Source organism: Urocampus carinirostris, chromosome 16 (assembly GCF_059441175.1).
Source record: "Urocampus carinirostris isolate Australia breed hairy pipefish chromosome 16, RoL_Ucar_1.0, whole genome shotgun sequence".
Lineage (NCBI taxonomy): Eukaryota > Metazoa > Chordata > Actinopteri > Syngnathiformes > Syngnathidae > Urocampus > Urocampus carinirostris.
The window spans coordinates 35250541-35322629 of NC_142364.1; the positions used below are offsets into that span (position 1 = coordinate 35250541).

Below are 72089 nucleotides of genomic sequence, written 5' to 3' on the forward strand. Positions count from 1 at the left end.
TTTTGTATTGGGAAAATTTGCTTGGGATGAGGGCAATTCTAGACACAAGCCAATCCAGGAAAAAAAGTATAGATATCACTATAACAAAGTAACAAAATATTATTGAACATTTATTTCTTAATTCCACTCTTTGGCATCAATATGGAAATACCTACCGTGCAGTGGCGCTGAGCCACCACTTTGCAGACATGTTGTCGAGAGGCATTGCGCGAAATTGAATTTTCGGTCAAGCACTGTTTTGACCCTTTCATTTTAAGACACTTAGACATTTTAAGCCAGGGGTCTCCAACGTAAGGATAGTTGAGGTGCCTGCGGACCTGATCTGAGAATAGCTCATCAGTGCTGGTCATTGTGATTTTCTAGTAAAATATACATTTCTATTAGTTGACTGAGTCTATTGAACCCTATTTTAATAAGATGGTACTAACATAGTAACAACATAGTAATAACATCATACGTTGTTATTTTAGAAATTTGAAAACAATAAATTCCAGTTCATGGGCATCTAGCCAAGTATTAAAAGTTGTTTTGAAGCAATGAATCAAAAGAATATTATTTTTATTTTTAAGAAATGCAACAAACTCAATTTTAATTTATTGGTTTTATAGAGCGAATGAGCAAATAATATGCAGTATTTTTTAGCTTGCTGGCTACCTTTTTAGTTTTGTAGAAAGCTAACTAGCAATCTTTTTACATTTTTTGCAAGCTATCTAACTAACATTTTACCTTTTTTCTAGTTATCAAGCTTAACTCTGGCCTCCTTGTTTGTTAGCTAGCTAGCTAGCTTTCTTTAACTTTTCTATCCGGCTATTTAGTTGGCTTTGTACTCTTTCAACTAGCTATCTAGCTCTCTTTTAGTTTTTTGACTTTACTAGCTAGCTAGTTTTTTCTTCTTCTTTGTTTTCTATCTAACTACTTAGATAGCTTTTTACTCTTTTAGCTACTTATCTAGCTCCATTTTTACCTCTCTTTCTAACTATCAAGCTATCAAGTTATTTTGAAAGCTATCTAGATAGGTTTTGACAATTTTTGCGAGCTATCTACTTAACATTTTACCTTTTTTCTACTTATCAAGCTAAATTTTGGCCTCCTTTCCAGATAGCTAACTACCTTTTCTTTTTAGCTTTCTATCCGGCTGTTTCGAAAGCTTTTTATTCTTTTAGCTAGTTATCTAGCATTCTTCAGATTTTTTTTTACCTGTTTACCTTTCTAGCTAGCTATCAGGCTACCCTTTTAGCTATATAACAAGCCCTCCAACGAAGTTTCTATGTTAAAAAAATACATTTTAAACTGGTGCCTCTTGCCATAATTAGTGACAAAAACATCTTTGACAGAAATCGTGTTGTGTAGCATTTATAAAACAGGGGTGGGCAACTATTTGGAGTTAGGGGTCCAAAGGGGCTACCTGGCTAACTATTCAATTTTTTATTCAACTATGAATATTTAAAGGTGCAGATATTTACATGATAGTTTTGTTCATAATGGTTATTCAATAGATTTTTTTCATCAAATTGCTTTTGAAAAACTTACAATGAAAGCAAAATGATATATTAGGTCTGTGTTTTAAGTATGTTGGTTGATATTAGGTTTTGTAGTCCTACTGTAGTCATATTTTTGTTCTATTTCTCTAGTAACATTCTTATAGTATGTATTTATTATTTCTGCAGTAGTATCTTTGTAGTATTTCAATAGTAGGACCTTTCTCATATATGGGTTGTATTTTGCTGTATTTCTGTAGTAGTATATTTGTATTCCAAAGTAGTGTTTTTGTAGTATTCAATAGTGGGATTTTTGCAGTATCTAATCTGTATTTTGTAGTATTTTTGTATTTTGTTATATTTGTAGTGTAATATTTCTGTAGTATTATTTTATATGTGTTGTATTACTGTAGTCATATTTTTGAAGTTTTTGAAATAATTCCAAAGTAGCATTTTTGTATTATTTCTGTAACAGTTTTGTTGTATTCCCATAGTAGTATTTAAGTAGAACTTATTTAGAGGTATGCCTGGTGTAATATTTCTGTGTAGTATATTTGAAAGCAAAAATGGAAAAAAAGAAAGCAAAACAACCTTTTAGACCCATTTTTTAAGGACAAAATTTGATATTTAGTTTTCAGGTCATTTTGTAGTACTATTCTTGTAGACAAAATTGGCACCCCATTTTTTTTATTAGTAGTGCTTTATTTACCATTAATTGTATGGTCATTAGGCGGCACAGCGACTGGGTAGCTTTTCCCCCTATGTGCTTCCCTCAGCCTTGTCCCACAGGCCGGATAATATCTGTCGATGGGCCTGAACTGGCACATGTTTGCCACCTATGATCTAACAAGTAGAATGTATATTTTAGTGTGGCAGAAGATGACTAATTATCCGGTATATTTTTCATAGCTGGAACAAAACCATTATATCATATTTGGCCATGATCAGTCCAATAATTGTCAGCCCATTAATTATCGTGCATCTCTCTTAGTTAGTAATTCGTGTTGGCATGTACGTATAATAGTTTTTAATTTACAATAGCAAAACTCTGTCTCCTCACAATCACTTTGCCATGCGTGCAAAGGATGGGAGAGCTTAAGATCAGTCGCTTCGCACAGCAAGTGTACAGGTTCTACTGATAGTACAGACCTCTGAATTGAAGTCAATACCTTACGTGGAGTTTTTGTTCTGAAAAATGTTTTTGTCTCACTCGTGCGTTGTAGTACTTTTCTTGTAGACAAAATTGGCGCCCAATTTTTTTTTTTTTATTAGTAGTACTTTATTTACCATTATTTGTATGGTCATTAGGCGCAGGGACTGGGTAGTTAGCGCGCAGCCCCACAGTGCAGAGGTTCAGGGTTCAAGTCCAGCTACCGCAGCCTACTCGTGTGGAGTTTGCATGATCTCCTGCTTGTGAATGAGCCAGTTAATTATCTGTCTCTGGGTGCCCTGTGACTGGCCGGCAAACAGTTTAGGGTGTCCCCTGCCCACTGCCCGAAGATAGCTTGGATGGGCTCCAGCACCTCCGCAACCCTACTGTGCTGATAAGGGATGGATGGTAATTATATTCTGACCATTTTGGTTTGGCTGGCAGGCAGGATGTGGTGGCCCCCATTAAAGGTACATTCTGTAATATTTGACTACTAGATGGCACTGTATTGACTAATGCCAACAAAAAACAATGCCAAATGAGTACAGTGTAGCAGCAACATGCCAGACAAACATGGCGGCAACTACTAGGTTTGGATTCTGCTATGCAAAAGAAATTTATTTACCTATGAATGCTTTTTAAAAATAACATCAGTATAATAGTTCCTGTATTTTTGGTAATTTAAATCAATGTTTTTAAATTAAGTGTTTTGTACCACTAGGTGCCACTAAATATTACACATTGTCCCTTAACGTACCGTAAATTCCAGACGACAGAGCGCTTTTGATTAAAATCCACGTGCATTGATTCAAGGAATTATCTCATCTTTGTTTTTGTACAAACCGCACTGGATTTATTCCCAGGCTTAAACAGCCCAAAAAGTGAACTCATTCACGTCCAAAAAGATCAAGTACAAAAAAGTAATATATTGTTCCGCGATTGAGACGCTGTCAATCTCAATCAACAAGCACAGCAGTCAATATTAATTAAATTGGCATTAACATACCTGCAGGAATATGACAACAATCATTATATATATATATCAATTGCTTGGAATCCATCCAACAAAGGGTGTCAAACTCAATTACCTCGGGGCCACATTGTAGAAAAAAAAACACTTTCCGGTGTGCTACAAGATTAAAGAGAAAGAAAGATAGTGATAGAGAAATGGTAAAAAGAGAGCAATAGATAGAAATGGAGGAGAAAAAGACAGAGAAAGGAAGAAAGAGAAAGTAAAGGAAAAAGAGAGAAGAGGAAAGACAACAAAAAAGAAAAAGAAAGACATAAGGCAGGAGAAGAAAAAGAAAGAGAATAGGAGAAAAAAAAGACAGACAGCAAGAGAGAGAGCGAGACAGAGACAAAGGAAGAAATAGAGGTAGAAACGGTAAAAAGAGAGAGACTGATAAAGAGAGATGGAAATAAAAAGAAAGAGGAAGAGTGACAAAAAGAGACAGAAAGAGAGAGAAGTCAAGTCACATTTATTTATACAGCCCTTAATCACAAAAATGTCTCAAAGGACTGCACAGGATTACAATTTCAAAATTACACAATTACCTGATCTTAAACCAGAAAAAACATACAGCTACAGGGGTGGCTTTATTTAAATCTTCAGCTTTTCCCCCTTTTGTGCTTCCCTCAGCCTTGTCTCACAGGCCGGATAACATCTGTCGATGGGCCTAAACTGGCATGCTGACCACATGTTTGCCACCAATGATCTAATAAGAAGAATTAATATTTCAGTGTGGCAGAAGATGACTAACTCAGGTATATTTTTCATATCTGGAAGAAAACCTTTATGTCATATTTGCCCGGGATCAGTCCAATAATCGTCAGCCCATTAATTATTGTGCATCCCCCTCAGTTAGTAACTCGTGTTGGCATGTACGTATAATAGTTTTTAATTTACAATAGCAAAACTCTGTCTCCTCACAATCACTTTGCCATGTGTGCAAAGGATGGGAGAGCTTAAGATCAGTCGCTTGGCACAGCAAGTGTACAGGTTCTACTGATTGTACAGGCTTCTGAATTGAAGTCAATACCTTACGTGGAGTTTTTGTTTTGAAAGATGTTTCTGTCCCACTCGTGCGTGGATGTTGACATCAATTAAATTAATATCGACTGCTGCGCTAGTTGATTAAGAATGACAACTGCAAACAAAGACCGCGGCGCAATTTATTACTATTGTATCTATCTATCTATCTATCTAGACATTTCCCCACTAATTCTCCCAAGATGGCGATTTTACTCCATTGGGGAAATGGGAATCTCGTTCATCTATTCATGTGCATCACTAATTCTATACGACAAGGCATTTGGCTATTGCTACTACCACTGTTTAACTGCGCTTTATTGAATGTCTTCATTTTGACATTCCGAGGACTTGGCAGAAATCACATTACGTCATCAACCGCGATCCCTAAAAAAACTCGGATCACCATGGTTCGAACCAGTTCTAACCCAGCAACTTGGAAAGGGCCTGGCGTAGGTCTAAAGTCGCTGTCGACATCCTTGTGACCATAAGTATTGCAAAAACAAAAACAAGAAAACCCACACCATATTCTGAGTCACATTGTAGGGGATAAAAGAGTAACGGCTTGTAGTCCAGAATTTACTGTAGGTTGTTGTCCTGTTGTGGTATTTCCAGGGGGAGTGTTGAAAGTAAGAGTTCCCGGTGGATCAGGCTTCGGTGCTTAGGATGGTCCGAGTCGGACTGGGAGGGAGCCTTGCTGCAGCGCTGTGTTCGATATGAAAGCTGTAATCATACTAACAAAGAAAATATAGGAGTTATTTCAAACTTGTGAGAATGGAGAAAGGATGCTACGTTGTTTTTAACAGGGTAGACGCACATTTTTTGTAGTCATATTCAAGCACTTTTGAAGGACTTTCAAAGTAAATTTTCTATTTTTTCCAGTACCATTCAAAGAAGATATCCAGTGCCGATCAAAAGAACGGGAGCATAACCCCTTCAAACTCTTACTCTGGCCTAGGGCTGTAAAACTCATTTTAGAATGGGCCACGCGCCCGAAAAAAAATCCCCACCCTAGTAGATTTTGGGGCAGTTTTTTTAAGGGTTATTTTTCTATCTTCTTTATTCATTATCCATTATCCGTTATCGGTCAGCTCGTAACACGCTACAAGACCTAGGAGCTCTTACTCTCAGCCAAGAGGCCAAACTAAGGTCCTAGCCCCAAAGCCTTGCCGCGATCAATGCGAATGCGCAGTTCCCGGAGGTACTGAAATACCGGGTCGATGCGTGGAGTGGCCAGAGCAAGGCCAATCACTCAGTTCAACAACTAATTTCGCATTTGCGGTATGGCTTTTTTTTGACAGTTGTCGTGAATTTCATTTTAGCGAGTGCCTTCTTTCACAGGTATGTTTGATACGTTGTGAGCGTGATCCTACTAGCGTGTCGGTACCTTTCAAAGGCACGGTTTGGGATGAAAGTTATATTATTATTATTAAAGCTTTGAAAACTCTCTCGGTGTACCGTCTTTCTTTGTAAATATGTGTAACCATGTATAATATGTATCTGCAACTGTATATTTTTGTAATGTTTTTATTTTAGAGATTTATTCTGTTATGTGTTCTAAGGACAAATCAAAAATAAGGGGCGGAGAAAACGCGGCCTGATGGGAAATGTGGTAAAGCTGAGTTACCGGTAGATCTGTCTGTTGTCGCAGCAGACAATAGTGGATATATATTTTTCCCACCCTTAACTTTGGAAATATACATGTTGCAGCTTTTAAAGTCTTCGGTGAATTATTCAAACATAAATGCTGCAATATCTAAGGCTGCCAACGAGAAATTTTCCAATCACCTGTGGTATCTAACACCAGGAACGGTTACACTCGTTCTCTCTGACAATCAAGTCAGTGCATCAACGAAACAAATGGTGGCTGAAATGATAAATAAGGACAACATACCGTAAATTCCGGACTATAGAGCGCACCTGATTATAAGCCGCACCCATCACATTTAAGGGGAAAACTGATTTTGTCCATACACAAGCCGCACCTGTATATAAGCCGCATGCTCCTATTTCAAAAAACGTCATACAAACACGAAATTAATCCAAGCCAAACTTCAAGTCCCGCGATTAAAACTAAATGTCCTTCACTGAAGTACACACTTTACAACTCACGGCCCCCAAAATGAACGTAAAATGATATAAGTAATTAATGTTTGATCCAAACCTGCAGATTCTGGGTGCCCGTTGATAGTAATCCATGGAAAAAAAGTGTATATTTCCAAAGGTATGGGTGGGAAAAATATCCACTATTCTCCGCCGTGTCCACAAAAACTCACCTTTACCGGTCCCCAATTCCCATCAGCCCACGTTTGCTCAGCCCCTTTTTAAATTTGTCCGTGCAGAATAAGTGTCTCAAATAAATACATTACAAAAATATACAGTTGCAAATACATATTACAAATATTTACAAAGAAAGACGGTACACCGAGAGAGTTTTCAAAGCTTTAATAATAATAATAGTATAACTTACATCCTAAACCGTGCCTTTGGCAGGTAGCCTCATGCTACTAACAACACGCTCACATACCGGCATACGAGTCTGTTAAAGAAATATTTACCTTAATTGGAAGAATTGCGGTAAACCATCTTATTTTTCCTAATTATAAATAACAGCATCTAAGTTATCTTTCTCAATTTTGGAAAGAAACTATGTAACATTGACGTCGTCCCACTCTCCCTCATTTCGATGCACGCACGCATTATGGTCGCAAAGTACAGTTTACGTGTAGCAGCTCTGGTTCCTTCTATATCGTACCGCTCGATTGCATTTGGCTTGAAAGCTGTGTCATGAGCCTTTCTTTGTGCAATTTGCATGATCAGGGTATGTTTACGCTGAGAAGTTGCAGTCTTACCTTATATATCCGAGCGCCGCTGGCGGCCTTAAAATAACACATAAATTGGCCGCATCATTGAATAAGCCGCGGGTTTGAAAATTTGGGAAAAAGTAGCAGCTTATAGTCCGGAATTTACGGTAGATGAAACTGTTGAACAGGATTTTCAAAAGAGGATATCTGTAGATTTGGACACTGTTACGGGCAAATGTCTAGAAGACTTTGTGTCCTCTCGATCTAGCACTTTTTTCAAAAGCATGGACCTTCCGGTTGGCTATCTTGATGTCGAACCACAGGAATGGGAATCACGAGATGCCTTCAAACAAGCTTTGGAAACTGCTCAGGCAATCACTGTGGTCAACGATCTTGCAGAACTAGGTGTGGCACTGATTCAGGAATACTGTGGTCATATCACAAAAGATAAAACTGATCTGCAGCATCTGCTTACTATTGCTGAAAAACACAGCAAAACTTTCCCTGACAGCCGTTATGAGCCTCTAATAAAGGACTGAGTTTTTCTGATTGTTTGTATTATGTACCTGAGCAATCATTATTTTGTGTGTGTAACCGGCTTAATGGGCGCTAATCCAATCCAAATTTATACAGTGATTGAGCTACCTGTAAATATCAACTTACATGACAAACTTCTGCTGTGTAGATTTTGGTTGAAGTTGTACATTTTGTGGGGTAAGATAAAAGAATACATGAAAACAAAAATATTGGTCGTATAAGGTCAACCCTAAGCAAGGTATTACATTTAAATTTTACTACATTCAGTAAACATGTAAAAACAATCTACTGTAAAACTGTTACGTTAAATTTAAAAATTGGTGCAATCACAATAAAGCAAAAAGTAAAAGTGCAAAGCAACAACAATGATAACTCTAAAGCAATAGCGGAATATAACTAATCTGTAAACTGTAAAAAAAACAAAAAAAAAGAAACACGTTATGCTCTAGAATCCCTTGCAATCTTTTTCTATATCTGAATTGAACAGCTGGGCAAATATGGAATTCAAAACGCCCTCTCTTCAAAGTTGTCTATAATCGAGTCACTGTCCCTGTTGTTGTCTGGCAGTTCAATGAAAATTCCTGCCTTCCTGAAAGCTCGGAACACAGTTGTGTCTGATATATCATCCCAGGCATTTATGATCAACAGGCAGATAGTGGCATATGTCGTTGTCGGAGTTTATAGTGATATAAACCCATTGCTGACAAAAATATTCAGAGAAAGCATTTAAATAGGGTAATAACTACTGCGCAAATGGCCATCTTGCTTGGCCGCCCAGGCCATTCCGACCACATCCGGTTCAGCAGACGTATTTATTGAAAGGTCACGCATGCGCAGAAATATACAATTGAAAAACAGTGAAAACCTATTACAAACAATGGAATTAGACTGAAAACATGGATCTTTGAAACGTGACTATGTGTGTGTGTGTGTGTGTGTGATGATTACTTGTATACTGTATTGAAAATAGAAAAACAGGTTAAACAAGTTAATTTCATAGCATAGGAATTGAGAAATACACAACTAAAAGAAGCTTACGTTACAGTTGTCCAGCACTGGACCCTGTCTTGGTGAACAATTCATATATAAGGCGCACGGTATAATAAGGCGCATGGTCAGCTTTTGAAAAAATTGAAGGCTTTTAGGTGAGCCTTGAGGTGCAGAAAACACAGTATTTCTGAAGTAGATTTGTAGTTTTACTGTAGTATGTTTGTAGTATTTCTGTATTAGAGCATTACTGTGGTAGTACTTTCGTAGTATTTCTCTATTATAGCATAACTGTAAGAGTATTTTTGTAGTAATTTTGTATTATTTGTTTAGTATTTGTATTTTTGAAGTATTTAGTGGGTGTATTCTTAATATTCTTCGTAGTAGTTTTTATAATATTCCTAATGTTTTGTTGTAGTATTACGGTTGTAGTATTTTTGTACTACAGTATCAATGCAGTAGTATTTACAGTATGTAGAATTTCTCTAGTTGTATTTTTGAAGTAATTTGGTATTAGTTTTGTAGTACTTTGAAGTATTCTGTAGTTTTTGTTGTAGTATTCATGTGGTAGTTTTTCTGTATTATATTATCACTGTAGTAAAAGTTTGGTAGGATTCAACTTTTTGAAGCTGGGAGCTACTTTTCTGTTACTGATGAATTTGGAGTTGGGGGCGGCACTGATTTCAAAGATTTGGCCAAGGGGCCAATCCTGGAGACCTATTCAATTTTTTAATTTATGAATATACGTGTTACATTTTCTTATATTTGTTTTTAAATTGATTAGGCTCACTAAATAGGATTCAAAATGCTCACAATTAAAAATTATATATAAGTCCAGGTTTTAAGCACTAAATTTGAAATTGGGCTTTGTGGTATACCGCAGTTGTATTTTTTTTCAGTATGTTTGTAGTATTTCTGCAGTATTTTTGTTGTATTACTAAAATATAATCGTTGTAGAAATGCATATCTGTAGTCTGTTTGTAGTATTACTGTAGTTGTATTTTTGTAGTATTTCTGCTGTCGGAATTTTGCAGTACTACCACCATAGTATTTTGTAGTATTCCTGTAGTATTTATATTGTATGTTTGTAGAATGTCCAAAATATAATTTTTGAAGTAAATTTGTTGTATTACTATAGTTGTATTGTTGTAGTATTTTCTGTCGTAATATTTCTGTAAAGGTATTTGTGTATTACTGTAGTAGTATTTTGCGTATGTCTAATATTTTTGAAGTAAGAAAAAATTGCAGTTATCAAATCTTTCATTTTTTTAAGACCTTGGGGGAACCCTGTATTCAAAGCATTTCAGTCCTTTAATCCACTTTATGGATGCTTTTTAATTTCCAATATTAAACATTCACAAAATGTCGGCATTATTTAGGTGTTTTCCTCACTAAATTCCTTTTCCTTAATAATTCTCATATTTTTCAATAGAATCAAACCGTTTCTTCAATATTTATAACTTATTCCACTATGTATTTCTAATATTATCACTGCATTATATATTTTTTATGTTACAAAAGTTTTCACATTTTAATTCCAGTGCTTTTCAGGACTTTTCAGTACCTTTTCATAGTTTTCCATATTTTTCTGTAGTTTAATACATTACATTATTTTTTATATGTTTCTATAATTTTCAATACTTTAGTGATTTTTTTAATACTTTTACATCTATTTCAATAAACTTATTTTTTTACTTTTTGAACTTGTCAATACCTTTTAATGGTTTTCAGTACTTAACCAATTTCGTTTTGTACTTTTAGTACTATTTCATGCTTCTTAGCACTCCTTGATTTCTTTTCTTAGTATTATGATACAGTATTTTTTGTTAATTTGACTTACATGCTGTTAAATGTTCTGAAAAACATAAATAAATAAAAAAGGCCAAATACTCACTTCTTTCTCAATTTCAGCCAATGTTTTTATTGCAATTCCGATGAGATCCATCCGCTGCAACTGGAAAAGGGGGCACTTTTTTTTACTGAAACTGGCAAAAAGTCACTTACCAAACATGAATGCAAACAATCTAGGGAAATTCCAGACTACAAGTCTCTAATTTCTTTGCTATATTTGAACCCTTCTTCAGCAAACCGATTGAATTTTAAAAGACGTACAAAACCGAGATTTGTTTGTTTATTGCATGGAGGCTTCTTGACTTAGTCAGGAAAGCAAAATTTTGCAAAATAGGTTAAAAAAAAAAATCACAATATTATAAATTGCTGTAATTAGTTGAGCAATGCCAACTCACTGCCAACAATGCTTACAACAGTTAGTCATTAGTGCAGAGATTCTAAAATAACAACTTAGGGAGTTGGCTTGCTGAATAGCTAGAAAGGTGACCAGGTAAAAAACTTAAAGGGAACTAGAAAGCTAGGCTAAAAAAGTAAAAAGACAACTAAATAGCCAGACAGATAGCTAAAAAGTAGCTAGACAGCTAGCTAGAAAGGAGGCCAAAATTTAGCTTGGTGACTAGCAAATATTCATAATATGTTATATAGATAGCATGCAAAAACATGTATAAAGGTAGCTAGATAGCTAACTCCGTTGTATTTCCTGTAAAATAGATATCTAAAAAGATAAATTAGTTGAACATATGAATAGATTCTCATCCTATTGTCCCGATTAATTGCTCAAAAATAATGATCAATACTTACGGTAAATAGATTTTTTTTATGTACTGAACTGAAATGTATTATTATTTATTTGGTGTCTTTTGAAAGGTTACAAAAACAAAAATGAAATAATCACTGTCAGTGCTCCTAACATTCAATAATCTGAGTCGGAACACACAGAAATAGCTTTTTATCCTCGCCTCAATTGTTTTGCAATTAAATGCTTGTTGAAAGCCAGGTGATACAATAGCTTGAAGCCTTACTTGGTACATTGTCAAAGTTGAAGACCACCAGTTTACAACAGTAAAACCTTTGAGAATGTGTATTTTACTTGAGCATTTTTTTAGACATTTTGGAAGAGTTGTAAATGTTTGATCCTTCTTTTCAAAGTCCCAATCATTGTGCACACTTGCACATGATGATCACGCGTAACAATTCCAACTTCCAATTATGTACGTTCAAATTCGGCTTTAAATTAAACACACCCTGGAAAAATGGCCCAAAATTCTGTTTGGAATTTCTTTGGCCAATCAATGTGTCGATCCTCATTCAAGTCTGTTACTACAGGCGGAGATATTCGAAGCTACAGGAGGCAATGTCTCTTTTATCAAACAGACCATGTTGGATAATGCTGGCTGTGGACCGTGAAAAAAAGTCCGCTATTGGCCGAAAGTGGTGTCAATCAAAAGGTCAGAGGGTAATGACCACATTGGAAATAATTTTACGAGTCTATTTAATTTTAAAGGGGCGTTTTGCAACAAAACGAACAGATTAATACGAGGAAAGGCAAAGGCAAGAAACACGCATTTAGACTGATTACTATTTATCTGTGGGCATTATTGCAAGTTTTGGAATAAACATTTTACACGAATGGATTCTTTGTCCTTGATTTAACAAAGCCATTTTTTTCAGACACTCAACAAATTTGATGACGGCCAGGGGACGAAGTTGGTGGGTATCTTGTTTCAGACTGATAGGGATGTTTCTGTGATGAGTATATTTTAAAATGTAATCATTTATTGAATCCCAAAATTTTATGCTTTCCAATGATATGTGGCATGACATATTTCAGTGACTGGTGACATCATATGGACACTTATCAATCAAAAAATGTTTCAAAAGACTGCCCAAGCCACGGTTACACCATCTCCTGATCTGAAGCGGGCATGGAAAAATTCAAAAACCTAAGCATGTGGAAAGTAAGAAACTTTAAAAAGGGGCCACACAAGTGGCAATCCCTCATCTAGGATGACCAGGATGCTATAGATGTTTTGCATTGGGTCACAATACACAAAACCCAGTCAACATCAATAACAAACATAGTTTGACCGCCCCTTAACGCCTTTGTGGGGGGTTAAATTTTTAGTGCTACATAGCTGGCATATGAGGTTGAAAGATGAACTGCTTCAATGAATTTACATTTGAATGAGAATCAGTTTGTTAACATAGGATGCGCAAGCTCGTATGCCTTGGTTAAAGAGTCCTGGCGGAAATAGAATCTCACTTCTTAATTTTAGCTGTCTGTTTTCTGGGGTATTAGTTAAAAATGTGGACATCTATGCATCGATTCTGATTTGTTCTTGTCGGAATTTTGATTCATTCAAGAATCATAATTTCACAGTTTTGAACACAGCTTTTTGGATACAAATTTATTCATTCATTAAATTGTAAGTGCAACTTAGTGGCTGAAAGCTATAGCCAGTGCACAAGTCCTCTGAATAATTTATTCTACATTACTCACATACATTTACGCAACACAAAAGCACTTGTTAAAACAGTACTAAAATAACAATACATTAAAAAAACAACTTACTTCTGATGAGACACTCACGAATTTCTCAGGGATCATGAAGGGAACTCCGTCCATTGCTGAAAGATACAAATACAATGGATAAATTAGCATTATAAATTTTGCCTTATGAAATGAAAACAAAGACTAAGACATAACGAATTAATATGAATACATTTCCCTCTAGAGATTATATATATATATATATATATATATATATACATATACATACACAATGCCTTGCAAAACTATTTGGCCTCCTTCAACTTTGTGACCTTTTGCCAAATTTCGAACTTCAAGCATAAAGATAACTAAAACTAATTTCTTAAGAAGCATCACCAATAAGTGGTACACAATCATTAAGTGGAACAAACTTTATTGGACAGTTTAAACTTTTTTAACAAATAAAAAATGAAAAAGTGGGTGTGCAAAATTATTCAGCCCCATTGAGGTATTATTTTGTAGCGCCACCTTCTGTTGCCATTACTGCTGCAAGTCGCTTGGGGTATGTCTAACGTATTTTCCGCACTATAAGGCGCACCTAAAAGCCTTTATTTTTTTCAAAAGCTGACCATGCGCCTTATAATACATTGCGCCTTATTTATGGATCAATTTTAAAATTGCAACGTTTTCCAACTAACTTGCAGCCGCTGACTAGATTTTCCCCCGAACGCCAAGTAGTACGCGGTGTATCCTGGGATTTATTTACCGGCGTTTTATTGGCTAACCAATGTGTCAATCATCATTTGAATCGATCACTATTGGCTAAAGTTATTCGGAGGTCAAGGGGCGGATCCTTTTTATCATTTGCAGGCTGCCATTGGCTTAAACGGCGAAACAAAGCCTGCAATTGGCCGAAAAAGATGAATGCGTATAGCATGTGGCTGACGGCATAGAGAAAGCATTTTTTTTCTATTCTGTATTTGTAAATATTGTATTCTCCTGGATTTACTACCCTCACGGATACAAGAGGACATTGCCTGCACATTATTATGAACACAACGACTTCGGTGAGCTTATTCCGGGTTTTATATTGTCCCTGTATCTTGTTTCAGACTGAACTCGATGTTTCTGTGATAAGCGGTGCAGATAATGGATGGAATGGAGTGTCTATTTTTAAATTAAACTAAATTCCAAGTGTTTCTTGTTATTTGCACAGTAAAGTTGCGAGCGAAAAGGAAAATAGATACTAAGGAATGGTTAGCATTTCTTGAATCCCAAGACTTTAACCTTCCGAATGATGGAACGATGCATCCGCACGTGTTCTCGACACGTATTTGCGTCTTTGCAAGCTTTCGTAATGTTAAGGGAGTAATAAGTTGGACTGAACTATCTGACTGTTTTGTCCACGTTCCCATTGTAGCGCCTAATAATCCGGTGCGTCTTATGTATGTCAAAAATAGGACCAAAAACTATTTTTTCGGGGTGCGCCCTATAACCCGGTGCGTCTTATAGTGCGGAAAACACGGTATATCAGTTTTGCACATCGAAAAATTTATGTGTATATACACACACACACACACGATATATATATATATATATATATATATATATATATATATATATATTATATACAAACTTATACACATCTTGGGGTTGTCCATCGATGTGAATTTCCCTTCGGGGATGAACAAAGTATTTATCTATCTATCTATCTATCTATCGATTCGATGATGACCATCTTCTTTCATTTGTGAGTCTGCTGATGTTTGAACAGTCCGATTCTGGATCCATCGATGCGGTTACAGACAGAGCATGTGAAGGGGGTGTGCTGGGAGGAGCAGGGGTGGCCTGGCAAGCATGTCTCTACACGCTTTGCTGCACGGTGTTGCATTCGCTGTTCCTCCATAAAATCCACTCCCTGTGAGCAGCAGTATCGAGGCTGAATCACGGCCGGAAATTTCTGGCCGTGAAGCAGACGCTGTTGGGTGCTGTTGGACGCTTTGAGACCGCCATATAGACAAGATACAGCAGTGCTTTACTCGCGGTCGGAAATTCACACGCGGTTGGCCGCGCGAAAAAGTTTTGAGCTGCTCAAAACTTTGAGCACGTGTTAACCGCGGGCGGCACACGACGTAATGACGAGGTAATGACGAGGTAATGACGAGGTAATGACGCGGAAAGGGCGTGGTTACACATGGGTAAGACAGGAAATTTCAGCGGGTAATCGTGGGTGGAGCATGGTAATAGCATGTTCTGCGCCTGTATCGCGGTGTTATTACGTGAAATTAGCGTGTTACGCGTGTGACGGTCAAACGCCTTTCCCCGCGTATATACAGCGCGATTTGCCGAGCACACGTCAGTTGTGCTCGAGACGTCAAGGGGTGGAAATGGATCCCTGTCACCGTAGTGACCTCGTCTTAATCGATTTTTATTTCTTGACATTTATTTTCATTTCATAACAAGATAATAAAATCAAAATGAAAAACTATTACAATAATAACATATTGGCTTCTTCGGTGCCATAGCTTGAAATCTTGATCTTCACGGGACTGTGTCTTGAGCGGTTATGATTTCTACAGCCCGGTGTTATGCCGAGATTTGCATCCCTTCGCTACTACAACCACTTTTACCTCGTTTTATCTCACTTTTATAACACTTTTAGGGAATGTAATGGCGAACATACAGTATAACCAAAACCACTTCGTCTTGCATTTGTTGGGAATGTAATACAACTTAAAGCATTCCATCTTTGTTTTTGTTTTGAACGTAATCGAACAGTAATGCACACCGTATATAAAATCCTCCACCCCTTGCATGAACGCACATTCTGCTGCGCTTCCAACAAAAGCGATCGTATTCTATATAAAACGCTTATTAAAACAATAAAGCGAGCTAATTATAACAATTGGGAGATCCTAGTCTATATAACGCGTTTATTTAAACAATAAAGAGCGATTGTATTCTACAAAATGCGTTTGTTAACGCGGATGAAAAAGTCACCAACATCAATGCACGCTTCCAACAAAAGCGATCGCAGCAGAATGCGCGTTCACGCGAGGGGGGGGTGTTTGCGTAGGAGTCGGATTTGGGCACAACACCGGCTCGGGAGCTTTTATACCCACACGAGAAAATGACACGGAAATGACGCAATGAGGAAGCGGAACAGTCGCCGGCGTGTGTTTTGCGGGCATACCACCGATGAACAGCGGGTTGGCCAATTTTGCACATTTTCCATCGCGGGCAACCACGGGCAAAAAAAAAAATGCAAAATTTTACCCGCGATACAGACGCAAACGGCTGTGTGACCGGGCCCTAAGGTTGTTTTGAAAGACCCTTCTCCTTAGTCGACCGAAAGATGCTGATGCCTGCTTGAGACGGCTCTGGATCTCATCATCCAATGAGCAGGTGTCAGACACTATGCTCCCCAGATATTTGAAGGTGGGCACCATGAGCAGATGTTGCCCTGTTGCTGTGAGGATTATTGGGTTTGGTGGGAGGTCAGCACTGGACTGACAGAGTACTTCTGTCCTCTGGGTGTTGATAGTCAATCCCATTCTGGTGTATGCAGTTACAGCTGCCGAGAGAATGTTTTGCAGAGCCTCTGGTGTATGGGCAACCAGGGCACAGTCATCAGCGTATTGCAGCTCAATGATGGTCTCTGAGGTCAGCGTGGTAGTTGCCTGTAGCCTCCTGATGTTAAACAGGTTACCATCAACCCTGAAGTTGATGGTAACTCCAGCCTGCTTCTCCATCCTTCTACATAGCAGTGTTGTAACACAGACAAGGAAGATGTTGAGAACTGGAGCCAGCACACAGCCTTGCATCACTCCAGTTTCAACGCCAAAGGGCTCTGAGCTGTGTCTTCCAACTACCACTCTGGCCGTCTCTCTCACACACACACACTATAATAAATATATATATATATATATATATATATATATATATGTGTATAAATAAAAATATGATGTAAAATTCAGACTATAAGGCGGACCTTATAGTCGGGATCTGAGTGTGGATTGTGATTGAGTGTCGATTGTGATTGAGGAAAGATGGCAGAAGATGAGGCCGAAATTTAACCTGAGATTGCGTATATGCTTGAGTTTTGGTGCTCGTAATCAGGTCGAGTAGTGGCTCTCCCTCTGAAACTTGCAGGAAGGGTCATGGAAAAATGCCTGTGGACAAAAAACAAAAATACTGATGAAGCACAAAGAATTTTGATATAGAAATACCACGTATACAACCCCTGGCAAAAAGTATGAAATCATTAGTCTTGGACAAGTGCTCACTCCGACATTTTATTCTGTAGAACGAACTCCGGTAAAAAGCATCAAAATATAAATATGTTCAAAAGTGAAACTCCTTGGCATTCACAAACACCAAAAGAAATGAATAAAAAAAAATGCAGTGGTCAGTATTTGCTACTTTTTTAGAGCAAGCACAGGGAAAAAAATATGGAAAAACTCCATTCTGAGGAAAGGAATATGAAATCATGAAAAACAGACCAAGGAATAACAATCAAAACATATAAGTTGTTTTTAGTTGCACCACCTTTGACTTTTATGACAGCTTGCAGTCTCTGAGACATGGACATGATGAGTAAAAAAACACAGTATTTTCATCAATCTGGTGCCAACTCTCTTTGACTGCAGTTGCCAGATCATCTTTGCAGGTTGCAGCCTTGCTGTTCTCAATTTAATTTTTAAATTTCCACCACAGGTTTTAAATTGGGTCCAGATTTAGGGTATCTGCAGGCCATGACATTGACTAGATGAGTCTTTCTCCAAGGAATGCTTTCAGTTTTTTCTCTGTGACATGATGCATTGTCATCTTGGAAAATGAGTTCATCATCCCCAAACATTTTTTTCAATTGAAGGAATAAGAAAGCTGTCCAAAATGTCAATGTAAACTTGAGCATTAAGTGCACATTTGACGACAGCAATCACCCCAGTGCCTTTGCCCGACATGCAGCCCCATATCGTTAAGGACTGTGGGAATTTTGATGTTTTCTTTAGGCAGTCCTCTTAGTAAATCTCACTAGATCAGCACTAAACAAAAGTTCCAGTCAGCATCATCACCTTGTCCAATAGAGATTTGTGACTCATCACTGAAGAAAACCTTTATCCAGTCATCCATAGTCCACGATTGCCTCTCAGTCCATTGCAGTCTTGTTATTTTGTGTTTAAGCGTCAACAATGGTTTCCTTTTTGCTTTCCTCTGTAGCCTAGATGGTAGGGCACCCGCTCCGAGACTGGGCGGTCGCTGGTTCAAGCCTCGGCCGAGTCATACCTAAGACTTACAACATTGGTACTCATTGCCTCCCTGCTTGGCGCTCAGCATTAAGAGTTGGAATTGGGGGGGTTTGGTCACCTAATGACTCCCAACACAGCAAGTTGGGTTTAAAAAATGGCAGGGCCCTGTTTGGCTGCGGCTGCATCGACTTGCTACAGTTTAACTATACGGGTCAGGTGTGACGACATTTCGATCTGTGTGCATGGTTACAAAGAATGACAATAAAAGCAAATTCTATTCTATTCTATTCTGTATGAAAATCCCATTTCCTTTAGGCAGTTTTGCACAGTTCTCACATAAATTGACTCAAATTTCCTCTGCACTTGTCTAGTTGTGCATTTTCCGTTTTCAAGACATATGGCCTATAGTTGTTTGTCTTGACGCCTGCATGTCTTCCTTGGCCTACCAGTGCGCTTGACTTTAACAACCTTCCCATGCTATTTTTACTTGGTCAAAATCTTCGATACAGTTGACTGCTAACAGCTCTCATCTTTGGGAACCATATGAGTAGAGTTACCTTCTTCAAAAGGTTTGATTATCTGACTTTAGTTTCAAGAGACCTCTCTTGTTGGAGCCATGGTTCTTGCCAACACACTTAGTTCAGGAGCCCTCCAAGGTGTGATAACTGTGCTCTTTTTAACTGATGACTAACAAGCAGACTTAATCTAAGCCAGGGGCCCAATTAAGAAAAAAAATGGACTCTGTCTGTCCTTATTCTACTCAAAATACACCAATTCCAATTATTTTCCCTCGGAATTGAGTGATTCCTTATTTCTTTCCCTGCACTTGCGCTACAAAAGTAACATTTGCTGACCCATTGCAATCTTTTTTTCTTTCTGTCCTTCAGGGTTTCTGAATGCCAACATGATGCACTTTGGAATGACCTTACAATTGTTTCATGGGTCTTTTCTACAGAAATGTCTGAGTGAGGGCTTGCCCAAGACTGGTGATTCCATACTTTTTGCTAGGGGTTGTAGATTTGAACACATGTCAGCGCATCGAGTGTATTTCATTTTTGGATAATTCCAAAAGATGCAGCAGTTTATTGTGAATTTGATAAACCACTTACAAATATGATGTGAGTAAAACACTGAAAACCAAGTAGTGGGAGGTACTTGATGTCAAATGTGGAAGAAACAGCGCACCAAAAATTGGGCAGAATAGTATAGTGTAAGAAACCAATTTTAACAGTCTGAAGTAAAGATATACAGGACTGTCTCAGAAAATTAGAATATTGTGATAAAGTTCTTTATTTTCTGTAATGCAATTAAAAAAAATGTCATACATCCTGGATTCATTACACATCAACTGAACTATTTCAAGCCTTTTATTATTAGAATATTGCTGATTTTGGCTTACAGCTTAAGAAAACTCAAAAATCCTATCTCAAAATATTAGAATACTTCCTCAGACCAAGCAAAAAAATAATTTTATAACAGCAAAACTAAATCAAACATTTGAAAATGTCCATTGATGCACTCAGTACTTGGTTGGGAATCCTTTTGCACGGATTACTGCATCAATCCGGCGTGGCATGGAGGCAATCTGCCTGTGGCATTGCTGAGGTATTATTGATGCCCAGGATGCTTCGATAGCGGCCTTCAGCTCATTTGCATTTGTAGGTCTGGTGTCTTTCATCTTCTTCTTAACTATACCCCACAAATTCTCGATGGGGTTCAAGTCAGGGGAATTAGCAGACCAATCAAGGACAGTGATGCCATGGTCAGTGCACCAGTTACTGGTGGTTTTGGCACTGTGGATCATGCTGGAAAATTAATTCCTCATCTCCATAGAGCTTTTCAGCAGATGGAAGCATGTAGTGCTCTAAAATCTCTTGGTACACAGTTGCATTTACTCTGGACTTGATGAAACACAGTGGACCAACACCAGCACCTGACATGGCTCCCCAAACCATTACTGACTGTGGGAAGTTCACACTGGATTTCAAGCAACTTGGATTTTGCTCCTCTCCAGCCTTTCTCCAGACTCTGGTGCCTTGACTTCCAAATGAAATGCAAAACTTCGTCTGAAAAGAGGACTTTGGACCACTCTGCAACTGTCCAGTGCTTCTTCTCCAGAGCCCAAGTCAGACGCTTCTTCCGTTGTCTTGAGTTAAGAAGTGGCTTGACCATGGGAATACGGCTATTGTAGCCCATTTCCCGGACACGTCTGTGAACTGTGGCTTTTGATACCTGGACTCCAGCTTCAGCCCACTGTCTTTGAAGCTTCCCCAAATTCTGGAAGCGGCTCTTCTTCAAAATTTTGTTAAGACTGCGGTTATCTCTCTTGGTTGTGCAGCGTTTCTGGCCACATTTTTCCCTTCCAACAGACTTTTTGTGGATATGCTTTGAAACTGCACTCTGAACAGCCTGCTCTTTGAGAAATTTCTTTTTGTGTCTTACCCTCCTGATGGAGGGGATCAATGATGGTCCTCTGGACAGCAGTCAGATCAGCAGTCTTCCCTATACTTGTGATTTAGTTTACTGAACCAAGCTGAGTGTTTTTAAGGCTCAGGAAACCCTCGCAAGGTGTTTCGAGTTAATTAGATGATTCAGGTGATTAGTTGAATAGCCTACTTGTATACTTTTTCATGATATTCTAATATTTTGAGATAGGATTTTTGAGTTTTCTTAAGCTGTAAGCCAAATTCAGCAATATTAAAATAATAAAAGGCTTGAAATAGTTCAGTTGATGTGTAATGAATCCAGAATGTATGACATTTTTGTTTTTTTAATTGCATTACAGAAAATAAAGAACTTTATCACAATATTCTAATTTTCTGAGACAGTCCTGTATGCCCCAGGCCCAAACTGTCATTAAGTTCTCTCTCGCCGTTTTTTTCCCTTCACGGAGGATCTACACAGCATGCACTTACTTTTACTCAATTAATATTTCGTTAAAGAAAGTGCTCACCAAACTATCAGTTTAACTCCAAATCACTAAATCCAGAGAAACTGACCTCCTTAAAAAGCGCGGCTTTCACTTCCCTCACATAAGACCATAATCTCTGCTTCTTGCAAATAACTAAGCTTTAGTAACTTTATTTCTGCTTTATGGCCAAACATTTAACTACTTGCGGCTTGTAATCTGCACAGTATGATATTCTTTTCGATGCCACTTTGTTCATTTTCACTTTCGTTCATTGAACGTGCCGAGATGCGCACTTCCATGCCAAACTGCTCATTTAGGCACTGCACTTGCTGTTGACACTTGATTCGAGGGACTCGATCCCAGGTAACCTTCAAGCTGCGTAGTTCAGCCGAAACCGGTTTCGCGCTAAAGTACGCAGCCCGGAGTAAATCTTTGTGGCAAATTAGAGCTTTGGGTTTATTTCGGGCTCATTTATCAAATCAAGTTAATCCGTCTTTGGGTTTATATACCTGCGACTCAGACATATGTGAAAGGAGTTGACACATGATTAATTAGAATTTGGAAAAAGATACGCAATGACAAAATAAATAAGAGTACATACTTAGTCGCTGGAGCTGGTGCAGGTGGGGTTGAAGTAGTGGCAGAATTCACATTCTGGACATCATTCGTGCTTGAGGTATGGGACAAGTTTTGAGTTTGTGGCATGGTCCCCATTCGATACCAGATGCCCATGTTGTTAAGCTCTCTGTTAAAAAAATTGAGACACAAAAATGAGGAGGAACAGACAACAGCGTTTAAAGAACAACAAAAAGGAGTCAGCAGTCTCTGCAAATAAAAAGCATGGCTGGACCATCAAAAATCGCGATGAGGGGAAAAAAACAACGAAAGGTGGCAGCATCTTCGGCAAAAAAGAGGCGCAAGACGACCAAACATACGCAGTAAGCAGTGAGGCCAACTGGCAATAAAAAAATCAAGGGTCAATGTGCTGACACTAGGTTAGCCGACCAAAAATCACGCAGTGGGCACAACATGGGATATGCTGTGACAACGAAATTGGACGACTCCAGTCCCACATTTACAGTGAGGATAAGGAAACAAAGGAAACAAATAAACAAAGGAACAAAGTACTAACTGACTTTGTTGTCCTCGGCGGGGGTGGGGGAGGTTGTTGTGAGGGTCAAACAGAGTTCCCGAATGTTTGATCTTACATTACACAGTCCAGCGTTCCTCTGAATCGCTCAGTCCACAATTAGTAGATTTGGGAGTCCACAATTGAAGGGATTTGGGAGTACAGTCAATAAACATGCCCGATTAAAGTCGCCGTCGACGATAAAGCTCCGTTGGGGCAGTGCAAGCTGACGTTCAGCAGCGGGCAGGAGATATAGCGCTATGCTAACGTTAGCACCTGGCGAAACTGTTAGCGGTGGAAAGTATACAGCAAACACAAAGACCACAGATAACTCTCCCGGTACATAGCTAGAACTCCATATCGAGTGAGCATTGTGTATCAATGGTTCCGCTATTATTGTAGCGCGTAGTCTCCAACCCCTGTTTTTACCGGAGTCTTCGTCTTGTTCGAGCCGGTGATGTAATGCGGCGTCGGGAAAGCCAAGACTCCGTGATGGCAAAAAAAAGTCCTCCAATTCCGGACGTTGTTGGTGGCGATCCGCAGCTCAATTCACTCATTGTGGACGGATAGATCTGGCGTTGGTTGAACATGCTTGGGAGCGCTAGTCTGTGTGGTCCCCTTCTTAGCTTATCTCAGCCTTTTCTCCGTCGTTGTCATTGTCGGCAGGCGGCAAATCTTCCAGGGAGATCCAGTGGTCTCTGTATATCCCTCGGGATGTAGTGGATATTATTGTAAGTGCGAAGGGACTGGAGTCGTCCAATTTCGTTGTCACAGCATATCCCATGTTGTAACAATGACAATAAAGGCATATTCTATTCTATTCTATTCTATTCAAAAGGGCGCCCACCGCTCGCAAACCAAAAAAGTAAACCTTCCGCAGCTTCAATGCTAACTGGAAGCTAGCCGGAAAAAATGATCTTAACCGCAACAGATAAGCCAGAACACCTCCCTAAAGGAAGGAGGTAAAGGCACAAAAGGAACACATGCCTTTGACGCTGTGCAGCCTTTGGAGGGGGAAACACGCAACTCACCAGTCACAAGGCTACCGGGTGTCAGCGTAAGCAAAGATCCAATTTCTTCAAATCAAGGCAAGTCAAATCAAGTCTTTTTATTTGTATAGCCCTTAATCACAATAAGTCTCCAAGGGCTGCACAGACCAACGACTAGAAGAGACGACAGGATAATACCAACAGACCCTTAAAATAACATCCTTAACTGCCAGGGAACTAATGCAGGTTAGCTAAAATCAGGGTACTGTGATCAAAACTTTCTTGTATTAATTAGATGCCTTGTATCTGCTGAAGGCTCTCACTTTGGGAGACCGTAGAGTAGCAAATTACAGTAATCAAGACGAGAGGTAAACACATTAATTATGATCCCTGCATCAGACTGGGACAGCATTGGTTGAAATTCAGCAAGGTTGCAAAGATGGAAAAAAACAGTTTTAGTAATATTCTTAACATGTAACTGGAAGGACAGATTAGGGTCGAATGTGACACATAGATTTTTGACTGAGTCACTGTAGGTGATATTACATTTGTCAATTAAGAGCAGTGTTTGAGAACAGGTCACAGAATTGAGATGGGCCAGTACTTAACATTTTAGTCTTTTCATGGTTCAGACGCAAGAAGTGACATACATCTTTTTATCTCAGTAAGGCAGGTTTCCAAATTTCCAAAATTAAGTGAGAAGATTCCTTCATAATATCCCCTAACGGAACCATAAAAACGTTGAAAAGAAGGGGCCCGAGAATAGAGACCTGCAGAACGCCCCAGGTAACACTAGGGGGCTGAGAGGTCATTTTACCACATAAAACAATGCGTCCTATCTGAGAGGTAGGATCTGAAGCGTCAGAAGACAGTTCCTGAGAGACCAATTCATTTTTCCAGCTAATCTAGTAAGATGGTCTACAGCGACTCAAAAGCCACTGAAACAACACCTGAGGACAGAGATAAGTTGATATTATTTAAAACTGAAGAAGCCCTAAAAGATCTTTAATCAGCGGGCCCAGAAGTGGGCCAAACAGGCAAGTAGTCGGTCTGGCCGTGCTCACCAGCTACGCAAGATTATCAAGTGACAAATAACTAAAATGGAACAAAAGAAAATCACGAACAGCCACCATGCCACGCACCTTTTATTACCGGGTCAAAGGCATATGACATATTTACATGGTCATGACTTTTTTTTGATGTGTTAATCTTCTTACTAAAGAAGACCATTAGCCATGAGGTGAGTGGGTAGAACTATCTGGGATAATCTGTTGCCGCATTTCCAATGCTACAGTGACCAGGAGGATTTGTTTTTTTATTGCGTGTACATCAATTACCCGAGAGAAATAGGGCTGCTTTATACTTCAAGCATCCGAATGTATCAATTAGAGACTGAAAAGCAAATGTAAGCCAACTTAGTGGGGAATTCATGTGAATGTTAAAGTCACCCATAATTTTCATTTTGTCTGCATAGGTTACTAGGTCAGACAACAATTCTGAGAACTCAGGCGATAGTCAATACAAAACCGAAGATCAAACGGAGGAGGATCGCATGACAAGAGCCACAGACGCCTTATATTTATTAGAGGCGCAGTGAGTAAATCTTCGTATATTTTCAGAAATAAGCGCAACACCAACACCCTTCTTCAGAGTGTGCTACATGAGAGCTTTCATAATTAGGGGGAGAGGCTTAATTTAGTGGTAAAAACTCATCCGGTCTCAACCAGGTTTCCAAAGACCAATCAGGTTAAGATTGTGATCACAAATAATATAATTAACAAGTAAAGGTTAAAAAAAAAAAATAAAAAAAAAAAAAAGTTTCCGCTGCGCTTAGCATTTCAACTGAAGTCTTTGAATAAATCGCCACAAGATGTCACCATGTTGTGTCTCGGCCGATGGCAGGTGCAGTTTTAATTCCACATCACTGGAATAATGATGGCAGGCGAGAATGGTGACAAAATATTTACTGACTGAGGCACAGTTCCATCATAATCATGCCCTTATTTGCCGTTCATAAATTATTTTTTGCAAACCCGCCGATGTAGCTTTCTTGGCTAATCATCAAAGCCCGAGTGACGGTTTCACTTCAGTTTATGATCCCTTTGCCGTCTGCAGCGCTTCGTAAGTGGGTTGGCCATCAACGGAGTTCCCGCAGTCCTTTGAATTTCTTTTGAGGTATCTAAGATGGCATAAAATTGCCCAAAATGTCATATTTCATATGCATAGGGTTCCTGGCAATTGTAGGCATGATCGGCCAAGCATGTTTGCAAAAGTGAAAGCAAAATAGACAAGAGAACAGTAATAAATAGAAAATTAGCTGAAGAGCGAGCCGCTGTACTAACACACGCCGCCATCTTTAGAGAGTTAATGCAATCGCCATGTGAGAAGAAAAAAGTAAAAAAACCTTTGATGACTGCAGAACCCCGACAGTCATAAATAAAAATGTTTTTTGCAACATACACGCAATGTTCACCCTATTTTGAAGTGAGACGTGTGCTGAGAACTGTGAACCACAGGAAGGCAATACCAGGGAGGGTACTGAGGAACTGGCTAGGGTCTTCACCAATATCTTGAACCGGTTCCTGACACAATCAACCATCCCACCCTGCCTCAAGACCTACACCAGTGTTTTTTAACATTTTTTGAGCCAGGGCATGTTTTTTACATAGGAAATATTTTGCGGCACACCACAAACCAAAATGTTATAAAATGACACGTAACGGTATATTTAATTACAATATAATTCATAATACCCCCAGTTTTTACAGCACAGACACTTGACAAAGACATTATGTTTGCATAAAATGATTCATAAATGTTTATAAAACTTTTAATTTTAAAAAGTGACATTGGTTAATTTCTCACGGCACATCTTACAATCTCTCACGGCACCCTTGTGTGTCGCGGCACAGCGGTTGAAAATCACTGACCTACACCTCATCCCCATCTCAAGGAAGTCATCAATGGTCAGCCTCAATGACTACAGGCCTGTCACCCCTACACCTATGTTCATGAAGATCTTTGAGAAGTTGATGTTTCAGCACATCAAAGGTTCCCTACATAAAACCCTCAAGCCTAGGTAAATATGGGCCAGTATAAATTCTGCCATTTTTTGCAAAATTACTTGAAAAGGTCGTTGCACAGCAGCTAAATGACTTTATGTCAGAAAATAATCTCTTTGAAACTGTCCAGTCAGTATTTAGAGCAAATCACTCTACTGAGACGGCCCTGGCTAAAGTAACCAATGATCTCTTAGCAATAAATTTCGGTGCCTCAACAATGTTACTGCGGCTGGATCTCGGTGATGCTTTTGATACTGTGGACCACAACATATTACTTGTTCCTCTGGTATGCATCGGTATCTCAGGAACTGTACTCTCGTGGTTTAGGTCCTACCTGTCAGACAGTGTTAACGCAATGTGTTAACTACGGCAATCTGACGTCTAAACACTCTGATGTCCCCTGTGGGGTTCCACAGGGCTCTGTACTTGGCCCCCTTGTTTTAAGTATTTATATGCCTACACTTGGTGATATTATCCGCAAGTATAACATTTATTTCCAATGCTATGCAGATGACACTCAACTATATCTGCCACTGGAGACAACTGGACAGTTAAATTGTAGGAATCTGAAAGCCTGCCTTACTGAGATTCAAAGAAGGATGTCGCTTATTTTTTGCCCCTTAACCCAGAAGAAACTGTAATGTTGATTTTTGGTCCAGCTCATTGTTGCGAGTTATTTTCCAACACTGCCATGAACCTTGACAAATGTAATATCACCCACAGTGATTTGGTCAAAAATCTAGGTGTTATATTTGATCCAAATTTGGCGTTTCAAAGTTACACATACAAAATATTACTAAAAAAAGCCTTCCTCTACCTCCATAATATTGCGAAGATTCGTCCGATACTGTCCCAATTAGATGCAGAGGTTATAAATAATGTGTTTATTACTTCTCGGCTTGATTACTGTAATGTATTGGTTTCTGGTCTCCCGATGTCTAGCATCAAAAGTTTCTAGCTGGTTCAGAATGCGGCAGCGAGATTCTGGACGAAGACAAAAAAGTTTGACCATATTACTCCTGTATTGGCCAACAGGCTCCCAGTCCACTTAAGATGTGATATTAAGATTCTCTTACTAACATACAAATGTTTGCAGGGACTTGCGCCCTCTTATCTCTCATACTTGGTTTCCCCCCACGTTCCTGCACGGATCCTCCGCTCTCAAAATGCTGGTCTACTTGTGACTCTGAGAGCACGGAAGTCTGCAAGCTCGACCGCGTTCTCATCCGAGCCCCGGTGCTGTGAAATGCTCTGACTACTGAAATAAGATCTGCAACCTCAGTCGAAGTTTTTAAATCAAGACTTAAGACAAACTTCTATTCAATAGCTTATGATTGATGCAAACCTCATATTTTGTATGTCCTGTATTTTTCCGACTGCCTGGCTGGTGGTGATACGAGGGAGAAGGAAGATTTGAGATGAGTCAGCGGACCAGCGTCTGACCTTGAGCATGTCAACGCCTGCATCGACCAGCCGGCAGAGATGGGAAGCTGCATCGTTGCTTTTATGGACTTTTCTGACTATGTTACAGGCTTGAGGCATCGTTGCTGTCATGTACTTTCTGGACAAACTTAAACATGTTACATATTGTTCTCTTTTATTGATGTTTACCATGTTTGTGGAGTGTTACCCAATACTAAATCTATTTCACCCTGGTCAACCTGGAAGGGTCATTACCACTGGTGAGAACCCTTTTCAAGGTTTCAAATTTTTCCTTGCCCGCATATCGGTTTAAAATCAGGCAATGGTGTAATTGTAATCCTGTGCAGTCCTTTGAGACATTTTTGTGTTTAAGGGCTATACAAAGAAATGTGACTTGACTACGGTAATTTGTCTACTGGGAAAACCACTCCACTGATGATGCAATAAACACAACTCTTCATACTGCGCTGAGCCATTTGGAGAAATATAGAAGATATGTCATGATGCTCCTTCTGGACTCTGCATTCAAAACCATCATCCTAGAGATCCTGGTAGAGAAAATCACCCACCTGGGTCTCTCCTTCATCTGGTACTGAATTATGGACATTCTCTCCATCCTCTCACAAAAATGTGGATATTTTCCTGCCACATCTCTTTCACCCAAAAGCTGAGCACCGGAACACCCAAAGGATGTGTGGTGAGCCTTATAATAGTCACCCTGTACACCTCGACAGGTCTACAATCCATCCGACAAACACAGTTCTGAAGTGTGATGACGGCACCACCAGGGTTGACCTCATTAGTCTCTGATGCGGATAATGCAGCTAGGAAGGAAGTGGAGACGCTAAACACGTGGTATTCAAAAAATAAACCAATACTGAATAACGAAATTTCTTTGTTGGCTAGCTTCATGTTTTTCCTCCCAGGCTGCGGCCGGCTATCATTGATAGGCCTCAGTTAGCGTCCTGTCGACGACTCTCCGTGTAGTTTTACCAATAAACCCATTTTTGGCTCTTGCCCCAAGTTTTATCTTTACTGCATCCACCTGCAACACAACGCCTGGGCATTGGCCTCAAAACACTCCTAACCTCTTAGACTAATTAACACAAAAAAACAATATAGTTAGTGGCTTGCCCGGGTGCCAGTGTTCCTCACATCACAGCTCAGGAAGTCAAAGAGGGGACAGGCCGTCTTCAAGATGCATAATCTCAGAAAATAAAAAACAATGAAATAAATAAAGATTTTATGCAAAATAAACATGTACTATTTCCTCACATTTTGAATGTTTTAAAATTTGTGAACAGCTTTAAGACAAATACAAATATGCTCAAAGACAGTTTGGTCCGCAAGGCCATCACCTTTACGAACAAAAGTGCAAAACTGAAAATACTGTATACATCATGCGACCTAATTGGGAGTTGTTGTTGCTGCTAAATGTTTCATTGCACTATTGTAACGACACCCTTCTTCGTTGCAATAATGTTACAACGCAATACTTTTTTCATTGCACTATTGTTAGGACTAAGGCCAGTCTCTAAGCACTACGTTGTAAATTAATGCTTATCCTGACAGTATTTTTTTCTTATTTTTTTCTTTAAAGTCCATGTTACATGTTAACCCTAGAGTGCCATGTCTAATTTCATTGCATACATGGACAATAAAGACAATTTACCTCAGTTCAATTCAATTAAAAATACATGACACAAACCCGATAAAGGTGTACTGTGGTGGCGCCTGCTTTGACCTTCCCAAGATTTGAATATCACAAATGGCTGCCTCTGTGGAGTCCCGTGGAATAAACTTGATACAGAGTCTCCTCTTCCTGAATGCCTGTTCCTCTAAATGACAAAACAAAAGCAATAGTTACAGTATATATTGATTAAAAAGGCAACACCATAAAAAACTATGGAATCAATAACATTCAGAAATTATTGAAACCAGTGGTCTCAACTCAATTGAGTTGGGGCCACTGGGGCCAGATGAGGGAGAGCGCCAAATGGGTTTTTCCACAAGAACAGCGCTGACAAAAACATTTTGCTGTTTTATATTTGTCAACTAAATGTTGCTGTAATGTGTAGTGCAAACAAAAATGAGTCCAAGGAAGACAACAGGATACTGAGACTAAAAGTGAGCACATTTTTTTTATCCAGCTTTTAATAGGAAAGACAAAAAAGAGGGAACGTTTTTTTAAAGTGAAAAAAAAAACAGAATAAGAAATAAGAAAAAGAAGCCAAAAAATGAAATGGGTATTGAAAATGTAGAGTGATCAAAAGCAAAAAAAGGAAGATGGAGAAAAGAAATAAAGAAGTAAAGACAAAAGAAAGAGAAATGAGAAAAAAAATTAAAAATGCAATGTTCTCTAATTTTTTTCTTTGTTATTTAATTGTTTTATTTTTCTTTTTTTTATCTTGAGTTTTACTTTTTCGCTCTAATTTTACATTTTCTCTTGGGTCCTTTTTTCCTTTTTTTTTCTTTATTTACTATAATAATGTTTTTCTTCTTTTTCAATCGTTTTCGGTGGCCCGACAGAATACAGATAAGATCTAGTGGGAAAATAATAGACTCTGTCCCTTTCATTTTCATATTAAGGCTGGGGCCCAAACTATCATCCTGGGGACCATGAGTTTGAGACCCCTGATTTAGACAGTAACTAAGAACATAAGCAAGCGAGATCAGAGTGCGGTCAACTTCATTTTGAAAGTTTCACAATTTAATTATTGATCGTATATACAATGGCTAGCGAAATTATTGGCCTCCCAGAAACTTTGGCATTTTCCAAATGTCAGGGTTCAAACTTGAACGTAAAAAAAAAAACCCTCCTCCTTTTTCTAAGAATCAACTTCACGTGAGACACAATTGAGACTTAATTATTTAAGCATTTTATATAATATTTGCAATGAAACTGAAAAGCACATGTTGCAAACATATTTGACCCCTGTTCTCTCCCTGTGGAGAGGGCAAAAAAACTTTGCAAACCTACCAAGACCCATCCTTCTAAAAGGAGTAACTGAATAGAGAAGCACACACGAGGCCCATGATCACACTGGATGACCCCCAAGCCTACACAGCTAAGATGGGAAATCTGTGCGTAAGACAATTACAAGTCATACTCTTTATACATCTGCCCTTTTTGGAATGCAAAGTGTTTTGTTTGTCATGAGGGTAACACTGCACATAACCCTGAAAACAAAATCCTCATAGTCAAACATAGTGGTCCCAGCATCCTGCTTTTGGGGTTGCTTTTCTTCAGCAGAGAATGGGAAAGTTGATCGGAAAATGGATGGACCCAATTGGAAATACAGGATGGTGGTATTTAGCGATTTATGGCTCATAGGCATGGTTGAGAGTAAATAAGCTTAATAAGTCAAATGTCTTGAAATTAATGCTTGCGTAATATAAGTGAAGTGACACGGATAGATAGGTTAAGGAATGAGTAAGTCAGGAAAAGAAGTGGTGTGGTGAGAGACCTTGCTGAGAGGGTTGATAAAAATGTTCAGAGATGGTTTGGACATATGGAAAGAGTGAAGGCCGTTTGACTAAGAGTATGTAGTGCAGAGGTGGTGGGAAATAGACTGAGAGTTTGGTTAATTTAATGGATGTAAGAGTGTGTGCAAGAGATAGATTTGAATGGCTCCTTTCACTGGCAACTTCTTGAAACAAAGTTTGTTCTGTATTTTGGGGCTTACCGCTGTCCCTCAGTATAAACTTGAAATATGTCCAAAATACCAAAGTGGAGGGTGGTTCAAAGTCAAAGTCAATTTTATTTGACAATTTCTCAAATGTACTTGACATACATAAAACCAAAATTCAGTTTTGAATTCTAAAGTTGCGCCGTCATGATGACCACATAACAGAGTGCTGATGTTGTTAGCTTCCGCATGTGCTTCGCTATGCGTTGGCGTCAATACCTCGACATTTCAGTCAAGGGTGGTCACAAATGGCGGTGGAAAGAAATAATATTCATGAATATAAAAAACATTTGCCATTAGACAAGGCATGATGAAAAAAACCCTCCCCAAAACGACAAGCTTACTGGCGTAAAGCGGAAATGACGTCTGATGTAAGCGGCGTCGAGGTGGAAAAAGGAAGTGGCCATTGCCTACGTGACACCAGGATGAAAAGTTGTGTGGATTTATTTATTTGGAGTTAAACTTATAGTTTGGTAAGCATTATCTTTATGCTGAATGATATATAACATCGTTACTGATTTTAACAGGCATGACAATCATGTAATGCTACGATCGTATACCATACGAAAATATTCAGCTGTTGCTCAATTTTATTTTGAGTTGCCTTTCAAGATGACACGTATGTTTTTGGTGTTGAGTTTTATGTAATGAATTACCTCCAAAATTGTGACTTAAACTCTGGTGCGACTTATAGTCCAGAAAGTACAGTTTAACTAGAGTAAATACAATTGCTGACTAATAACTTGACAGTGCTAAAATAAAAAAAAAAATGCTTTCAAATACCTGCTGATTAAAGAACGCTGAAGTATTTCCAGTAAAAAGTAAAAATAAAACACGGTTTAAGTTATGTTATATAAGAAGTGTTACATGGAAGTGATTAAAAAAAATTATAATGGGGTGCAAAATGCTTGCAAAATGGAAGCTTTACCAAATCATTTGGTCGTACCTGAGAAACACAATGAAGCTGAATTTATTGCCATTTTTTCCCCCCACATTTCCACACATTTGCTAACTCGTTAATGTTTTGTAGGCACTGTATTGTTTCTGCAATGTGACATAGAAAGGTTAATATCTTCCATTAACTACAGTGGTTGGCTTTTGATGACGTAAAAGGTAAAAAAAAAAAAAAACTCAACACTAATGACATAAGGATTTTGAGTCCAACTGAACAAACCACATTAAGTTTGCTTTTCAACTGCACTGCCTCAAACATTAATTTAATGTCGCTAATTATAAGTACCAAGGAATGGTGACAATTGTTACATTTTATATGCAAGTGTGTTTTAATATTTTTTAAAACATAAAGCAATTAGTCTGTCAGCACCTGTGTTCATAGAGAAAACTTACGGGTGTCAATTGTCTCCTGGATTGGAATGAACCCAACAGGTAAGGTATCCTTGATATCGATCAGCTTCATGTCAACAAGAACGTTTCCTAAATGGCTCTGTAAACACAAGAAAGTATTGTAGGTGTAAAATAAAAGTGAGATAAAGGCAAGTATAAGGTAAAAAAAGGCATCAAAATATATACAGTACATACATACTCCCTATAGGAACATATTAATATTTTTTTTTTTCCTTTGTGTATTATTGGTCGATGCTGTGTTTTCTGTGTGCTGTGCCTCTATAAAAAGCCAGAAACCGAAATTAATTTCAATCGGACTACTCAAAGTAGGAAAAAACGTAATCAGATTTCTGGGTGGGTTTACCTGGTTATACATAACAGGAATACAAGCAATAGTCCTAATTCAATTGTGCACCAAAAAAAAAACTGTTTAAGAAAATAATTCAGGAAAGCACTCTTGCATACCATACTACAAGGGATTTAAGGGATCATTCTCTGCATTCTATTTGTTCTTTTTCTGAACATTGGTATCACTCAAATCTGGTCAGAAAAATGTTATGGACTTTGGTTAACACAAAAAATATGTAAGAATGTTTGACACAAAAACACTGTACTTGATCCCATGGACGCATTTGATTATTACTAGATAGATATATACTTTATTCATCCCCGTAGGGAAATTCACACTTCCAGCAGTCTACCCCGTTGTTTATTAACAGATTAACATGATGCCCTAGGGGTGCTTGTAGCGGAGTGGATGACGTCACGCCAGTCCAAAAGTTCGACATCCCTGCGGCAGATGGAAAACTTTTCTTTGTGAAAATCCAGGGATACACCACCTCGTGTTAGCAAGTCCGCCTCCTCTCCGATTCCCCCCAGCTTTCGTGTCTGTTTAGCGGCGTTGAAGCCGGATAGCTCCGGGTGGCTACACGTTAGCGTCCGGAATGCTAAACGTGAGCCACGTTTCCGCAAAACACAGCAACTTGCGCTCCCTGTGCGCTTCGATGTTATCCACCAGCACTCAATGAGTTCGCATTTACCATGATTACGGATGGTACCGGAGACTTATAACGCCGGTAGCCGTTTCGCTAGCTCCGGCTCTTCTTCCACGATAGGCCCCTTCATCACGCAGGCACGAGAATTCTTCAGGGCAAGGAGTTGAAATTCCTTGAATACACGCATTTTTTGTGCGCTAAAACCCATGTCCCATAGGATAGAAGTAATCCATAGTGTAGTTGTCAAAACGGGAAGAAAAACACCGAAGATAGGAGCAGACAATAAAACAATAGGGCAGCTGCTGGAAAAGGCAGAAGCTTTGAAAAACTATAACTATAAACTAAAACTATGACAACTTATTCTCAAGCCCTCATTTTGACACTCACTCACTCACCATTTTTCAATCTATTGAAGTTTGAGAAAAGAATTAAGTAACTACTACTAGTTCATGTGACAAACAAAACTGCACTGGATCAGAAGCCTGATTTTCAGGATTTGAGATTATTTTTGTTCACATTTCCAAATGGAATCCGGCAAGTCAAGACAGCTTCCAGAAATAGCGATGCGATGAGTTGCAATCCTGAACATTTTTTACCTTGAACTCACGCAATAACTACATTAGCTATTTGCGCTATATTGCCATGGTATTAATAATAATAACGATAATAAAAATAGTAATAAAGCTACCAACGATTAAAAATATTCCTGGTGTACCCTGCCAGGACCCACAAAATTCAACAAAAGAGAAAAAGAAAAAAAAATATTTTCTACTCTCACACGGTTCAGGTTCAGAGGGGCACCACCTCCCGTGGTGTGTCTTGGGAAATGTGGTGTGTCTTGGTCAAGTACAGCCTGGCTACGGCCCATCACTCTCCAGGCCATTTTTTTGGGTAGGGGTTTCCCCCCCCCAAAAGAAATAGAGTCCCAGGAGAATTGTCCTGATCTGACTCAGATACAGCATATTTATCTTCTGGTGGCCGTAGGTTCTTCATGATATTTGGATTTTTATTCTCAACATTTAAGTAGAGCGGTACCTCCTTAAACGAGCTTCATTCATTTCAGGATTGTGATCGAATTGCTGGTGAAACGAGCAAATTTTCCCAACATGAAATAATTAAAAACTAATCGGTCTGCTCCCATCCTACCAAAAGCATACAAGTGAACTCTTGATATAGTTATAAAACATATCTTCCTGACCTATAAAACACATTAAATTAGTAATTAAACATAAAAAAATACCATACTAAGATAAATAGCAAGATTGTGACTAACTAAAATAAAAGTTTATTATGAGACCTGTAACAAATGTGCCCAAATTCTGCGGAGAAAGGGGGCAGGTGACTGTAGCAAGGAGTCACAGAGCATACCTGTCAATTTAAACGTTTCCTCCATATTCGATGTGGTTTTCGATCATTTAAAATTGTGCACACCTTGTAGCAAATTTTTTCCAGCTCTAAACCTTACTGGTGACAGAGGACCGCCCCATTGAAGATTGCTAATATTTTTGCGGCATTCTACATAGTCAAACTTCCTGTGAATAGATGTCGCCTTGTGTTTGTAAGGTTTATTATCCATAATGAGAATTTCCAATCATTAATAAGGGTAGCAATTGGCAGAGATGCGCACACACACACACACACACACACACACACACACACACACACACACACACACACAGTATTTGCTACAAGCCATCATAAATAATTAAAGGTTTGAAAAGGACTATAGAAGACCGTTATAGATGTATTGCAAGCATGGATAGCAAACAAGTCAATTTACATTTTCTTTTGAGAATACCCTGGTGAAGCACAGGTACCGGGTCACCTTTGACTTGAAAAGTCCATCTTTCCACAGATCAGCATCTAGACCATCATTTGTTGTTGAAACCTAGGATAAACAATGTTCATTGATTAGCATAATTTGGGTAAATCACAACATAATTTCTAACTACAACTTCCAACAGCAATAAAGGGGCAGGGTACAATAAAACTCAGGGTACATGGGGACATGTTGTAATGTGAATTAATAAAAAACTTTGTAAAAATATTAATAACAAGAAAAAAATATATCAAACCTAAAAGTTAGGTATCAAGGGGACACTTTTGTACAATCGCTGGATTCCTTAAAAGAAAAAACATTTCCACAGGGTTGGTGTAAGTGTCAAGTTTCATGAAATTTTATGATTATTTAATCAATAAAAACTCTATGGCATTGGCATGTTACAAATACCCAGCAGTTTGTTGCAATACCACTTTGACAAAATACAAATTTGTAATTGTGATCAAGCTTCACCGCTAATCAAATGTGTGAAATTTTAAGAAGATAGTAAAATCTGGCTCAAATTTATCGGACATTGCACAGAACATTAAAACATTTTGCCTCTCCATAGGTGCATATATGTATAACCAAACCCAAACCCAAACCCCCACCCCCACCCACAATGCACAATGAATCAAAATATGGTTCAAAACTGAAAAGGTGACTACCCATATAATGATTAGCTTCCAGATGATTTCTTTGTCTTCACGTCTAACAGAATTGAAAACAACACCTCACAATGGTAGGTATTATCTAATAAAATAATGAGAGTGGCTACTGAAGGAAACAAGTGATAAAAGGCTTGCGAGAGCAAAAAAAAAAAGACTGACAAGTAGCAGGTACCTAAATCAAAGGACTCCAGGACAATCATATAGGGCCCAGCTGTGGACTGTAAGTGGCTGCTGAAAACTAAAACAACCACCAGAACAGGTTACCTTTGTAGTGTTTGATTTTTTTTTTTTTTAAAGGTAATCACATGTGGTTTGATTATTTTTTCCCCTATAGTTGTCCAGCACGTTGACATAACACAGCCCAAGGTTAAAGTCAATTTGATGAGTAGAGCAGGAAAAAAAGGGGATATTAAAAACAGAAACCTCACAGCAACTGCTGCTGCTAAAGCCCATAGCACATGAGAAGAAGAAAATAGGGGGAGTAGACTGGTTTATTGAAGTTTTTATATGAACAGCAGAGCATGTGTAAGAGTAGGGAGTGAGACAAATGAGTGGTTCCCTGTGTTGATTGGTGTGAGACAGGGGTGTGTGATGTCACCATGGCTGTTTAATGTGTACATGGATGGTGTGGTGAGAGGGGTGAATGCAAGAGTATTTGGCAGAGGTGTAGACATGATGAACAACAGTGGAACAGTGTGGCAGGTAAGTCAGTTGTTGTTTACAGATGACAGCGCTTGTGGCTGATTCTGAGGAAACATTGAGAAATTTGGTAACGGAGTTTGGAAGAGGATGTGATAGGCGTAAGTTATGTCTCAATGTTGGGAAGAGTAAGGTGATGAAGTGTTCACGTGATGGAGTGGGCATGACGTTAAAAATCAGGTTGCATGGACAGGTGCTGGAAGAAGTTTTAGGTACTTGGGTTGTGATGTGGCTGCAGTTGGTGGAATGGAGTGTGAGGTATTGCACAGAGTGAATCGAGAAAGCAAGGTTTTGGGTGCTCTGAGGAGAGTGATGAACAACAAGAGTATGAGTATAGATGTTAAGAGGGGACTGTATGAGAGTGTGATTGTGCCGATTGTGTTGTATGGTGCAGAGACTTGGAGCCTGAACGCAGATTTAAGAAGCGAGTTGAATGTTTTTGAGATGAAGTGTTTGAGGACTATGTTAGGAGTGACAAGATTGGATAGACTGAGAAATGAAATTGTCAGAGACAGAACTGGAGTAGTCGTGGAACTGAGCAAGCGTGTTGATAAGAGAGTACTCGATTGGTTCGGACACATGGAAAGGATGGATGAGGAGCGAATGTTGAAGAGGATCTACAGAGCAGAAGTCAATGGGAGGAGACCAAGAGGAAGGCCGTGATTGACGTGGATGGATGGTGTTATGACTGCACAGCAGGAAAGAGGTCTAAATATAATGGAAGCTAGAGCTCTTGTTGGTGATAGAAAGGAGTGGAGAGGTGTTGTGAAGGGATAGTGGGATTGTGGACACGTTCTTAAGGATGGGCTGGGCACCCGTATGATGCGGCAGGGGTAAACCAGTGAAAGCTGTCGGGCCCTGCTGTTGAACAAAAGAGTGTGTTGTGTCACCCTGACCCGAGTGACATGGCCGCTTTCTGGTGTCCCATTTCATCTGGAGGGACGAAAGCATGACCAACTTGGGTGGCGAGGTGCCTAACTTGTTTGGGTGTTTGGGCAATTGGGTTGGCCGTGGTCCAAATATTTTTGTGTGGGTTTTTTTTGCTATTTATTTCCCTTTTATTTTCTTTGTTATTGCATGTGTGTGTCTTACTGTCGGTCACCCCTCTTGAGGGATATGACCAAGGTAGATAGACTGGTTTATTATAGATGATTATTGACCAACTAAAATAGAATAAATTCAAACAATGCATACAAAAAACTGAATGTATTGGCTATAACTAACAAGGATATGGATTCATAGAAACAAGAAAAAGAGTAAGTGATCTTACAACATCATAACCAGTTGGTGCTCTACACCTCGAAGCTACAACCCCAACTCCAGTGATTGGGTCCATGCACATCTCTGGCAAACCCTCCAATGTTTCGTGAACTTCAGACATCTCGGGATTTTTCTGAAATGAAAAAGTTGACGGATAAAAAAAAAGTTTAACCCATCAAGTATTTCATCGTTTTTTTAGTCATGCTACAGTATACACTGCAGTTGGGAGACGTTTTCGGAAAAAAGAACCATGGTTACCTTACTATCTCACAGACTACTTCAATATTTATCTTTTTCATGGCCAAATTCGAGAACTTTATAAGGACTTTTAAAGCCATGTTTTCCAATTTCTCCAGTATCATTCCAAAAAGTGTGAATCATGTATTTTGCAAATCCACAAATATACCTGGGATCTTGAGTTAATCGCAGATATTTATTAGAGATATCTTTCCGTATATCTGTTGAGTAGAAAGGACATTAATATGTAGCCTACATTTTCAGTTACAGTTTCAGTTATTTTTTCACATGGCCCATTATAAATGTCCATATTTGATACAAAATCCTTGTAATGCCCTGTGAGGTGTAGGATGCACCTCTCCTCTTGAGAGAGACCTGTAGGTTGGTGATGATGCTTCACATGACAACGCCATTCACACTATGTGAACTACGGTAGATCACGGGGGAAGAAGAAATGCAATGGGAACACAAAGTTACCAGAGTGCAGTGTTGGCATCAATCTTAAGCAGACTTCTACAACATGGCAGGAATTCCTTAAAACCCAAAATTCAAGCAATTTTCTACCCCTGAAAAATACAACAAAGAAGTAATGAATTCTTAAGTACTTTAATGATCCATACGAACCCTGTATAAAATGGTAATTTCACTAATGAAAAATATTAAAACAATCAAATGCAATGTCTGAATCTTGTCATTACATCTGGGGACAGTCCTAGCCAACTTTTGACAAAATTCTCAGTTTTGGAAATGAATAATTTGGGCTCTGATAAGTTGTTTTTAGAGAGGTACTAGATACTGAATGTCGGTCCAATATCAGCCACGAAACCCATGACAGATTTTTTGTCTCCGATATAATCTACAATATTGGTGTTTATACAAAAGCAGTGTTTTCTAACTTTCGCTCCTGCTTTTCAATCAAGCAGTACCTGGATAGCAAATGCAGAGCCCATGTGATCACAATACCATTTAACTGATAGGAATTTTCTGAGCATTACAATTTTTCATCTTTCATCAAGTATTGTTCCGTGCACTTTTTTGGGTAAAAAAAGGAAATTAAATATTTACAGATACAGAATACAGAATACAGTACACTGAAAGAACGTTTTTCTGTGTGGGTACATGCAGATACTGCATTTTCTAGTAACACAATGGTGAACACAAAATTGTTCACTGGACGGAGGGGGCCAGGATCTTTGGTTTAAAAAAACGGATGCGCGTGTACAAAGCGTACCAGTCTATTAAAAAGCACAGCATGTTTAAAAGCAGGGGAATCTGTATAGTAAAAAAATAGCTCATGTCGAATGACAGTCAAATCCATTTCGGAATATGGTCATATTGACATATTCTAATAAAAAGTCATATAAACATTACAAAATCGTATAAGCTGATGGCATGTTTTACAAGGAACGAAACAAACGACCAGCACCAACATTATTTGATCACTTAAAAAAAAGATTGATCTTTAAAAGCAGAGCACAAAGTGTTAAGTGACATTATCTTCTGAATACAAATGTATTGGCGGTGCCTTTCCCCTATTTAATGTGAAATATTTGTTTTGTTATGATTCTGTGCTCACTAATGCAAAACCAACGTCATTGGGGGCGGTGAGACAGAAAATAACTCGGAAGCACTGATGTAGAGTAACTGAATATGTTAATCATTTAAGTCACAAACGTAACAGTTGCATTAAAAAAATGTCACTGAGCTTATAATATCTTGTAAATTAAATACAATGATGCCTCGAGATACAGCTACTCAAGCTACAAGAAATTCTGGGTACAAGATGTTTTTTGAGCAAATATTTTGCTGGACATGGTTGGATCCCTCGACCACGAGGGGCACTATTAGCCTTCTCCACGACAAAATATTATTCAACCCGGTATCAAACCAGGCACCTTTCGTGTGAAATGCAAAAGTGCCAAGAGAAAATCCAAGTTACGAGAATTTCCAGTCATTACCTCTGGAGACCCGGGATTTTAAGGCTCATTTATTTCAAAATCAGTTACGGAGTCAAGGAATCGAATAACCGACTGTATCTAGTAGATTGCATAGCCATCTCATACCTAACCAAACACATTTACTGGTTAACTCAATTTCCATTTAGACAACTAAGTAGTTACACAATTAAATAACCAACTAACTGTAGTAGATTGAGCAGCCAAGTAAAGTGTAACCAAACTCACTTGCTGGTGAACTACAATTCAGATTCAGATTCAGATTCAGATCTACTTTATTGTCATTCTAGTACACGTGTATACAGAACGAAATGTCGATGCATCTGACCCCCACAGTTTCCTTGAATGTACAGATATAAATAATGTTGTATTGTATTTTGGCTACGTATAGTATTTTACCATAGTGCCGATAGTGCAAGAAGAGTAGCTAACCAGATGCGCAAAATGGGCAGTCAGGTTAACAAGTCAGGTACACAGTAACATTAACACTGTAACAATAACGCTGTAATTACAATAGTGCAGAGAGCAATGTGCAAGGAGTGGCAAGCTATAAAAAAAACTGCCAGTAGTGCAAAAGTCAGATTAGCAGCCGTTTAGATTTAAGTTAACTATATGTTAGATTGACCATTTAACAGTCTAATGGCCAGGGGGACTAGACTATTGACTATATAGCCAAGTAACTAATGCAAGGGATTAAGTAACCAACTAATTGGTTGTATCTAAAAGACCAAGTTAACTAAAATCCAACCAAACTCACTTACTGGTTAACCAACCAATTACACAATTAATTACTAACTAACCATAACTAATAAACTAAGTAACCAAATCAAATGTTACCAAACTCACTTGTTTACTAAACTTCCATTCAACAAGGCAACTAAGTAACCAACTAAACAACAGTAACTAGTAGACTGGAAAGCCAATTAAAGTCCAACCATCTCAGTGACTGGTTAAAATGACATATTATTGTATTTTTTTTAAGTTCAATTTTAATTCAAAAGGGTGGTATATTTTATTGATCGGATGCTTTTGGGGGGGTTCAGTTATTGAATTATGATATTTCCAGGCACATTTTATCTGTATTGGATCGGTATCGAGCGAAAAGACCATGTATTTACTGGAACGAATCGATACCGAAATTCCCAACACCCTTAGCAACTGTGAATGATCATTAGGGTCCCAGGGTTAAAACCGACCAAATCATCGCTAGAGCACACAGATGGCGCCCGGGACACACACTGAACCATCAAATTAACACCTTACAAATCCACCAGACGGACAAAAATGAACCATTTCGAATATTTGAGTTGCAAAAATGCAAGGTAAACCGAAGAAACAATTGGCATCAACTCACTCACCATCGTCGGCGAAATTCTGTCCAATCAGCTCGTGTACCCCCCTGCGCTATTTCACATTCCCCTTAGGCCTTTTCAAACAATATTTTCTAATTAGTTGTGCATGGTGATCACTCAGAAGCATTAAACACCAAGCAACTTAATGGGTTCTCAACACACAGTATTTCTTGGCTAAAGACGGCCTGCAACAACATGATTGGCTGCTGAACGGGAAAGAACACGCCTTAAGGCCTAGTCCCAATACCCACAACATCCGGCTTTCTTTGATTGCTGCAAATGCTTTCGTTCAACAGTACCTGGGTGCATGCAGGCGGCACTGTCCCGCACCAACTGCACTGTCCTGCACCTTCAGTGTCAGACCCGGAAATTACGTGGACGTTCCAAAATAAAATTGCGGGGGTACCATCGCGGAAGCGCATTTTCTCACCAGCACAGGAAATCACGTGATACATTCCGAAATAAAATCGGGAGGGCACTTTCGACGAAGTCAAGTCATGTTCATTTGTGCAGCCTTATTCACAGCAAGTCTCAAAGAGCTGACTACATTACACTAGTTTGACCATAGAAGATGCCTTGTCACATTAATATATTTACAATCAGCCTCTTCCATATGGATTGAAAAACCTGTTTTATGACAAAATAATAGCTATATAACCGAATACACAAATTCGAATTCTCAGAGGTTTCTCAAGAAACTTTATTATTCCTAAACTAGTAGAACAATAATAAAGTATAATAACTGGAACGAAATACTGATAAAAAATAAGGCCTCCTATGTACTAGCAGATCAATTAGCAGATCAACCTTGAACAAAATAATAGTCTTTTGGATTCTTAATGTAAAAATAATCAGAATGTTCTAAATAAAACTTATTATGTAGAATATCCATATATTATACATATACATATGTAACCGCGTTGTACGTGTCCCACCAAAGATCCACATTCACGCTGGACTGGATGATGAGGTTTTTATTATTACAGTTCTGCAAATGGATGAGTCACAACATTAGCTTTTTCTGCTGGGTCTGATCTCTTTGATCTCTACAAGGGGAATTGATATTTAGTAAAACAGAAACAAAACGAAAATAAACCTAAACAGCTTGACAATATCAATCACATTACTATGCATGGTGAGAGATTTGTCAGCTGGGGTTATAAAGTTTAAAATTAACTTATTTTGTGGAGCACCAAAAGATATGTCTTACCTTTGTAGTACTCTGGTAAAACTGACAAAACCCCGCCTCCTGGTCACATGTTAGAAGCCAAAACCAAACCCCACCCCATACCAGCAGATGGCACTGTTGGACTCAGCATTGCAGGACATTTACCAAAAACTATACACATATTTTAGCAGGAATTTCAATAAAATAAAAGTTATTATTACACCCGTTACACATACATGTATACAAATATACATATATACGTATATATATATATATATATATATATATATATATATATATATATATATATATATATATATGTAACCGCGGTGTACTTCCACATTCACGCTGGACTTGATGATGAGGTTTTTATTACAGTTACTGCAGATGAAATGCGTCACAACATTAGCTTCTCTGCTGGCTCTAATCTCGTTGGCAGCTCGCTCTGTAGACTGCCCAAAGCATAACAAAGAGCTTTCTTTTCAATTTACATAGAATACATTTTAGAATATCACAATACATTTTTACGTCCATTTTAACAAGATACTTTTAACAAGAGATCGCATTGTAGATTTTTAACGTTTACAATGAATTCAACATATTTTTCTTCAGTCTGAATTTTAACCAACATCATCCTTTTTGATATAAATGAGAAAATAGAAATAAGAACAATAATGAGTATAAAAACGGGTACAATTTACCTGCAGATGAAATGAGTCACAACATTAGCTTTTCTGCTGGCTTTGATCTCCTTGATCTCTGCAAGGGGAATTAACATTTTAGTAAAACAGAAACAAAACGAAAATAAATCCAAACAGCTTGACAACATCAATCACATTACTGTGCATGTTGAGAGATTTGTCAGCTGTGGTTATAATGTTTAAAATTAACTTCTTTTGTGGAGCACCAAAAGATGTGTCTTACCGTTAGCAGCTCTCTCTGTAGACTGACAACAAACCCCGCCTCCCGGTCACATGTCAGAAGCCAAAACGAAACCCCACCCGATACTAGCAGGTGGCACTGTTGGACTCATCATTGCAGGACACTTACCAAAAATTATACACATATTTCAGCAGGAATTTCAATAAAACAAAAATTATTATTACATCCGTTACATACATCCCCCTGAAATTCTGCTTAATTTGGGAGTGCTACACTAAACAGAAAAAAATCTGATGCAAAAGTGCAAATATTGATGAAAAAAAAAGGACACAAAAACTGCTACAGTATTAAAAGGAATAAACTGAAGTGCAGTCAGTTCTAAAACTCTCCCAAAAAGGAGTATGAAAAGAAAGGAGACGATCAAACTCCAAACTAAGCACAGACTCAAAGATGCCTGTTACATCTCTGAAATATAAAACATTGTTCCTGTAGTTTCAAGTACTCACATAAGCGCAATTCTTGTTTCTTGGTCAAGCTTTGTTACTCAAACTGAAAGTGCATCTCTAAAGAATTTAAACAAGGAACTAGCAGATATTGCGGACACAGAATTGTCACCTACCAAATGGTCATTCATCTGACAAATAAAACGACTGGGAGGCCTGATGGACTGGCGGACCCTAAGATCATAACGGCTAGGTTGAGCACAAATAACCTGAGTTTGAGGGTCTGGGACAGTCAAGTCTAAACAGTCAGTATTAGGAGTGGCTGTCTCATAGGCGTCAGTACCAGGGGAAACAATCTCCGGGGGGGTCAGTGTTCAATGGGGTCTCGTCTGGGAGGATAGTGTCTGGTGGGCCCATACCCAAAGGGATCATGTTTTCAGAGCACCGTGGTGGGCTTTCCGTATTGTCACTTGCAGTATGATCAACATCTTGTTCGGGAATGTGCTGACTTCCTTGACTGGATGTATCGACTGTGAGAGAGTCAGACTGGACATAAGATCTGCTGTCTAGTGAGTTATCCTCCACCTCTGAATGAACTTGCTCTTCACCTGACTGTATCACCCAGTTTACTGTACGGACATCACTGTCTTCAACCGCGTCAGGTCCATCAGGGCATACATCACCTCCGTGCATAGCAGCGTCACACCCTGAGTGTTCAGATTTGCTGGCCAGATCTCCCTCACAGGGCAAGAAGCTAACAGAGAGCAGCAAATTCCTGTGAACTACCTTCTCTTTGCCCGTCAGGCAATCCTTGACTCTATAGACAATGAGATCAGGCTTGACTGATATGACTTCATACGGGGTCGACTCCCACTTATCTGCAACCTTGCGTTTCCCTGGGACACCTATGTTGGCGATCAACACACGGTCTCCCAGGATGAGGGGTGATCCTTTGGCCCTACGGTTGTACAACTTGACATGGCAAGTCTGTTCTTTGAGAGTATTCCTCTGTACATTCCGAGCAGCTTCTTGTAGATCCTTCTTCAGATAGGTTACAAAGTCAGAGTAGTTAACAACAGCATCATTGGTACTAGCATGTTGAAACATGACATCGACGGGAGACGAGGGATCCTCCCAAACACTAGGTAGAACCGTGCAAACCCTGTTGTCTCATGCTCTGTGCAGTTGTAGCAGAAGGTGAGGTGCTGCAGCATTTGTGGCCACTTTGCTTTGGGCTGAGGGGGGAGGGTTCTGATCATATGTCCCAATGTTCGGTTAAATCGTTCTGCGATACTATTTCCCATGGGATGGTATGGAGTCGTATGGGATTTCTGCACCCCAGCCATCTCTAGAAGCTCTTTGATCAGTTTGCTCTCAAAATTGGCTACCTGATCAGAGTGGATACGCCGAGGGAAACCATAGACAAGAAAGAAATCCTGCCCCAGACGGCTAGCAACTTGTTTGGCGGTTTGATTCCTGCAAAGGAAGGCGTGCGCCATTTTGGAGAAATGATCAGTTACGACCAGGACATCTACAGACTTGTTCTCTTGCTCAGCAGTCCAAAAGTCTATACAGACCATGTCCATAGGCTCAGAGGTGACTATGTTCTTGAGTGGTGCACGGTTGTGTGGTTCCGGTGTTTTCCCTAATATACAACAATGACAGGATTTAACATAGTTCACAACATCACGTTCCATGCCGTTCTAGAAGAATTGTTGCCTCACCAGAGACAAAGTACGGTTCTGGCCTTGGTGACCTGCTGAGTCATGTAAACCGTGAAGGACTTTCTGTTTCAATGAGTCAGGCACCACAAACTGGAAGATTTTCTTGGCCGTGCGAGGATCTTTCCCTATTTTGTAGCGCATGCCATTCTGTATGGTGAGTCTGCTCAAATGCTTCAGTAGTTTTATCACACTGGGCGACTCTACAGCTCTCTCACGCCTTCTTGTGTCTATGCACAAAGTACATGGTTCTGCTTATTGTGTTGTCCTGTTCTTGTAAACCAACAAGCTGACTTTGTGGGAGTGCCGTTGACTGATCTTCCTTCCGCAGAAGATTGAAGTTAGCATCCGTTCAGATCACTTAAATTACACCGCCAGTAGACTGAGCACTGAGGATAGCACCAAGTTCTTCTGATGTCACAAAACTATTCGTGCCTGGTGGAACTGCCCTTTTCACTGACTCATCTGATGTCTCAGCACTCTCGTCTACAACAGCGTGACAAATGTTGGATACTCTGAACACCTCTTGCACAGTACTGTACTGTTGTTCACCCCGTTGACCTGGTCCAACAGCGAGGTATAGGGCTCGGTAACAAGGCGATGAGCCACACATGATCGTACAAATGGCTCACGGCTCAGAGCGTCGGCTACAATGTTCTTTGGGCCGGGAATGTACTTTAGGTCAAAATTGTATGCAGCTAGCTTTGCTACCCACAGCTGTTCACATGCATCAAGTCCTGGTTTGGTCAAAATGTATGTCAGCGGGTTATTGTCGGTCCACGTGGTGAAGTGTCTTCCTTTCAACCAATGGCTGAATTTATCACATACCGCCAATTTCAAGGCAAGAAATTCGAGCCGGTGTGCAGGGTAGTTGAGCTGGGAGCGAGAGAGCGTTTTACTTGCAAAGGCGACTGGTCTGGCTACTTTTCCACCAGGTGGCAGCTGTGACAGGACTGTTCCAATCCCATCGAAGGATGCGTCGACAGCCAGAATAAACGGCGCATCAAAATCTGGACGGGCCAGAGTGACACCTGTCACGAGGTCGTGCTTCAGTGTTTCAAATGCGTTCTGGCATGCATCGGACCAATCAGCAGGCGTCAGCTTCACTTGACCTTTCCTCACTAGTTTGCGGCCTTTCTTGCGCTTATGCTGGGCACCAGATTCAGATGCGAGCCTAAACAGAGGTTTTGCCTTCGCAGAACATGCTTCAATGAAGCTTTGGTAATACATCACCATGCCTAGAAAAGATCTGATTTTACTAGGGCACGGTGTCTTACCGTCAGATTCCATTGGGTCAGTGACTTGTAGGTCATTTATCGCTCTCACCTTCTCGGGGTCAGTCCAAATTCCATCCTCACTGATGACATGCCCAAGAAATTTCACAGTCCGTCTGAGGAAAAAACACTTTTTGGGTGCGAGCTTGAGGTTGTGTTCCTTGAGGCGAGTAAACACCATCTTCAGGCGTTGGAGTGCAACTTCCTCTGTAGGGGCAAACACCATCAGATCATAGAGGTAACATAATAGGCTCATGAAATTCTGATCACTGAATATCGACATCATCATCCTCATAAATGTTGCTGGGCTGTTGCAAAGTCCCTGAAGGAGCCGGTTGTACTCGTGAAGCCCAAAAGGTGATGAGAATGTCGTGTACTTTTTGTCATTAGGGTGCTAAGGGACATTGTAGTAGCCTGACGTCAGGTCCATCGTGGAGAAAAAGGCATTTCCCCCAAGTGCGGCCGAAGCATCAGCTTGATGCGGTAGTGGGTAGGCATCCTTTATGGTTCTTGCATTAAGCCTTCTGAAATCAGTACATACCCTGAGTTCTCCATTCCACTTCCATATGAGAACAAGCGCAGATGCATACTCGCTAGTCGACTTCTGAATTCCTTTCTCTTCCATCTCGTTCAGAGTCGTCCTCAGTTTTTCATACTGACTTGGTGGTATACGTCTGTAGGGTAGACAGAATGGCTTATATTCAACAAGGTGGATATGGTGTACAAACTCTTTGGCCTCTCCACAGTCCATCTTATGGCGAGAAAAGATTGACTCGAATTGTTCGATGATATGAAGGAGCTTGTCTTTACACTGCAGCGAAATCTCGCATGACTTCAGGTCAATGTCTTGCAGTCCCAGAGCTTCCAATATATGCATCATGTCCTCTTCTGACCTGGGTTGGACCTCTTTGCTCTGTACACTCTGCACGTTGCACTTGACCTCCGCTGCACTGGGCAGGTCTTCCGATGCGATACAAGGAGACACATCTGCAATTTTCCTTTTTCTTCTCAGCACCACAACTCTGTCCGTGGAATTAAAGACTTTAACAGGCACCCATCCATCTCCCCAGAATGGAGTAACAACTCGTCCGACAAGGATTTGTCTGGGCCCAGCCTTAGATTGGGTTGGCTCAACGACCACTGTGCTGCCCACTAACATCCCAGCCAACTCAGGTAACTTGCCCCAAATAAGGTACTCGGTCCGTGGATTCAGCGTCACGCAACTCTTGATTTTCACTGTCCCTACCTTATCTGGAATGCAATCACCTCTCCATCTCTCTGTGTTAGAAAGCATTGACAGGAATTGACTGTGGTTATCAGACAGAGCATTGTCAGGAGCGGAAACTAATCTCCAATAGCCATCAGTGCTCTTGAATTGAGTCAAAATATGTTTGATGGCTTTGCTGCCAAGAATCATCTGTTCTGTCTGGCCAGGCACAACCATTACTTGCATTATCATTTTGCATCCGTAAACGGTGACGTGAATGCCGTACATGTCTCTCGGAGAAACTTGGTGTCCACCGCAGCCTACAATGACATAGTTATCAGCCGTGTAACTCACCATGTCACTGAATTGCTGCAGCAGGGACTTGGCAGTTGCCTCACTTACTGTACAAGCCATTGACCCGCTGTCTAACAGCGCTCTGAAAGTGGGGCCATCTTGCACAAGTACAAGTGTGTAAAACAGTTCATCAATCTCGGCTATTCTCCGAAACCCCTGAAAGATCAGCTTCTTCGATGGAGGTATCATGTTGCTGTATTAGTCATAAATGGATTGATTATCTTGCATGTCAGGCATCACATTAGTGTTGGGAGGCATACTCAGTTGATCTGCACTGTTCTCCCCTATGCGCAGATCAGTCCACATTCCGCATTTTTCATCCAATTTGCTCTATTCAAATTTCATTAATTTCAGCATACACCCAAGATTTGTGTTTTTTTCATACTTTTTGTAGTTTTTCATAATTCTTGCTACTATGCTTTCCATGTATTACTCTACTATTCACTACATATATTTCTGTGGTGTATCACATTCACAATAAACTAAAAATGCACTTATGGTGCATTTTTTCGGAATCCTCCAAAAATTAAATACACTTGAAGCGCTAACATTTGTTCAAATACACAACCCCTAGCGAACAGTATGGAGTCACCAGTTTTGGGCAAGCACTCACGCAGACATTTTATTCTGTCGAAAAAAACTCATACATGAAACGATCATAAGGTCATTCCAAAGTGCAATATATTGGCATTCAGAAACCCTAAGAAAGGAAAAGACATTGCAATGGGTCGACAAATGTTACTTTTATAGAACAAGTGCAGGGAAATAAATGTGGAATCACTGAATTCAGAGGGGAAAACTATTGGAATCAGTGCGGGGGTTTTTAAGGGTTATTGATCTATCTTCGTTATTCATTATCCATTATCGGTTATCGGTCAGTTCATAATACGCTACAAAGCCTAGGAGCCGGGACACTTACTCTCAGCCAAAAGGCCAAGCTAAGGTCCTAGCCCTAAAGCCTTGCTGCGATCATTGCGAATGCACCGTTCCCGGAGGTACTGCAATACCGGGCCGATGCGTGGAGTGGACAGAGCAAGCTCATATTCCATCTCCGAAATGCAAAAATCAAAGATAGTGACTTCATAGAAAGTACACAAAAGGCTAAGCTAAGGACTTAGCATCAAGGCCAAGCTATGGACTTAGCATCAAGGCCAAGCTAAGGACCTAGTATCAAAGCCAAAAGGCCAAGCTAAGGACCTAGCAGAATAAGGACACACCAAGTCAATTTCCTTAATTGGGCACCTGGCTTAGATTAAGCTGCGTCCCATTCTCCTCACTTTCCCTCGCTATATGCGCGTGCACGTGCAAGTGTAATACAGTATGTCCCAATACTCTCAAGACTGAGGGAGAAGTCCCCTTCAACCCACAAAATTACCACTTCAGATGGAGGGAGGTCAGGAGCTGACTTGGAACGAAGTGACTTCCCAGAAGACTTTGCGAATTCTCAATATCAACAAATAAGGCTGGAAAGGAACCGCACAAATGTAAGTCCTTTTTCACAACTACGCATGTATTTGCAACAAAATATATTGAGATATCATAGTTAGACATAAATGCAATAGAAAACCTTATTTTTGCTTTAAAACATGAACAATGCAAAATCGCTACTTTACACAGTGCACAAATCTACCAAAGGAACCACAAAAAAAATCTTCCCACTCCAAACCGTAGAGTATGATAATTGTACAGAAAATCACGGTTTAGCATATCCCTGTTTTATCTTAAACGAGTCGTCTCTTTACATCTACATGGCCAGTCGCTAAAGGAGCATTCATACAATAATGTTATGGATAGATGTCATTGTGCTTGTTAACCGCACACAATTCCGCATGTCCTGTTTTATTTTAATGCATTAGTTTTCATTACGCATCATGAGTAATGTCCAGTCAAGTCACATTTATTTATGTAGCCCTTAATCACAAAAATGTCTCAAAGGACTTAGGGTTAGGGATAGGATAAGAAAAAACTCAAAACCTTAGCGTGAGGAAAAAAAACCTTGAGGAGGGGCCTCACAAGTCGTAATCCCCCTTCCAGGATGACCAGGGTGGAATAGACTTATTTCCGAATTTCACGTGGAAATACAAATGAAAAAAATAACTGTCACATAGTCCACTGACTTCTTTTAAAAACTTCTCACTTAAAAATGAAATACAAGGTAATGCAAAATTCAATTTGATCTACATCACCCTAACCCGTGAGCTGTTATGTATATCCTGTTTCAAATACATACACAATATATCACAGTGTCATGTTACTCTGAGAGTTGTGATTGCAGAACTTAAAAATGCCTAAAATTTAATCAGGCACTTGTAATGGAGAACAAACGGCATCAAACAGGCATCATAAGGATGCATGCGGTTCTCTTTGATTGGCCATCCGTTAACCCAACAGTATTGGTGGAGACATTCACCCCATCTGAACCCACAGAACCACCAATGGTAAGTTGCGAGGAGCTGAACCCACCAGTAACATTTTCGTTATGCACAGCACCCTATACACAGTTGTTTTTGTACAATACACCGGCATTAAGTAGTTATTCTTGTTTTTTCCACCCAACCTAAAGGCCAAAGTAGAACGTCCCGTGGAAGAGCTGTCCACCATCACAGCAACCACATCATCCACACCACCGGGTAGGTCGTCTGCATTTCTCACTCCGGCACCAAACCCCAAATCACCCAGGAAAAAAGGAAGCACGATACACTCCTTGAACTTTTGAAAGATGAGTCTTCCAGAGTGCAGAAAAGGACAGAAGAAACTGAGGCTGAAACTGAGACAAAATTTGACAAATTGCCAGAACAGTGACATCTCTGCAATGTTTTATAAAAGGAAAATATTTTATTTTATTAAGAACTCAATGAAGTTCTAGTTTGTGTTTTCCAGTTTTATGGAAGTATTGGTATATTTTTGTCACATTTTGTGCCACATTATTTATTTACTCTTATGTATTTCGGCCCAAAGTGAGTTTGTTTTTCGGAAAGTAAATTTTTATTTAAGCCAGAGTGATTTGTAGTTGTTTTCTGTCCAACAATCACACAGTTCATTCACAGTATGTCACATCATTATGAAACAAACCACCAAGGTGTTACTCAAAATAAAAACGTTTAATTAATAGTAGTTGTACATAGAGAAACAATATACCAAATACACACGACGCACAAGTCAAGTATGTACATTAACTTGTGTAGAACTGGGGTCAGGAAGTTCTGGAATTGGCAGCTGCAGGTCCATATTGTTCTGATCTGGGTCGAGGATGTCCACGTTGTCTCTGCAAACATAATGCAGAAAAGCACAGGATGCAAATGTGGTTCCGACTTCCGGGGCCTGAAATATGGCTTTGGGCAATTTCTGTCATATTAACTGTGTAACCCGGTGGACAATTCTGTATCCAGTGGACCTGGGAACAGTGAAGACCTGTGACACCACACGGTAGGACAGAACGTGAGCCAACCAGTACACATACATCATGACTTCCAGCCATTGTCCTGTTCCCTCTTCAGCAGCTCCTGCAGGGGCCACATGGCTTTCTTTTTCAACATGAAGTACTGGATGAGTTATGACTCCACATCGAACCATAAGCACAGGATGGGAACATTCCTGTCCAACCTGTCCACGCTTAAGGGACGGCCACTCTGGAACACAATAGATAAGATAAATAATTCAGACATAAATGTGGGCATAGAAAAGAAAAAGACAGCTTTTACTTTGATGTATGCATCATGAAAAAATGTCAAAATGATTTTTTTTTATATCCAATGACAACTCTTTTGAATTAAATTCCTTATGCACAGAGGTGTTTGGGTCCTACAGGGAAGGTTTGGTGACGATATTACGTCAGCTTAAGGGTCAAGTGGACTGTTGTTGTGTTTGTTTACTTTTCATCATGTTACACGTTAAAGACCCCCACTATATGTCATAAAATGGCAGTAAGATACTAATAAGTAGGTTGCCATTTATGTCTACGCAAACACAGGGTATTATGTGAACGTGAGTTGTACATTAACCCTTACTATATTTGACCAACTGCATCATTTTTTTGTAAAGATGAATCAGCGCTTACATAGTGCCGAAGCCGTCTTCAGATAAGCACATTTCTCCACTGTTGATTGGAGAGACGGAAAAGGTGATGAGCTTTCAGGCGATCGGTAATAACACAGCTGTAGCGGGCATTTTCAAAGTTGCACGGACTCTCCAACTGCCACACCAAAGGTTGAGACTCAAGTTGTTTACATGTGACGTAGGCCGACACGTCACTGAGGTCTACAGCCAATTAATATTACCGCTATCTCCTGGACTGGGGTGGAACCTTGTAAGTGCCGTCCAATTTCTTAGGCGACAATGTTCATTTGCACTTCTCTCACTGAGGGGACTTCCCTATGGAGGGACCTCACTGGAGGGTTCTCAGGGCCAAGTGAGAGGAATGGAATTTGGCCAAAGTCAAGTGTACTGGTATGCCAAGGAAGACATGTAGGTATCAAGACAAACAACAAAAGGCCATATATCTTGAAAAAAGAAAATGCGCAACTAGGAAGTTGGAGTCAATGTATGTGACGGAATTGTGCAAAATCGCCTAAAGGAAATGGGATTTTCATATAGGACTGTGGATGACTGGATGAAGGTGATCTTCGGTCACAAATCTGCATTGGACAAGGTGATGATGCTGGGACTTTTGTTTAGAATAGAATAGAATAGAATAGAATAGAATATACCTTTATTGTCATTGTTACAAAATGGGTTGAACATATTGTGACATCAAAATTGGACGTGGCACTCCAGTTCACATTTTACAGTGATGATAAAAGAAAACAGAAGATGAAGGAACAAAAAAGATAAAAGTTATAATTTACACAAGAAAGTGTGGGCATGTAGAGTGTTACATACAGTTTTGGGATCGTATTAGTGCAATATGCGGTAGTGCAAAATAGGTAATAAAGGATTTTATACATTTTGACTATAAAGGCTTTTATACGATTGACTAATGCAATGAAGATTTTCACTGAGTGGGCTCTAGTTCAATGTACAAGGTCAGGGCAGGCTGGTCGAAATGCATAATATTTTGTCTAGGGAATTTGGATAACAGGACTCTGACGGAGGACGGCAGGCGTTATTTTGAGAAGCCAGACATCCAGGCGCTGTGTTGTGAGAACGATGGGCGCAAACAATTCCTCTGCCCATGGGAGGAGCCGAGACGCCATCTTGCGGGGAGACGTGGGCCAAGAAGAGAAAGCTAAAAGACTTCAGAAGAGGGCTTCACACAGACTCCAACGTCACTACTTCTTCGGCCGTCTCCTGAGTACACTAAGTTCTGATATTGTGAATAAATCCGCCCCCGTGTGGAAATGTCGGCTTCCTGGTCATTTTTCTCTCAAGAAACCAGCGTGTATAAATTGTGGGGTGAATGTAGGTTGTGTTTGGTTAATGGAGTCAGATAACTAATTTGAACAATTTGGTAAATGGAACATTTTGATGATTAATTCCCAACAGTAACATTGTGCAAAGTGAGCATAGGCATGAATAAAATTTTACATCTGTATGAGGTAGTGGTAGAAGAAGTAGGTAGTGTGTTTGCAAGTGTTTTTTTAGTGCCGTTCCAGTGCCTAAAGAAAACATAAAAATTCCCACAGTCCTCGATATGGGCATGTGCATGTCAGGAAAAGGCACTGGGGAGATGGCTGTGGTCAAATGTGCAATTGAAAACCTGTGGTGGAAATTAAAAAAAATGTCCACAGCAAGGCTCCGACCTGTAAAAATGATCTGGCAATTGCAATCAAAGAAAGTTGGCACCAGATTGATTAAAAATACTGGCACTCATCATGTCCATGCCTCAGAGACCGCAAGCTGCCATAAAAGCCAAAGGTGGTGGAACTAAAAACGAGTGATGTGATTTGATTGATTCTTTGTGTTTATATTCCTTTCCTGAGAATGGAGTGATTACATATTTTTTTCCGTGTGCTAGCTCTGTACAAGTAGCATTTACTGATCACCACAGTATTTCTTATTCATTTCTTTTAGTGTTTCTTAATGCAAGGATCTTGGTAAATTGTAAATGGTCTGCATTTATATAGCGCTTCTATACCATGGACCTCACAACATGTTTCTACAAGAGGTACACAGCGTTTTTGCATGAATACAACCAGATGCCGCAAGGTTTGTCAGCCTGGCCACATTCATGTGGATGATTCTTTTAATTTTTGGTGATGAGAACTTCACAAGCCTCTTGTGTTATCTCGACCACCTTTATGGTCTTTGGTCCAACATAACAGATAGCACTTGAGCGTTTGGAGATGTTTTTTTTCACACTTGAAGAATCACAATCTCAGGCTAGCACCGAAAAAGTGTCCCTTCTCCAAAGATCTGTCAAGTTCCTCTGTCATGTCATTTCAAACGCAGAAGTTCAAACTGACGCAGCGAAAATTGAAGCAATCAACCAAGTGCAGATGTTTGACCTAATGGACTCAGACAGCATCACCCCTTTGCAAAAGAAGATCACATTGTTCTCAGGGATGGTGATGTGCTACCAACATTTTGTTGAAGATTGCACAGTCAAGGCCAGACCCCTGGCTCTGGAGGTAGAGCGCTCGTCTTGGGATCAAGAGATCGCAGTTCGAATCCCGGCTCCTCCGTGTTACATGTTGAAGTGTCCTTGGGTAAGACACTGAACCACTAATGCCCCCGATAAGCAGGTTAGCGCCATACATGGCTGCACGGCCGCTATTGGGAAATGTGAAGCACACTGTAAAGCGCTTTGGGAAGTCTTGACTTGAAAGGCGCTATATAAATGCAGATCATTTCATTTCATTTTATGTTTAAGCTTGCAGGGCAGAAAGCCGCCAATAAAGCCAGATGATGGTCGAAATCTGCAGCGAACGCCTCAAGTCATGTGTATTTTCACAGCGATAGACTTCATAATGAATGGCAGGATGCATTTGAGACCCTGAAGCATGATTTGTCACACAGAAAAAGAAAAAAAGAAAAGAAAAGCACTGAAGTCCTTGTTGTGAAGACCGTTTGCTTGCGGGACAAGTTATCCTGTGTCTATGGGTTCCCCAAGATAATTCATTCAGATCAAGGGGCTAACTTTGAGAGCCGGCTCATCAAGGAACTTCTTGAGATGGAATCAGTTCACAGGTCCCACAGTGTAGAAGAGGATGCTAAGGTGCGGACTGGCTTATTCGATCACCACTCGGAGCTGAGGCAGGGAGTGAGTGCATCTCTGAAGCTGACTCTGATGGGAGGGATTCTAGTGAGGGAGGTCAATCTGTAGCATTGTCCCATATTTCCAGTGCTGACTCCCACCAAACCTATGATCTCAATGCAATGAATAACCCAGTTTTCGACACCACACCTTTGACCGTTTACCCACCTAGTGCCTTAAGTGTCCCCTTTTCCTGATGATGTTGAGCTAGAGGAAGTGGTTTGCACAAAACCACATGAAGTGCAGGAAGTTTTTACCTGGAGAGGCAAAAACTTGAGGCGTTCGCTGCAGGTTTCGACCATCATCTGGCTTTATTGGCGGCTTTCTGCCCTGCAAGCTTAAACCCCCCAAATAGGCTAATATGTGAAATGTCACTTTAGGTGGGTCTTGGTACCAAGATTCGTGTGGGTCTAATGGGAATGGGCCAGATTTTTTTTCCTTGTATTCTGTTTTGTTTTTGGTCAGTTCTGCTGGTCTGTGGTTGAATGGGTTTTGCTACCGAACCATTTCTCCCCACTTCTGTAAAGAAGTATTTTTATCATCCATCGTTGCCCTATGGCCTACCATGTTTTCTTCTGTTGATCTTCGTGTATTGTTGCCTCACTCCTGCATAATTTAAGGGGGGAGTCTGTGCAATATTAAATTATGGCGAAAGTGACGCACTGAAACAGTTGTGACAAACAAGAGTGATGCTAGCTTCCAGTCAGTTGCTGAACCGCATGTGTTGTGAGTGACAAAACAACAAACTCATCCAACCCTGCATGTTTGTCACACTGCATTTCTAGTCTTCCAGTTGAAAATAAAAAAAGACGAACATCTGCATTCCAACTGGCATATGTCATCGATCTATCAAACCCAACAGCATTGTGGTGCTGCAGTAGCCATGGTTGGGGGCATACCTCGTCACACTTGTTTATTGACGATAAAGGACATTCATTTATTCCTTCATATCTGTGGCGGCAGTAGTAGCTCAGGAGGTAGAGCGCTCATTTTGGGATCAAGGGATCCCGGTTCGAATCCCGGCTTGTCCGTGTTACATGTCGAAGTGTCCTTGGGTAAGACACTGAACCCCTAATATCCCCAATAAGCAGGTTAGTGTCTTACATGGCTGCAATACAAGGCCGCTATTGGGAAATGTGAAGCACACTGTAAAGCGCTTTGGGAAGTCATTGACTTGAAAAGCGCTATATAAATGCAGATCATTTCATATTGGTTTTTGGGACGGTCTGTTGAGATCGACAAATTTTGCAATATTATATTTCTGGTTACGCAAATTAGTGTTACGGCAGTGTCTGAAACTCATGACAGAAAGTTACCAGACACCAGGGCAGACAACTCTGAAAAGTTGCCTGGCCGGCCATAAAGTTGCCTGCCCCATTTTTCACAACTTGAAACACAATAAGACAACTAATTACAAAAAAAAAGTTGTTGCAAAGTATTAAGGATTGATAATCAGATTATAACATAACAACACTTCAAAATTAATTTTATTATAAATCTACTTATCCTATTCATTGCATGTATATGACATGGCTGTTTTCCATCTGCCATTAGTATGTACCTGTATTTACTCATCTTCATTCATGCAATGTTTGTGTTGCATCATCTGCTACAAGCCACGTGAACTCCTCTTTCCACGATACTTTTGATGTACGTTTACATTTTGCAGCGTCATACATTTTGTTAGCTTCTTTTGAATATTTCTTCTGGGGCTGAGGTTTGGGCTTAATTCCTGGTAGGGATATGTCAGAGTGTGCAGTATCCTCATGGGTGAGAAGATAAGCAGGACATTGTGGTTCAGCCTTTGAGCATATTTATTCCTCAACAGCAAGCAAACAACAACACGGCTCCAATGCCACTCCATTCAATACAACATGGCAATCAACAATTAGCAAAACAAAAAAACGGTATGTGCGTAATGACGTCACACAATGGAAAACATCTTACCGCAATGCCACTAGTAAGTGCGCTATTAAATTGACAAATCTTAACAATTCCTAACCACTTATCCATTTTTCTTGTGTTCTCCGTGCATCTACTTTGAAAAATGATATGCAAATGCACGACCTTATTACGCTCGGGAAAGTCCGGAACCACAAAGTTATTCGATGCAGGCTTCTGATTGGCTGCCGAGTATGGAAATTGCCAAACGAACCGAAATGGGCTCTATGCATGACTTACTTCCGCGTTCGAGTAAGGATGGTTAGTCATTTCCCGTCTCCTGTAAACAGCATAAACAAACCGTGAAATAACGACATGGCGGAGTTAACTTATACATGCTGTTTGTTGGAGTTGCCGAAGATCACAGTAAATGATTTCCGGAAAATTGACCGAGCGTAGCACCACAGACCATACTTGAAAAAGCAAGAGTAACTGCATCACATTTCAGGGAGGTCAGTCACGTTGCTCCAAGCCAGGCAGAAATGGCAGAAAGACTTATCCGAGAAACACGACAAACTGAAGACATGAAGAGGCGTCCGCAAATAGAATCAAGTGCCTTAAAGGATTATGCCGTTTTAAAAACTGTGAACCTAACCACGTGTAGGCTTGCGGTTCATCCAGATGCACCGAAGTTGGGTGCATCACCTGATGGGCTGGTATATGACCCTATCGAGTGACCATCATTTGGACCCGTTGAAATTAGATAATCCAATATATACAAAGTTACATAGATTGCAAGTACTTCAAAATTAATCACGGTGTGCATAAGATGAAAGAAACCCATTTCCATTATTGGCAAGTCCAGGGGCAGTTGCTGATTACAGGACTTGAATGGTGTGACTTGTAATCTTTGCCAATGAAGACATTCTTGTGCAGCAAATCCACAGAGACAATGCTGTGTTGAATTGTATGAAACAAAAAGTTTATTTGTTTTTCTTGTACATATATATGTCCAAATACCTTTCAATGTGCAAATAAGTTGACATAGAACAAATTTCAATACTTTTATTAAAAAGTCAACAAGCTGCAACGAGAGCCATGTGTGTAATTTAAAGAAAGCAAAAACAAGTACTCTGTGAAATTTCCAAAACGAACGAAGATTTCGGAAAACAAGGTTTTATTTGTTAAAAAAAGAGAAAAATAAGATTTTTTTTTTCTTGAATAAGTTGTCGGCCACCCGGGCAGAGACCTTTTGTAAGTTGTACGCCCGACGTACAAGATGCACTCCCTGGGCGTCCGGGGCAGACGTTATTTCAAACACTGGTTACGGCATTGAACGACACACTTGCATGTTGACCAGAAAAAGGGAGTTTATTTTGAATACATAAAAATATTAATACAATGGATTTTTACTCGTTGCTTTGGGATTAGATCCGAGGTGAACTGGATACGTGTTTATTTTTCCAACACAGCAGCTTGGAAAAACTTGCAGGTTCCCTGATCAGCTGGATGGATCCCTGAACATCCCTCGGTCGCAGAGGCTTGGCGGCCTGGCGGTGCACAACCCTCTCGAGGCTGTCAGGCAGGGTTGGGGTTTGCTCCCCCAGATGAAACAGAAATTTCCAAGGAAAAACTCTGATCTGATATTACTGACCACCAGTCAAAGTGATTATTAATTTATTGTTTTATTTCTCTTAAGGGGTTAGTTTTAGGAATTGTGTTGTTCTCTACATTTTTTCTCAACTAAATTGTTTTTTTATTTCTTGTTTAGTGAGAATAAACACATCATTTAATAAGAAATCAATAACTCATTTAGGTTTTGGAAAGCTTTATTTTCTGTGGTTGGATGTAAATGTGAAAGTACAGAGGTACCGCTATATATGAAAGTTTCAGGTTAGGAAGTACCTAAACAGGAATAAAATTGCCTCTAGTTACTAAATCAAAAATACAGTCAAATGCTCGCTGCTATTCCCCGCTCATAGCTTCCCGAACAGTAGACAGTTTAATCGCACCACCTTGTGACACTTTTTACTAACTACCCTACATCAACAAACTAGCTATCACTTCAAATTTGCCTGGGAACCAGTGCACATGCGTGCTCCCAGCATGCTCTTCGTGTTACCGTCACATTTCAGAGTTCACAGGCAAGGAGGGTTTCCAGAAACACACAGCCAATATTCAATCAGTCCAAATGAAAGACTTTCAGCATAATTAAATTTAGTTTCGGAATTTGTGGAAAGGAATCACCAGTAAAACGTTGACAATTCAGGCTATGGCTACATCTGCCTCGTGCATTTAGAACGGATTGTCAAAAGCAGAAAGTAAAAAAGTAAATAAATATTTCATTGTTTCCTTTTTATATTTTTGTATGTTTTTTACATTATGTGCCTCTGGTTTTATTTTTTTGTGCGTTAATCTAATCCTAACATGCATTTGTTTAATCTTCTGAGATCCGATCTGCAACCTCAGTGGAAATGTTTAAATCTAAGCCTAAAACACACTTCTACTCTATAGCATATGAATAACCTATACTTTTTGTGGACAATATCTCTGTATTATTTGTAATTGCATCATCCTTTGCTGTCTGGTAATCCTGAAAGGGGGATACCACATGTGTCGTCCCTTCTCAAGGTTTCTTCATTTTCCTCATGTTGAGGTTTTTGAGTTTTTCCTTGCCCTCATGTTGGTTCCAGATCAGGGGATGATGTAATAATAGTCTGAAATAATAGTCTGTGCAATAACATGTGCAGCCCTTTGAGACTTTTGTGATTAAGGGCTACACAGATATAAATGACTCGACTTGACTTGGTGCTCCTATGGTTTATTAAAAACAAACATGCAAAACGCGTCTCTACTTATGAAGTTTCAGGTTACGTAACTATTCCCAGAATCAATTACATTTGTAAGGATAGGTATAACTGTACACTTTTAAAAGAAAGGCATAAGATAACAAAAACAATACAAAAGCCAGCAAAATTCAGCTAGCTGTTATTGCTGTGCTGTTTTTTTTTTTCTGCCTGACCCGCAAGACAGTGTTGTATTCAGATGCCGTATTGGGTTTAGAGCTTTGGGGATTCTGAGCACTCAGATCAGAAGGTGGGCAAACAAAATCAAAATGTAATCACGATATGTATGTAGATGTATGTAGATGTATGTAGAAGTGTATTTAGTACTAATAATAAAATGTTTTTTTTTGGTTCCCAACTTTGTCCCCATTTTGTGTGTCTGCAACAAAAACACTATGAAACTAAATATCGAATTAAGTGCTTAACAACTGGATTAAACATATTTGTCGTCATACTAATTCAAAATACTATTACAAATATATAACAACAGAAATACTACTACAGTAATATTGAAAAATACTATGACAGAACTACTACTAAATACATCCACAGTAATACTTCAAAAATACTACAGACGTACTACAAAGGTTATACTAAGGAAACACTACAAAAATAGTACTGTAGAAATAATACAAAATACAAGAATATTAATACAAATGTATTACAAAATTTATATTATAGAAATACGAAGATGCAGTGTAAAGAATCAAATGGATTGAACCAGTTCAAGTGAGTGGAGTAATTCTGAGGCTGCGCTGTTCATATTTGTTTACTCTTTATTTATTTTTTTACTCTAGTGTTTTCATCATATTTTAGCCTATCCCATCCTTTATTTAGGGGCCGGTCACACAGACATTTGCGGCTGAATCACGGCCAGAAATTTCTGCCTTTGAGGCGGACGCTATTGGACGCATTGAGATCGCCCTTCAGACGAGATACAGCAGTGCTTAACACGAGTTCGGAAATTCGCGCGCGGGTGGCAACGCGAAATAATTTTGCGCTTCAGAGCGCGAGTACACAGCCTTGCACGAGCGTATCAAAGCTGAACCACGGCCAGAATTTTCTAGTCGCGAAGCAGATGCTGCTGGGCGCAGTGGGACGTTTAGAGACCGCTATATAGACGAGATACAGCAGTGCTTTACTCGCGGTCGGAAATTCACACGTGGTTGGGCGCACTCAAAACTTTTGAGCTGCTCAAAAGTTTGAGCACGTGTTTAAACCGCGTGCCGTACACGTGGTCAACACGAGGTAATGACGCGGAAATGACGTGCTATGGTCGCGGCCAGGGCGCGGTTACACATGGGTAGGACGGGAAATTTCAGCGGGTAATAGTGGGTGGAGCATGGTAATAGCATGTTCTGCGCCTGTATCGTTTTATTACGTGAAATTAGCGTATTACGTGTGTGACAGTCTTTCGCCTTTCTCTGCGTATATACAGCGCGATTTGCCGAGCACAAGCACACGTCAGTTGTGCTGGAGACGTCAAGGGGGTGAACATGGATCCCCGTCAGCGTAGTGACCTCGTCTTAATCCATTTTTATTTCTTGACATTTCTTTTCAAGATAATAAAATAAAAATGATGCCATAGCTTGAAATCTTGATCTTCACGGGACTGTGTCTTGATTTTTACAGCCCAGTCCATCCCTGCCGAGATTTGCATACCCTCGCTACTACAACCACTTTTACCTCGTTTTAGATAGATAGATACTTTGTTCATCCCCGAAGGGAAATTCACATTTCCAGCAGCATCCCTGAGCTGAGAACAATCGAGAACAATCGAAAATAACACGGGAGCTGCGAAAATAACACGGGAGCTGCTGGAGTGGCTGCCATTCGTGACGGCACCGGAAGAAACGATTCAATTTGAATCATGTACAAACAAACAAACAATTGAATCATGTACAAACAAACAAACAAACAAAATATTTATGTTTCAATAAGTGGAGTGTTAATAAAATGGGGGGAAAATAATTTCTGATACTGATATAACCAGGTAAAACTAATTTTAAGTTACCTGTCCAAATGAATGTTGTGCCATCTCACCTTTCCCACTCTCTCTCCTGCAGTTGACTTGCTGCTGCTCGCTCCTGAAACTAATACTTACCTCTTTGTGTGGCTTGAACTTGTCGCTGCAGACCCACCGCTGTAGGTAAGATCTTTGACAAGTTTGCCATACATTTTCATTTTTGTTTGTAATAGCATTAAATAATGGCATGTACATTGTACAAATTCAACCGACATTAAAATGTTTTGGGGCAATATTCCAATAGATGGCCTTTCTCTGATGACTTCATTGACATAATTCTTCAACTGCCGTTAGTCCACTACTCATAAAAACAGAAGTTTTCATTAGGTGTTGTCAAAAAGGCTAATGAAAATGCATGTAGATGTGAACAGGGCCCTACTGAGTAGCAATCAAGCCAATTTAAAAGGACTCTGGCTTTTGGCCCTTTTTGAAATATTTGCAATTATCTCACTTTAAGGGAATGTAATGGCGAACATATAACCAAAACCACTTCGTCTTGCATTTATTGGGAATTTAATACAACTTAAACCATTCAGTCTTTTTTTTTGTTGTGAACGTAATCGAACGCAACAACACCACCCACCCCACCCCCTCGCGTGAACGCCCATTCTGCTGCGCTTCCAACAAAAGCGATCGTATTCTATATAAAACGCTTAATAAAACAATAAAGTGAGCTAATTATAACAATTGGGAGATCCTAGTCTATATAACGCATTTATTTAAACAATAAAGTGCGATCGTATTCTACAAAATTTTTGGACTGGCGTGACGTCATCCGCTTCGCTACAAGCACCCCTAGATTTTTAGTTTTCCTAGCATTTTACTTATTTTTCTCACATTTTTTTCTTCGTTTGTTCTCCACATTCCTTTTTTGTTTCGGTTTTTCTTCTTTTGTTTCTTTCTTTTTAGCTTTTTACTTTGTTTTTTTTTTTTGCTTTTTCCGAGCTTCTTCGTCATTTTTCTTGCTCTATATTTTTCTTTTTTTCCTCTTTATTCTTTCTTATTTCTATTTTTATTTTGTTTCTTTTTACATTGTTGTCTTTTTTTCTTTTTTGCTGAATGGTTTACCTTTTTAAGTCATTTTGTGCATAATGTTACATAATAATTAGTAATAATTATGGACCCGACTGAGGATAAGCGGTGCAGCTGATGAGATGAGATATATAAGGTGGGACCTCGCTAATTCGCGGTTCGACGTTCACGGCTTCAGAGCTTCCCGGTCTGTAATGGTTAAAAAAAAAAAAAAATCTTTTTGAAGGGTCCGTTGCTACTTTGCAGATTTTCACTTTTTGTGGGTGGTTTTGTTCCCCCTGAACCGGGTCTAAAAAATAATAATAAAATAAAAAAATATATCAGCCGGGATAGATAAGTTTAACCATGTCTTTGTCAGAATTATAGCGCAGCAGTTCGTCATCTCGCGGTTCGATGTTAGTTCCAGTTGTAAATGGTCCAGTTTTTTGTCCGGAGAGCGAACGTTGGAGAGATAAATGGATGGGAGAGGCGTTTTGAAGGGTTTAGCCTTTGGCCTAGCGGTTAGCCCTGCCCAACAACCTCGCATATATATATATATATATATATATATATATATATATATACAGTGCATCCGGAAAGTATTCACAGCGCTTCACTTTTTCCAAATTTTGTTATGTTACAGCCTCATTCCAAATTGTATTAATTTAATCTCTTATCTCAAAATTCTACACAAAATATTCCATTATGACAATGTGAAAAAGTTTTTTTTTAAATTTTTTTGAATTTATTAAAAATAGAAAACTAAGAAATCACATTTACATAAGTATTCACAGCCTATGCCATGAAGCTGAAAATTGAGCTCAGGTGCATCTTTTTTCCACTGATCATCCTTGAGATCTTTCTACAGCTTAATTGGAGTCCACCTGCAGTAAATTCAGTTGATTGGACATGATTTGGAAAGTCACACAATTGTCTATATAAGGTCCCACAGTTGAGTGTGCATGTCAGAGCACAAACACCAAGCATGAAGTCAGAATAACTGTCTGTAGACTTGCGAGACAGGATTGTCTTGAGGCACAAATTTGGGGAAGGATACAGAACTATTTCTGCTGCTTTGAAGGTCCCAATGAGCACAGTGGCCTCCATTATTCGTAAATGGAAGACATTTGGAACCACCAGGACTCTTCCTAGAGCTGGCCGGCCTTCTAAACTGAGCGATCGGGAGGTGACCAAGAACCCGATGGTCACTCTTTCAGAGCTCCAGCGTTCCTCTGTAGAGCCTTCCAGAAGGACAACCATCTCTGCAGCAATCCACCAATCAGGCCTGTATGGTAGAGTGGCCAGACGAAAGCCACTCCTTAGTAAAAGGAATATGGAAGCCCGTCTGGAATTTGCAAAAAAGCACCTGAAAGACTCTCACACCATGAGAAACAAAATTCTCTGGTCTGATGAGACAAAGATTGAACTCTTTGGTGTGAATGCCAGGCGCCATGTTTGGAGGAAATCAGGCACCGCTCATCACCAGGCTAATACCATCCTTACAGTGAAGCATGGTGGTGGCAGCATCATGCTGTGGGGATGTTTTTCAGCAGGAGGAACTGGCAGACTATGCAGGATAGAAGGAAAAATGAATGCAGCAATATAGAGAGATATCCTGGATGAAAACCTGCTCCAGAGCGCTCTTGACCTCAGGCTGGGGCGAAGGTTCATTTTTCAGCAGGACACCAACCCAAAGCACACAGCCAAGATCTCAAAAGATTGGCTTCAGAACCACTCCGTGAATATCCTGGAGTGGCCCAGCCAGAGTCCAGACTTGAATCTGATCGAACATCTCTGGAGAGATCTGAAAATGGCTATGCACAAACGTCTCCCATCCAACCTGATTGACCTTGAGACTTATTGCAAAGAAGAATGGGCAAAACTGCCTAAAGATAGGTGTGCTAAACTTGTGGGATCATATTCAAAAAGACTTGAGGCTGTATTTGCTGCCAAAGGTGGATCAACAAAGTATTAAGGACAGGCTGTGAATGCTTATGTAAATGTGATTTCTTAGTTTTCTATTGTTAATAAATTCAAAAAAAGTTAAAAAAAAAAAAACTTTTTCACATTGTCATAATGGAGTATTTTGTGTAGAATTTAGAGATAAGAGATTAAATTAATACAATTTGGAATGAGGCTGTAACATAACAAAATGTGGAAAAAGTGAAGCGCTGTGAATACTTTCCGGATGCACTGTATATATATATATATATATATATATATATATATATATATATATATAAAACAGATTAGCTTTATCAAATTGGTTTTGAAACACTCACAATTAAAGCAAAATAATATATTTGGTCCCTGCTTTATACACTTAATTTGAGTCTTAGTATTTTCTAGTCTTTTGTCAGATGTTTGTAGCATTACTGAAGGTTTATTTTTGTCGAATTTCTGCAGTAGTATTTTTGTAATATATCCTTTTTTAGTATTTTTGTAGTATTCAAGTAGTGGAATGTTTGTAGTATATCAGTGATATTTTTGTAGTATTAATGTAGTTCTATATGTGTGGCAATTCTCTCAATTTTGTCGTATGTCTGTCATAATATTTATGTGCTCGTATTTTTGTATTTTTAGTATTACTTTAATAGTAGTAGTATTTTTCAAGTGCTTCAATGGTAATAGCAAGATTTCTATAGTATTTTGTAGTGTTACTGTAAAAGTATTTCCGCAAAAGTTTGATTGATGTACAGTGAAGAAAATAAGTATTTGAACACTGCTATTTCTCCCACTTAAAAAACATGGAGGGGTCTGAAATGTTCATCGTTGGTGCATGTCCATTGTGAGACAGATACACTTAAAAGAAAAATCCATAAATCACAATGCATGATTTTGTAACAATTTATTTGTGTGACACAGCTGCAAATAAGCATTTGAACACCTGAGAAAATAAATTTTAATATTTGGTAAAGTAGCCTTTGTTGTAAAAGGATAGTGGGATGTTTGGGCGCGTTCTAAGGGATAGGCAGGGCACGTGTATGATGCGGCAGGGGTAAACCAGTGAAAGCTGTCGGGCCCTGCGGTTGAACAAAAGAGTGTGTTGTGTCACCCTGACCCGAGTGACATGGCCGCTTTCCTATGTTCCGTTTCATCTGGAGGGAAGAAAGCATGAACAACTTAGATGCCGAGGTGCCTAACTTGCCTAACTTGTGCTGGCCATGGCCCAAAAATTTTTGTGTGTGTTTTTTGCTATTTTTCCCTTTTATTTTCTTTGTTATTGTAAGTGTCTTGCTGTCGGTCACGTCTCGAGAGAGATAGATAGATAGATAGATAGATAGATAGATAGATAGATAGATAGATAGATAGATAGATAGATAGATAGATAGATAGATAGATAGATAGATAGATAGATAGATAGATAGATAGATAGATAGATAGATAGATAGATAGATAGATAGATAGAGAGATAGAGAGATAGAGAGATGGATAGCCTTTGTCTGCTATTACAGAGGTCAAACGTTTCCTGTCATCTTTCACCAGGTTTGCACGCACAGCAGCAAGCATCTTGGCTCACTCCTCCACACAGATTCTTTGTAGATCAGTCAAGTTTCTGGGCTGTCGCTGAGAAACACTGAGTTTGTTTGAGCTAGGTCTGGAGACTGGCTGGCCCATGCTAGAAACTTGATATGCTACTTACGGAGCCACTCCTTGGTTTTCCTGGCTGTGTGCTTCGGTTGTTGGTCGACCCAGGCACGACCCATCTTCAATGCTCTGACTGGTGGAAGAAGGTTGTTCCCAAAAATCTCAATACACGGCCCCGTAATCCTCTCTTTAATGCAATACACCCATCTTTTCCCATGTGCAGAAAAAAGCTTGACGCTCCACTCCGATTGAGATTGACCGTCATGTTTAGCTCCTTCCATTTTCTAATAATTGCTCCAACAGTGGATCTTTTTTCACCAAGCTGCTTGGTAATTGCTCCGTAGCCCTTTCCAGCCTTGTGGGAGGTGTACCATTCTGTCTTTGGTGTCTTTGGACAGCTCTTTGGTCTTCCCCATGGTACAAGTTAAAGTCTAACTGATCGTATGGGGTGGACAAGTGTCTTTATGCAGCTAACAAACTCAAACAGGTGCATCCGATTCAGGATGATACATGGAGGGCAGGTGGACTTCCAATGGGCGGACTAACAGGTCTTTCAGGGTCAGAATTCTAGATGATACACAGGTGTTCAAATACTCATTTGCAGCTGTATCACACAAATAAATTGTTAGAAAATCATGCATTGTGATTTCTGAATAGTTTTTAGATTTATCTCTCTCACATTGCACATGTACCTACGATGAAAAATTCAGACCCCTCCATGATTTCTAAGTGGGAGAAATAGCAAAATAGCAGGGATTTCAAATACTTATTTTCTTCACTGTATTTTTTAAATAAATCCTAAAAAGAAAAAAAAACATGTTAACATTAGACTACCACACAATAAACATAAAACAAGAGGCACCAAATGTAAAAAAGCAGAGAATAAAGAAAATAATGAAAATACTCACTTACATTTTGACTGTCCTCTCTGTTTACTGGTTCAAGCAGTGTTTTTTGCTTCCTGTTACTTGATTAACTTACCCATTGAGGTCTGCTTCTGCCAGCTTTTGACGAGGCAGACGTACCGAGCGATAGCCCCACTCTTCCACACTTTTTTCGCATAATTCCTTTCCACAAATTCTGAGATTTCATGGAATTTTGCAAAATATCTTTAATTTGGGCTGATTGAATGATCGGTGCGTCCTCCTCCCCGCCATCTTGCCGGAACCCCTCCTCCTCTTCGTCTCTGAACTGTGACAGTGACACAGAGAGAATGCTGGGATACACACATGTGCACCGGTTACCTGACAGATTTGAAACGATTGTCAGTTTGGGTGAAGAGAAGGGTGGAGCTGTCAACTGATCACCACCTGGTGGTGAGTTGGCTCCAATGGTGGGGTAAGATGGCGGTCCGACCCGGCAGACCATAGCGTGTTATGAGGGTCTGTTGAAGCCTCCCTCTGCCTTTGGGTGGGGCGAAGGGTCCTGACTGTTGTTTTTGCTTATGCACCAGACAGCAGTTCAGAGTATCCACCATTCCTGAAGACTTTGAAGAATGTGCCCCCTGGGACTCCCTCGTACTGCTGAGGACTTCAGGGGGGGGGGGAAGTCGTGTGCCAATCAACACTATGTATAGTGGAGATGGGGCGCTGCTGACCTTGACCCCGGGACGTTGTGAATCGGTTGGCAGAATACCTTGAAGACTTCCTCAAACTCACAAACACATCTTCTTTTGAGGAAGCAGAGCCAGGGACTATGAGCTGGGCTTTCATATCATTGGGGTTTAAGTCACTAAGGTGGTCAAAAAACTCCTATGTGGCAGATAGGATCCGCCCGGAGTTCATTAAGGCTCTGGATGTTGTGGGCATGTCATGGTTGACATGTCTCTGTGTAGAGCCGCTGTGTTAAGAGGAGCCAGTTTAGGTAGCTGGGGGGCTGATAAGGAATGCGTCCTGGAAGCCTCCCTCGGAAGATGTTACGGGCATGTCCCACTGGATGGAGGCCCCGGAACGACCAAGGACATGCTGGAGGGACTACGTCTCTAGGCTGACCTGGGAACGCTTCGGGATTCCACCGGGTGAGCTGGATGAAATGGCTCGAGATAGAGAGGGCTTCCCTTCTGAGGCGGCTGCCTGTGCGACTGGAGCCCGAAAAAGCAAAAGAAAATGGATGGAAAGATTTAGCAGAATAATACTTTTAAAAATTACTTAGTTTATACATAGTATTACATTATTACTGGTAATACACTGAGAAAAGAGGCTTTGTTTCTTTTTTCTTACTTCTACCCAGTTTTTCTTGTTTTATTCATTTTTCTGTTCTATTTTCCATTGTTTTAATTGCTTTTTATCTGTTTTTTGCTTTTTTCTTCTCCACTTTTTGTTTTAGTTTTCATTACTTTCTTTTTACCTGTTTTTTTTCTTATTTTGTTACGTATTTTGCCCCGTTTCTTTATTCTTTTACTTATTCTTTTTTTCTTTGGCTTTTACTTCATTTTTCTTGCTTTTTCCTATTTTTATTTACTCTCTGTGTTTTGTTTTTTTTTCCTGGCATTTACCCATTTCTTAATGGCTTTATTGCTTTCCTTCTTTTTGCGTTTTTTCTTCTTTTGTTTATTGATTCATTGTAGTTTGTTTTTATTTTTCTTGCTACATTTTCCCCCATTTAAATCATTTTGTGCGCATACCGTTTTATGATAATACGTGACATATGGATTAAAGCAACAAAAACAATCTGAGCCGAAAGAACCGCTTCTCGAAAAACAGACTGAATTCTCTTCACAGCGAAAAAGGGATATCCTGGGAGGGGCTAATATTAGCCATGGCTCAATCCATGCTCACACAAAAAATTATTTAAAGAAAAGAAAAAGGAAGATCATCGTGTATTTGATTCACAAACATTGCACACAAAAACATACTTTACTGTTTTCTTGGCATGTTACATTGAGAAACGCAGGGTTCATCTTGAAATAAATATCTCATTATACTGTAAAACAATGTACATTTCTTCATTTTGAAGATTTTTACATTTCACCATTACAACACCTTTTAAAAGGCTTTTAGGAGTGATTTGTGTTTTCTGAAACCTTCCGAGATCCACAAATCTGTATCTTCTGTGTTTTGAAAGGCTGATAGATAATGCAGGATTAGACCACTCATGAAAAAAAAATCCCTGATGGAGCAACTTCTGTGAAATAAGATTGAGATTCACGTCATAGTAAAATTAGGCTTTATTCTCCTAAGCCATTTTTCTTCCACAAAACGAGGTGAATGCTGTGGTCGGGCATGCTTGTGGCAAACACCAGTCCAGAGTCATTTCTGCCATCCAAGCCGTTGAGCCAAGATGTCTCTCCAGCCAGGAAGCTGGATCCACGTTTGGATTTTCTGTAGGATGGTAGTGGCCATCGGCCTGAAATGGATTCGGTCCTAAGATCCATCACGTAAAGGAAATGGTTGTCAAAAAGGAGAGCAAACACCTCACCAAAGCTCAGCAAGGAGAGGTTGGCTTGATTTAGCGCTTTTATCACCCTGGGGAAAACACAAAATTGGTCAAATCAAGACAGCGCTTCTGAAATATTTTCTGTCAAAACCACTCTCGGAAGAAGAAAGATAAATACAGAGAGTGAAAGAGAGAAGGGAGAGAGAAAATGAAAGGATGACAGAAAGAAAAAATGAGATAAAAGGAGAAAGAAAGAAAGAAAGGGAAAGAAAGAGAAAAAGTGAGAGAAAGAAGGAAAGAAGAGAGCATAAGTAGTAAGTGGTGCCCCAACTACCCTGGCGGTTAAGGGATCCGTGTAAAGTGATTTAATAAAACCAGGCCCACACCTGATGTCAACCGCATGATACCATTTTCAGCTGCGCCATCTTCTGTTCTTTTCCAAGTTGTCTACGTCACGTGTTTACAGATCATGTGAGGTTCAAGATGGCGATTAAAAAGACAAGCACACTTTTACAACTGGCCTTAAAGAAAGTGCAAATGATTTGGTTTATCCCAATGTTCAAAAACATGCAAGGTTATTTAGCTGGTTTCAAATGTCCCCAGGTGTGAATGAGCATGGTTGTATGTCGCCGTGTGATCTGCGACAGGCTGGCAACCAGCTTACTGCCCGAAGATGTTTGGGATGGGCAGGAGCGACCCTGCGACCCTAGTGAGGATAAGCGCCTCAGAAGATTAATGGATGGACAATTGCTGAACTAAAAAACAAAATTGACAAAAGTACATTATCAATTTACAACTAATTTCACCTGAAACATTTGTGATGCACTTTGAAAGAAATTAGTCCATATTTTTGGCAACATTATTCAAACAATACATAAGATAAGCAAAACGGGACGTTTGACACTATCTTATTCAATATTTACAGTGTATTCATGTAATTTCAACTTTTTCACTGACAAATCAAGTCCTTAAATTATACATCCAAATTAAACCGCAGTAGATGATATTTAT

The 72089-nt window shown here is 39.6% G+C and overlaps 2 protein-coding genes and 1 pseudogene across 12 annotated transcripts in view; all 3 read right to left on the reverse strand.

The window, feature by feature from the left end:
- Positions 1-3454: 3454 nt before the first annotated feature.
- Positions 3455-42467, reverse strand: mvb12ba (multivesicular body subunit 12Ba). Of its 3 annotated transcripts, none has more exons than XM_088355869.1 (10): positions 42410-42467; positions 38577-38699; positions 35898-36005; positions 33126-33222; positions 29798-29927; positions 22089-22232; positions 17405-17499; positions 13409-13464; positions 10880-10939; positions 3455-5391 (listed from the first exon to the last, which is right to left on the reverse strand). In XM_088355869.1, the coding sequence occupies exons 2-10, from the start codon at positions 38685-38687 to the stop codon at positions 5305-5307; spliced, it is 888 nt and encodes a 295-aa protein (XP_088211995.1). In that variant the 5' UTR covers positions 38688-38699; positions 42410-42467; the 3' UTR covers positions 3455-5304. The 3 variants fall into 3 exon arrangements, with proteins under 3 accessions (XP_088211995.1, XP_088211994.1, XP_088211996.1); XM_088355868.1 differs by lacking the exon at positions 42410-42467 and adding an exon at positions 42117-42349; XM_088355870.1 differs by lacking the exon at positions 42410-42467 and adding an exon at positions 38973-39319.
- Positions 42468-50132: 7665 nt separating this feature from the next.
- LOC148351191 (U2 spliceosomal RNA) lies at positions 50133-50352 on the reverse strand (annotated as a pseudogene).
- A 20499-nt stretch (positions 50353-70851) lies between these two features.
- Positions 70852-72089, reverse strand: part of fbxw2 (F-box and WD repeat domain containing 2) — a 59027-nt gene continuing 57789 nt past the window's right edge. For 8 of the 9 annotated variants that reach the window (XM_088355541.1, XM_088355538.1, XM_088355534.1 and 5 more), the window contains one exon: positions 70852-71167. In XM_088355541.1, the coding sequence (XP_088211667.1) occupies positions 70870-71167 (298 nt within the window). In that variant the 3' untranslated portion in view covers positions 70852-70869. The remainder of the gene's footprint in view (positions 71168-72089) is intronic. The other variant, XM_088355539.1, reaches the window with a different exon arrangement.

What these genes read in the sequence shown, in the direction of transcription:
- mvb12ba (XM_088355868.1), bottom strand. An exon ending in GCACCAGCTCCAGCGACTAA is followed by an intron (nt 17,500 to 22,088) that starts GTATGTACTCTT and finishes TTTTGTCCACAG; the next exon opens with GCATTTTTCCATGACCCTTC. An exon ending in TGGCTGAAATTGAGAAAGAA is followed by an intron (nt 5,392 to 10,879) that starts GTGAGTATTTGG and finishes TTTCTTTGTTAG; the next exon opens with TATGATTACAGCTTTCATAT.